The sequence below is a fragment of the Puntigrus tetrazona genome, chromosome 17 (assembly GCF_018831695.1).
Source record: "Puntigrus tetrazona isolate hp1 chromosome 17, ASM1883169v1, whole genome shotgun sequence".
NCBI lineage: Eukaryota > Metazoa > Chordata > Actinopteri > Cypriniformes > Cyprinidae > Puntigrus > Puntigrus tetrazona.
The window spans coordinates 3,247-75,335 of NC_056715.1; the positions used below are offsets into that span (position 1 = coordinate 3,247).

General features: G+C 36.4%; 1 protein-coding gene and 4 pseudogenes across 1 annotated transcript; 3 read left to right on the top strand and 2 right to left on the bottom strand.

The window, feature by feature from the left end:
• The first annotated feature begins 11,035 nt into the window (after positions 1-11,035).
• Positions 11,036-19,826, top strand: LOC122361705 (annotated as a pseudogene).
• A 2,790-nt stretch (positions 19,827-22,616) lies between these two features.
• Positions 22,617-24,017, bottom strand: LOC122362307 (annotated as a pseudogene).
• Positions 24,018-30,503: 6,486 nt separating this feature from the next.
• LOC122361960 (ankyrin repeat domain-containing protein 6-like) lies at positions 30,504-41,634 on the bottom strand. Its single transcript, XM_043263200.1, is given in 17 exon segments — positions 30,504-31,457; positions 32,345-32,657; positions 32,752-32,865; positions 33,865-33,881; positions 33,884-34,016; positions 34,093-34,254; positions 35,013-35,129; positions 35,329-35,433; positions 36,222-36,299; positions 36,471-36,569; positions 36,908-37,006; positions 37,126-37,224; positions 37,881-37,979; positions 38,197-38,295; positions 38,574-38,583; positions 41,430-41,469; positions 41,559-41,634. Coding segments are annotated over 17 exon segments (2,226 nt in total). The 3' UTR covers positions 30,504-30,891.
• A 1,221-nt stretch (positions 41,635-42,855) lies between these two features.
• LOC122362364 lies at positions 42,856-53,498 on the top strand (annotated as a pseudogene).
• Positions 53,499-63,253: 9,755 nt separating this feature from the next.
• The window catches only part of LOC122361961, a 17,430-nt pseudogene continuing 8,594 nt past the window's right edge, over positions 63,254-72,089 (top strand).

The following is a 72,089-nucleotide window of genomic DNA, read 5'->3' on the forward strand; positions in this document are numbered from 1 at the left end:
TAGTCTCTGGTACTATAGATGGCAGGTACAAGTTATAGGTTGGACCAACGGATGCGCTACTGACTGAGACAATAGGGAAACAATTGTTTATTGTCTTCGTGTGCAATATTCCAGTACTGGAGTATCTATTTATCTGATATTTATATATCTGATAATCAGTGCTGCCATGCAAAGGCAAAGTAGGTAAAAAAAAAAAATCACAGGATTCAAATAAAAATTGACATTAATTCAAAGTAAGAAAAAATTAAATTTTACATATATTTTACATATATAAGAGAAGAAAAAAAGTATGTATATATATATATATATATATATATATATATATATATATATATATATATATATATATATGTCTATATACATATATATATATATATATACACACACACATTTATTTTAAATAATAAAAATTACTTTTGAAAATGTAATATATTAATAGGCTTGGCTATATATCTAAGTTTGAACTTACATAATAGACTGTATAAATCAATAGAAAACAAATTTAAAAGTAATATTTTTTCCAGCGTTGATGTTCTTACTCTGTTTTGACTTTGCTGGAGTTCTGAATAAGAACGTAACAGTATTTAAAAGTGGGCTAATGCTGATGTTATAAAACCATGAATTATCTAGAAATGCTCGAGTCTTTAAATAGAGGTGTGATGACTTCCGGAGGAAGTGAAGCTGGTGAAGATCAACTGACAGCCAAGCGCTTGTTACGATTAAAAATTAAATAAATAGACTTGATTGTCCTAATGTTTCTTTATGTTTGGAATTTGTTTCAGAGTAAGGAATGCTGGGGGTCAGTCGGGAGGCAATCGCAGCACTATGTTGTAATGAAAAGAAGAAGTGCGTGAGGGGCATTGGTTGGTGGCTTTGTGAATCTTTGCAGTCACCTTGCCAAGTTTAGATTGTGTTTGTTGCTTTCTTGTTACTATACTAACTGGAACAGGTATAAACGCCCCTATACAAAATCACTTCTTTTATTGCTGTTCATGAAACCAGTTGCACCACAGACCCAGATTTGATGTATTTATAGATTAAGCGGGGAAGGTATAGAGTCATTTAATGGGTGGATGAGGTAATTTTTTGTGGATTTTACATCCTGTAAGAGGATATGTTCACAGGTCTTTGTATAGTTGCAGCGTATAGAGTAGTTAATTTTCTTTGCTCATTGTGAGAAATATTGAGATTTGATTATGGATATAAAAATAAACCATCACCATTTAGTTCAAATTGGCTCTTTCTTCAACATCTTACCTGCATCTTTTTTTGAAGCAAGTGAGCCTTGGTGTAAGTAAAATCAAGAAACCGTGGTCTATGAATGTGATAATGAGGTTCAACTCCACGCGGGACCGATTGCAGATGTTCAATGCTCTCAGGATCTTTCTAACCAGCAAAGATTAGGCTTCTTGTACTTGAATCTGCTTTGGTGTTTGTCCTGGTTTATCTCTAAAAAGTGTTTAGCAGAGTTAAATCTAATTTGCCGTGACTAATCAATAGTCTAATCTTGACTATGGACTGTGCAGAAACATCTCTCATAGTCATGTAACGAAGTGGTCACTCTTCTGATGAAAGCTGCCTGTTTTGTCAGCAGTTGTGGATTTGTCGCTTGCAGCTGTGTTGAGAAACAGGGATGTTTGTCTTCTGCTTGCGCTTTGCAACACAACAGATGTTTCTTCATTTAAATATAAACTCACTTCTGTCATACAGTTGTTTGATAAACAAACTGAATTCTGGATTTCTGTCAAATGAAGTGCTTGAGTCACCATTTGTGTGACCTTAATGTTCAGCAGTGAAAGCTGAATTATTTGTCAATGTAAGAGCTGCACTAAGCATGTACATGAGCATCAGCATATATTTTAGAAACAGAATTATTGCTTTAACTGGTGTCTAATGTATTCTCTCTCTTTGTATACAGTATATGTAGTTGCTAGATTTGCCATTATCAGAAACACATCCCCTTCAATGTCAATTTTGTTCAGCTGCAGAAACCTCAGACTCCTTAGTGGGTAGTATTTCATGGCAAGCGCTGCTTGCAGCACGAACCCTAATAAGCCCAAAGCGCTGCAATAGCGTATGTGCTTTATCAATTTTATTTAATCTCCTCTGCACCATCAAATCACTGCCTGATGTGTTTCAGAGTTTTTGTTTTACTCATTTAGTTTCAGTTAGGATGACTCTGGGTTATGAATTTTTACCACAACAATTTGTGAAAAGTCATTTCTACATCAACTTGTACCCCAAACATTTTGCGCTTAAATGTCATAATGAAGTGCCAGAGTTATGATATGAGTGACACAAATGCCTCTAATGCCCCACAGATGGGCCAAAGAGGTGAGAAGAAACAGGGCTGGAATGCGCTTGGCCACAGCTGTCGCTTTATTAACTCTATGGACTTGATGAACCCGGTGAGTACTGGTTCACTTCCCTGTTGGACAGCTAGATTAGAGTTTTGTGTGAGACAGTGACACAATCCAGAAGAGAAATACAAACACAGCTAATGGGGCCATTAAAAGATATCTTCAGTGGTTACTGACATTTTTTTGTCTAAGAAAATGGAAATTTTTGCTTTAATGTGACTTTAAAACCACCTGAACTACATGTCACACACAAAAAATGAAATATTCATTCATTTCATTCAATCTTTCAATTATTCATTCATTCATTCATTCATTCATATATATATATATATATATATATATATATATATATATATATATATATATATATATATATATATATATATATAAAATGTAAATATAAATAAAATGTAAAATTATGGTATTTATAAATATTCATATATATTAATTAATGTATGCATATACTACGGGTTACATAAAGCAAAAATCACGTTTCAAAGACTGTGCATTTTTGCACATTTAACAAAAATGCAAGACATTTTTATGTTACCATGCATTTTCTGAAATTATGCATATCTCAGCCATTCAGTCTTCAGCAAATCCAAATCATATAGCCTCAAGATGCATTCTGCTTGAAGTAAGCTTGCACAAAATTCCAGCTACACCCCATCTCATCTCTATTATTTCTTTGAATATAAGTGTCATGATGCGCTTACAGCTTCGGTTTTTGTATTTTACCGGAATCTTCTGCATTGTGTGGACAGATGAAAGAGGAGCTGTGACTCTTATCCTCTGTTTGAAGTAGGTCATCAGCTGACTTAGGTGAAAGTAACCCAGCTGAATATGAATGCAGGAAACCAGCTGCGTAGGGTGGCAGTAAATGCGTAGGGGTTTCAGTAAGACATTTGGGTTACATTTAACCCCGATAAACTCTTTGGTTTACGCTTCTCGATGACACATGCAGTTCATGTAGAAGGTACAGTAGTGCGAATGTAATCACTGCTAAAGACATTATAAAAGGAATAGTTTACCTTAAAATCAAAGTTTGTTGAAATTGTACTCTCCCTCAGGCCATCCAAAATGTAGAAGTATTTATTTCTATATTGTAACAGATTTGTAGACATTTAACATCACATCACTTTCTAGCAAATGGATCCTGTGCAGTGAATGGGTGCCGTCAGAATGACAGTACAAACAACTGATTAAAAACATCACAACAATACAGAAATAAGCCACATAACTCCAGATCGTCCATTAACATTTTGGAAAATGAAAACCTGCATCTTTATTATGTCTAGAATTAAGGCTTTTTAATTTTAAAGGGTTACTCCACCTCAAAATGTGTTATTAATCACTTACCCCATGTCGTTCCAAACCTGTGAGAGCATTGCTTGTCTTCTGGAACACAATTTGAGATGTTTTAGATGAAAACCAGGAGGCTTTTGACTGTTCCATTGTCTCATTGACTGCAAAGTAATGAAATGTCAGCCTCCAGAAACATAAGACATTGTCAGAATACTTCATCTACCATCAGTGGTTCAATATGAATATTATGAAGTGATAAGATAAGATAAATAAATAAAAATAAGATGAATAAAAATACCTCGGCTGACACAGAACAGCATATGTAGTGTCTTTAGTGAATATACTCTCGAAATGAATTGCTACAGTGATGACACAGAGAGACAAATTATTGAATAAAGTAATTATTTTAAATCCTGGTTTTCATCCACAATATTTTTAACTGTGTTCCAAGGATAAACCGAGCTTTTATGGGTTTGAAACAACATGGGGGTAAGTGATTTGGGGGTGGAGTAACCCTGCAAACCATTGCATTTGGTCAGAGGATGAATCCATAATAGCACCTTCAAAAAGTCCATCCCCTGTTGTCCTCTTACATCAAAATCCACCAACATATTTGTATTTAAACCGTTTTTTGCTTGTAAGTATTGCTTGGTCCTTGCATATTCCTCTCCTGTTCCAGACTAGATGACTTTTAAAGCAGCATAATGGATAAACACTTGCGTTGTAGCCAGAAACAACCACTTGAATTAGTTTATTTCCTAACACGCGCATTTTCTTCATTTGAAGGACTAAAGAGTGTGGATTACTGTAATGTTTTTTATCAGCTGTTTGGACAGAAGTAGTCCTAAATTGATCTAAATCTGTTCTGAACAAGAAACAAACTCTTGTACATCTTGGATAGCCTAAGCAGGGAATCATTTTTCAGCAGATTTTCATTTTAAGAACTATTCTTTTAACGTATCGAACAATCAACAAGAAGAACTGGAGCTATCCTTTTCATAACGTGTAATTTGACCACAAATATCCTAGATTTCACTGAATTCGTTACCTCTTTTGTTGCTATATTTTGCTTTCGACTGACTTCAAGTGAGTGGTCCAGTTATAGTCTCACTGCAGACCGAGAAACATACCTCAGGCGAGATGTGATGTCAGTGGATGAGCTGAAATAAGAGAGGTGTAGACGTCGTCCTAGAAAACAGAGTGACAGGAAAGAAAGGTCATTCCCAGTGGATTGAAATACCTGTGCTTATTTTAGGAAAGATCTATTGAAATGGCAACAGTGAACTTCAGCTCAGCTTCAGGGCGGTGATTCTAAATGCAATTGTTATGTTGCTTTCCGCAGTTTAAGGAGAATAATTGAGTGTGTCAGGAATTGAGACTGCAGCCAGGAATATGTCATTAATCACAGACAAATAGTTTTGCCTAATTAGTCAATAGAATCGAATACATTTTTAGGACATTACCTAACATGGTCACAGGGTATCATTTTTGCAAACATTTCTATCTTGTCACATGCCATTTATTAGTACAGAAAGAGTTCTTGCCACCAAAATATAGATGCTTTTAGCGTTTCTCAACAATTTGTTGTCCTGACGTGCCTTCGCTCATGTCTTCGCTTGTCTTACATGGATAAAAAGTAATAAACTGTCTTCAAATGTGTATTTATGTCCTTCGTCAAATTTGTAGAGCATGATGAAATTTTAATAAGCGCCAAACCTTTCAGCATTCCTTTTTTTTCCATTTTTTCTTTTTGATGTTTTGCAATCGGTTTGTGAGATCACAGCAGAATGAAATCTTCAAAGCATTTCAATGTTTCCTAGTTGATTATGTTAATCATGTCTTCCAAGCTATTTGAGCCCACAGTACTTGTGCGATATTCATTTGAAATTCATGATATTTTACTGTAGGAGAAAATCAGGTGCAACCTGCTGGCTGAACCATCAGTCACCCTCAGACGGTTACTGCCTCCCATGCTGGCCTCAATTACCATCTGTTTGGAAAGGATGTCCAGGCCTTGGTCATGCTGACATCCCATCTACTCTACACGCGAGCGACATGACGCGACAAAACTAGCGTGCTCCAGTTTTAATCAAGCAAGCTGCATAGACCGCAACAGTATAAGGTTCAGTTGCAATGCACACACAATGTAGGCAGCTTTGTTGATTTATATCGAGAGCGCTCTAGTTTTGTTGTGTTGTCAGGCATTACTCAAGTGTAGATAAGTCATAAGGCAATGCGGAAAAAAAGTTTCAGCATTTAATCTCTTCTTCACTTCAAAAATTCTTCTACGCTGATTGCAAAAAAAAAGAGGCAACCGTGTCAATATTGCAAAGTGTTTCATGTCTTTTTATGTATTTTGCTAGTTTCTTAAAGGGCCATATCATTATAATATTTTGGCAATGTCTCACAATTTGTGAGTATGAGACCTGCTGAGAGACATGCTGGTATAGGACCGTTTATTGGTATCTTTAGTTTAAACTTCAGTAGTAAAGCAAATTAATTTAATTTAATTAAATCTGCATAAAATGCTTCCGTTATTAATTTTGTATCATCAGATTTCCCATGACAGTTTTCTTTCTAGAAATTATTTATTTTTATTCAGCAACTTTTTTTTTTTTTAGCATTAAATGGATCAAAATTATGGTAGAGACATTTGGAGTGTCACAATATATTTTTATTAATCCTAAAAAAACCACACTTAACACAGTTTCAACAAAAATATTAAGCATATTAAAATTTTAACATATATTATGATAACCATAAGACATGCTTATTATATTATTACAGTAAAATGCGTTTAGTATTTTAAATAAATTTTTTAAAGTTGTGTGACAGACTGAAAATTCAGCTTTACGTCACAGGAATAAAAACATATTCAAATAGAAAACAATTATTTTATATTGTATATATATGTAATAAGATTTCCGTTTTACTGTTTATCAAATAAATGCAGCTTTGGTGAGCAAAATACTTTTTTTAATTTTATTTAAATTTTTCTTAATGAAAACATTTTTTTCAAAAAGTTTATCTAGTGTACCTACAGACACCCTTTATTTGTGGCAAATGAATGCACAGTCTCTTGTGAATTTAGTCTAAAATATGTATGATCTATGTTTTTAATGCCTCGCCATGTGCTGATTGTATTATCAACTGCTTGTGCTGAAGTATGTTTATCCAGCTCACTGTGAGCTTCTGTGTATATTTATAGCTTGCTCGCTGTGTTTTTGTGTCACGGTTGCCTCTGCCCATATTAAAGACAGTTATGAGTCACTTCTCATCAGTCTCTGGAAACCATGATTCATTCAAGCTCTGTTTCAGCAACCAGTGCCCAAAATACTCTGGCATGGAGTCACCCCCTATCTTTACATTAGAAAGCCTGCTTAGGAATGCCCTGATTGACTTGAGGAGTGATATTTCAGCTGTTTAGCCAACACCTGATTGCCTTTAAATAAACAACACTAATTTGTAGAACTGTAATCCTTATAAATAAGTGAACATTGCACGATTTACATTTTGGCATTTTGTGTCCAGCCTGAATCGTGAATGCACTGTGGGACATTTCCCACGGAGTACCAAAAAATAGCTCGCATTTTTCAAAGGGATCCATTCTTTCAAACGCCGTTTGTTCGCATCCTTTATACTGGCTTGCGAATGTGACAGTGACCCTCTGAAAGAGAGACAGCTAACCTTATTTTGAGCACAATAGTTCATTGTCGAAACTAATGATGTCATTGTCAAGTTTCCTACTGGAAAATCCCCCCAAGATGAGCTCTTATCTAAGGTGTGTTGTGTTGTTCTGTTTGGCTGCGTGCGGTTTTCTCTCCTGACCCGCAGGCTTAAAGCACCAGGCGGCCCTGGATCGCCGCTCCAGCAGCCTGCCACATCCCGCAAACGCGAACCATGAGCTCATGGGATATGCAGATAGCTGTTAGCCTATATATTTTACGAGGATATGCTCATTAACTGTTCTCACGATCAGAGCATCAGACAGCCGTAGAGTTCATGCGTAGGTCAATGACGGTTACAGTGGTTAACAAATCTATTTTAAGATTATTATATGAAATGGATATCTATTGATTAGCAGTCTTTATGAAAATCATGGAAATTCATTGGTCAAGTCGTGTTTGGATATGTTGCTTTGGATAAAGGTTTCTGAAACGTAGGTGGAATTTATTGATTAATAGTCTCTCTATATTAGCATGTTAAGTCATCTCACTTGAGCTTCTTTTAAAAAACAGCATACTATTACTCTCAGAAAGCTCTTGAGTGGTTGGAAGTGAAAGAAGAGCTGCTGTAATCAGGTCAGTATGAAATTAGGCCAGGCTTCTCTTGGTAGTCATCGTGGCCATATTACCCCCTGAAGTGAGGAGGCCTTTCGAATTATATGTACTTTTTAATTAATGTCTTGGTGATTGTGTTAAAAATTGGGTCACCGCATTTGTGCTGTGTAATCAATTATTTAATGTTTGTCCATGTGGGATTCAACGGACTTCTTCTTTTCTTGATCATTTTGTTCAGCTTAAAACAAACTTTTAACGGGATGAGTTAACTTAAAAATTGAAACGTTGCCATCATTTGCTCGATCTCAAGTTTTTCTAAACCTGTACAATTAGTTTTTCTTCCGCTTGAGCAGTAAAGAAAATGTTTGAAGACTGTGGTAACCAAACAGTTTCTGGCCACTGATGAAATCCATAGAATGTTAGGACTAACAACTATTTGTGGCCCTGGACTACAATACAAGTCATAAGGGTAAACTCTGCCAAATTTAAATGAGCTTTCCATTAATAAGTGGTTTAAGACAGGATAAGCTTACAAATAGATGAGGATCGACATTTAACCTTAAAAAGTTAAATTAAGTTCTTAGTAATGCATATTACTAATTACTATTTATGTTTTGATTATATTTACAGTAGAAAATTTACTAAATATCTTTATGGAACCTGATCTTTATTTAATGTCCTAATGATTTTTGGCATAAAAAAAAAAAAGTCAAGAATGTTTGACCCATACAATGTATTTTTAGCTGTTGTTACAAATATACCCCAGCGACTTGGTTTTTTTAGTCCAGGGTCACATTTATGTAGTTGGCAACATTCTTCAAAATATCTTCTTTAATAGTCAACAGAAGGAAGACATTCATACAGGTTGGGAAGGTATGTAAATGATAACAGGTTTTAATATTTTGTATCTTTTTTTTTCATTCACAATATTCTTTAGTTAATGTAAAAATGACAAAAATAACAATTGTGCTAAAAAATATTGTATGATATCTGTTTATGCTAAATGAAGCTTAATTATGCTGAATTGTACATTTTATGTATGTTCAATGTAATTAATCTCATTACAGTTCAAGTGTGTACATACATGCACATTACAGTTTCTTTTACATAAACAGGAATAATTACTCCTCCATATAAAGCCGTTTCTTGTTGGCAATGGATTTAGGTCGGGGAATTAGGAGGCTTCATAAATTAGCGAGACTGCAGGGTTGGTCAGCATCGTGGACATTTTAACAAATGCTTTCTAATTATATTTCCATTCAGTCCTGGAGGAGCAGATACAGAATAGGCTCGCTCTGTAGTAGGTCTGTTTCCACAGCGACCAACGGTTAAGCCTAGTTTTGCACTTGAATGAGTTTTCAGTGGATCACTTTTCTCAGAGTAATTTGTCTTTTGATAACCTAGTTCATTGTACTGCATGTGCAACACTCACGATCGCGTGATACTTCAGACACCATTGTAAAGACGCTCATCTGCATTATAGTCATGGCTGTCTGACATAGTCATGCATCAGTGTTGGGTGATGAAACATGCTGTAATTCCCTCTGTTTATTTGCATGCTATTTTTCCTTTTCAGAGCAGCATCTCTGAATGAATTGACATGCTGGTGATATCTCATTAGTGTGGTAGAGCAAGCGAGTGGCAGCTGCTATCAGACATTTCTCCGTCAGTGTGAGTGGCTCTGTATGTGCTTTATTGGGAGATGTGTTAATGATTCACGAGCTGATGCTGAGATTACCAAAGCCGAGATGCAGAAATGTTGTGTGTTAGAGTGAGCAATTGCTATTCAACAGCTCATCTTCACTAGACTGGTTCAAAATAATTGGAATATCCCCTACTAGTTCCTCCTTTTCAGCTTTTTCACTGCCTCTAGTAATGAACATAGTGTGATAATAGAGCAGAAAACACGTCTTGTGTTGTAGAAGTATATGTAAGGGATGATGCACGCTCAACCGATTATTACAGAAATATGAATCTGAATCAGGTCTTCTTTCATCCTCAAGGAGTTTTATTATAGTCATCACCGACTCACTGTAAATATTCCACTTATCAAATAAATATGGACATTGGTGTTGCTGCATTATCTTACTTGTTGATTTACTTATGGTGCAATCTTATTTGTAAAAATCGTCTATTCCAATATCACAATTTAAAAATAATATTTGTATAATTTGCAGTCTCTATGTTGGTTATTCTATGGATTCTATGGATTTGTATTTTTTTATCATTACAACATTTTGTTTAAATATTTGTGTCATTTATTATTTATTTACTTCTAAAAGTTTTTGGTTTCTGACCATAATCAATTATTAATACTGAAAATTATGTTCAGTATTATGTATACTTACTGTTATTTGTTTTATTTGTTTTAACAAATACGCTTTCAGCAAAGATGCATTCAATTTATCAATGCTAGACTTTTATATTATTTCTTAATTTCTACATTTCAAAATTTTCCATGAATCAGTTTTTAAGCATTGGGGATATTATTATCATCTAAAGAAAATGGGAACGGCAGGAATAGTGCAACAGAGGCCACTATTGCAACCTGGTCTTACAAAATAGGCTCATATTCTTTTGCTATATTATATGCTCATGCAGAGCCATCATTAGACTCCCTTTGAGATGACTACCCATACTATTATAGACTCACATTTTTTACAACTGCAGTATAGTAATCCTCTGTCAGTGCTGAAAATGAGCTTTAGTGTGCTTGTTTGATATAATTTTTTTAGGCCATTACCCATGATACTGCATGCAAAAACTTTTGCTGTTTTTGTGCGACTACAGCCTCTTGGAAACTCTGTTGGTGTTGCTTTGAAAATTCACATATCAAAGTCCTAATTATCAGGCCACTTTAAACTGACATGTGCCGCTAATTGGCCATCAGCTCAATTTGAGACATCTGTGCGACTGCATCAGCAATTGTCCAATTGTCCATTATCGGTTTTGAAGAGCTGCCATTGAAATTAAGGGGCACATTTTTTTTCCCCTTTAAACTAGCTTTCCATTATGCATGCGCATAATAAATATTTTGAAACCTGAATAATGTGGAGCAGTCATGTCGCTGTCACTTTTGTCCACAGGCTCAGAGCAAGGAATGTCTATGGAGGAGAAGCCTGAAGCTCCCATGTATGTCTATGAGTCGACAGTGCATTGTGCCAACATCCTCCTGTGCCTGAATGAACAGCGGAAGCAGGACGTCCTGTGTGATGTGACAGTGCTGGTGGAGGGGAGGGAGATCCGTGCCCACAGGGCAGTGCTGGCAGCTTGTAGCCAGTATTTCTCCCTGCTGCTCAGGGCCAGACGGAACACGAGTCTGGTCATCAACCTGCCACAGAAGGTGAGTGTCCTCTTTTGGCAGGGGGTACAGATTCAGCCTACATTAACAGCCTGCAAGGATGCACCTGAATGACCTGGCGCTGAAAACATCACAAAATCCCAGCTGTGTCAGAAATGGGGAGAAGTGAGATATAAACAAGCTAATTTTTGTTTCTTTTATTCATTTTATTTGTCACTTTTTGGACCATTATTTCATTTTTTAGTAAGTCAATTAATCAAAATGATTTGTAGCAGATAACCATTCTTGTCTATAAAATGAAAAAATTTTTCAAAATACAATGATTTGAAATATTTATTCTTTTCAACTATTAAAAAATGTTTTCCAGTGACCACGAAATATTAACCAGTTTATCATAAATATTTTTAACATTAGTAATAATAATACATATTATAAAGATAATAAATAATACATTTTATTTAGCAAGTACACATTCAGTTGATCAAAAGTAATGATAAGCACATCAAAAATGTTAATGCAAATAAATGTTGCATCAAATCAGCATATTATGTTTTCTTCAGAATCACGTAACACTAAAGACTGGAGTAATGCCCGATTCATTTTAACAATTAAATAATATCTGTTATGTGTGTGTGTGTGTGTGGTCTGACCAAAAATCTTTCTTTATCACCAACTGGGCCTTTATGAAGCAGAATATATATGAAACCGTTGCAGAACCAATGCATTTTAATCAAAATCCAAACAAATATGCTGCATGAGCACTTTTCGATTTAAATTAGATCATATAATAATTTCACAATTTAAAGCGAAAGCAGAACAGTCTGACTGACGCTCTGTGAAACTACTACATAAAACATATCTGCATGAAACAAAACAGCAGACCGGCTGATTGAGACTTGTGGACATGCAGAATGTGAAACAAAATGATTTGTCGCCATTGGCGATCTTTTTGCAGATCAAACCAGTTTACCGTTTGAACGGTATATCACCCAGCACTTGTTATGTGCTGTAATCTATTAGCGGTTCTACTATATTTTTGATCAAAATATTTTCCTTTTAGGAATACTGTGTTCTAACAAGCAGTGTGCTCCTTTGTGTACACATAGATGGGAAAAGTCCGACAGGAATGTGTCAGTGAAGAAAACATGTTCATCGTCTGCAGCTTTGAGTTGGCATAATTGCTTATGTTGTTTACCAGGAGTGTTAGCAGAGTTCCTCTCAGAACTTCACTGTGCTTGAGGAAGTATGATTTATTCATGGCTGATTCTGTGTGTTGTAATACTTTAGGTGCTTTACGACCTCAAAGCTCAAAGTTATATTACAATATCCCAGATATGTCAGAAGGCCCCCATTTGCCTCTGCTTATATATTAATTATCGTTCATCTTCAAAACACTTAATGTCAAATTGTATTCTGTAATGACCGGAAATTGGCTTCATATCTCATTCTGTCCTCAGAGCCGTGCTGAGCTTCTTCCCCTCTTGCTTTATAGTGTGGAGTCTCTGCTTTCTGCTTTGTGTGTGTACATGCGTCCCTGCCTGCTGCCCTCATTAGGATTGCTGGTTATAACATTAAAGGAGTCTCATATGGCGCTTGGCTTCCATAAAGACATGCTTCTGCAGGCGGCAGCTGCTGATGCCAGCTGAAAATAGATCCACAGAATGCTCAGCATTTTCCCCTAGCTTTTTTTCTATTTATTAGCAGCTCTGGAGGACTGACTGAATGTCTGGGAGCTGTATTTTCAGCAGGATGACTTTCTATTTTAAAGATGATGTTCTTGATGTGGTTGCACTGCCCCGAGCATTCATGGATACCTGCGAGAGCGATAGAGTGATTGAAAGTGATGAGAAGGGTGGTTTATTTTTGTTCCTGACCTTATGCAGTGCACTTCATTTTATTGACGTGAAGCTTGCGAGACATTGAATAGGAAGCTCAGATACTTTGCAGCATACATGTAGTTTTTTTTATAGCATGATTTGTAAAATGTGATTTGAGGATAAGCTGATTATTCTCAGTCACGTTTTTACAAAAATATTAAGTTTTGCTATCACTCTGAATGAATCGCATTTAATCAAATTTTTTCTATTTTAATATATATATATTTTTAATCAAATAAATGCAGCCTTGTTTAGCATAAAGCCTGGGTATACTATGTGATTTTTAATTTCAGTATTTTTTTTTTTTTTTCTTTTAAATTACCTTTGTCATCATTTAAAACTCACTTAATCTTTAAAGATGTTAATAATTTACTAACACTGTTAAATGTTATTTATTATTGGCAGATATATATTTATTTTAAAATTTATATTTATTTAAAATATATTTTTAAGATTTTTTTTTTATGCAGTTTATTTGGACAGGACAGCATAGAGTAGACAAGATAACATTGTAGAGAGAGAGAGGAACTGGCTTCAGCAAAGGACCACAAAAGGTTTTTCATACTTGGGTTACTGTACTAACCACAAGGCTACTGGCACTGACATTAGTATCAGATTTTAACATCCACCATTATTAAGAAATATCAGTGCATCACTATTACCTAAGTCTTAAAGAAACGGTAGTAAAACAGCCTTTGTAATTCTCATGAAGGAGATGGAACATGTATGGAAAGAAGGCCAGAAACCTTGAGTGGACAATGGGGTTTTTTGGGAATAAAATGGCACAATAGTGCCCCTTATTTTTATTTCAAAATACCACTGATGACCCTGAAATATCAGCTTGTTTTGTTTTCTTTTATAGATCACGGAGAAAGGCTTTACCCCACTGTTGCAGTTTGCTTACACAGCCAAGCTGCTGCTTAACAGGGACAACATTCAGGATGTCATGCGTTGTGCCGAATTCCTGAGAATGCACAACCTCAGAAGACTCCTGCTTCCGCTTCCTACAGGCCCAGATGAAAAGTGAGGCTGATGGCTTGCAGAAGAGCCAAAATCCACCATCACCTCATGCTCTGCTTCAGAACCATCGTGATAATGGATTAGAGGATGCAAATGTGCAGCCAAATGACTCCAAACCGCCACTGTCGGATCGAGGCTGCACCCTGAAACTGAGCAATTAAAAGTCACCCAACAACCTGCATCAATCAGACCAATCTCCAACTTTCGACCTTCCTCGTTATCCCAAATATAGAAAGTACCATCAGGTTCTTGCTAAGCACTGCGCAACCACCTCCTCACACAGCAGTACCTCAAGCTTACACGGCTCTCTGCAGGATACGTCACCAGCAGTGAAGCCCAGGGCCTTGATCTTTCCAAGGTTAAAGCTGAACCAGCAAGCGGGAAGACTGTGTGCTGCTAGACTTGTCCGAGTTGGAGCAGGACGGTCTGGACGAGGGTAAAGAGAGTGACATGGAAATGGAAATGGAGTTTGAAGAAAGACCGCTTAGTTCAACACCCAGCGAATTGCCTGTGAGCAAGCGTTCACCAGTGTGCCTGCGCTCCCTTGTTAAAAAGGAAGTCATGTCTTTGGATCATTGTCTTACCGCTGATCTGCAACTCACCAGCAGAACCTCTCCCCTTCAAGAACAGCAAGTTGCTCCAAATGACTTCCAAAAAGACTATCAGGCCTTCATTGGGGACTTGGAGTGGCATCTTCAAAGAAAGCTGAGAAATTAACCGATGGTATGTCGCTCAAGTCGCTTTCCTTTGAGAGGATCTGTTCGCAAGAATCTGAACAGGAGAGCGACAGAAGAAGTGTCATCTTCTTCCTCTCGGGCCTCTTACCATCTGGCGGCACCTGCACACTCTTATCCGGGTGAGAGCTGTTTGGCTCAGGACACCCCCGGATGACTTATGGGCAGGTTCCAGCCAGTCGTTCCCCTGCTCCAAGCACTGTCCCACAACTTCTGTCTCTCAAGAGCCCGCATTGACCTACCGCCGCCGCCAAAGAGCAGCTGTCCAGTGCCCATTAAAAATGTGTCCCCGTTCGTCTCGTGCCGAGAGCCACGTTAGAACCTCAAGCTCTTGCTCTTCCTACTCCTACGCTGAGGATGGCAGTGGCGGATCTCCTTCCAGCCTGCCCCAGTTTGAGCTCTCTACCTCTCCTTGTTCCACCATGGCACGATGTCTGGCCTTTGAACACCAGGAGCATAGCATGTCAGGGCCATCAAAGATCAAGTGCTGAGAAGTCGTCGACACTAATTCCAGTGACGAATCTGGATCTTTTCCGACGGAGATAGCTTAATCGTCATTTCCTACCAAAGAGCACACTCAAAGAGGTTGGTATATGTTTGGAAATATTAGTTGTGGCTCAGAGTTTGGTAGTATTAGTTTCACTAATATTTGGGATACAGAAAGTTGCACATTCTGTATTCCAAATAAATAACAAAGAGTTGATATTAAAACTTGCAATGTAGCACTGCATGATTCATTAAAGTAAAGGGGGTTATTTACAGTACCATTAGTGACATATCGGCATAATTCATATCGGCACCGCTTGTAGTAAACCACTTTTAAACGCTCCTGTGTGTGTTTTTTTTTTTGCATGCTCTGGTTTAGAATTACAAAACCACAAGTTTATTTACTTGTTTTTGCAGCGTTTCATATTGTAACATCTCTGTTGAAAACAATGAGCAGTCAGAGGTGTTTTCAGTAGGTTAATCAGAAGAATTCCCTCTGAACTCACTTTTGTTTTCATAAGTTTACAGTTGCAGTTCATCAGAGAGAAAAAGCACATACACATACAACACTGTAAACAAGAGATTGTGTATTTAGTCATTGATTTATCAGTTTCTGGTCAGTTCCTTGGTCACTTGCATTTTAAGAGCTTTGCTTTGTTTCTCTAGAATCTTTACATCTTGAAGAAAGTGGTTTTTTTGACTATTGGTACTGAACATCCACGTATACTGTGTTAAGAGTGACAAGTGTAAAATTACATTGAGTAAGATTACATGATTAAATAGTTCAAAGTCAGTGATCATAAGCTTGTACTTGATATACTAATTCAGTACAGAACAGTAATAAAAATTTGTTAAAATTATAATTTTATTATAAAAAAATAAAAACAAAACTTAGAAACTTAGCTATTGAGTGATTCTCTGCTGCAACGCCATGAATAAAAAAATTTATTTTTAAAGTGAGTATTACTGCATAACTGTAAAGACTTTTAAATACAAGCACAGCAACCTGAAATCTTTCAAAGAAATGCTAAGTTTCTATCGCAATCACAGTTGTTGTTGTTTTTTTTTTTATCAGAAAATCACTATTTTGTTTTTGAGATTTGATTAGTATTATTTTGCTTTCCCCCCCGACCAGTCCATCCCTGTACAGTGGTTGGTACACTTTATCAACATTTAAGCTTTTGATGGGCACAGGTTCAAATCCAGTTCTTGATCCCATTAAAAAGCTAAATCCCCATAAATAATGATGAAAAAATTTATCATTACAAAACATTCCCACATTTGATTCCTGAGCATGTGAGATTGAGAATCAAGCTGCAGTAACAGCAGAAACGCTGGAGGGTTGCCATGGCAACAAGCTCTGAGCCGTTCTTGTTCCTAAGGCCCCAATGACATAATTGTTCCTCCTCCTGACAACACTGACACATTGCCAGTTCAAGAATCTGTGTATGATAATTTGCTGTCTCATTTAGTTGTTTGATTTTTGATGACCCAATTGAGTTGTTGTTGTCAGTATACAAATGACTGCAATGATGTTTTTGTGGGACTCTCAGAATGTTTCGAAAGCGGATCTATAAAATGCCAGATATTATGAAACCGATAGCTTCAGATTTTATAATGTGATTAGCTAAGTTTCCTTCTGTTGTAAAATAGCTGATATGCGCACACCTGTGACCGAACATTAGTTCTGTGTTTGATGCATCAAGTTGCTGCATTGCAGCAATTTCTGCCTTTTTATTTATGTCTCTCTTTTGTTAAGATTTCTAAAATACATAAAACAAGATAAGCTTGCTTTAATATATTGTATACATATACTCTGTCTACTGCAGTGGAAAAATATTTTACATTTGTTTTTAACTGTACTTTTAAAAAAGAAAGAAAAAAACATCTACAAGTAGGACTATATATTCTTATTAAAGATCCATTCTCTAGAAAATAACTTTTAATATCTTATAGATTATTGCTTCTTAAAGTGATAGTTCAGCCAAATATGAGAAAATTCTGTCACCCTCATATTGTTGCAAACCTCTACGGATTTCTTTCTCACAAAAACATTTCTGTTTTCTCGTTGACTTCCATAGAATGGAAAGCTCCATATGAGGCACTGTAGTATTTTTTAGGAACTTCTGATACTATGGAAACTTAACACAAAACTAACACGGTGGATAAGTAAATCATGTCAGTTTTAATTTTGGGGTGGACTATCCCTTTAAGTGCATTCATCTAGTTTCAGGTACTTTAGATATTAACTGGCACACAGTATTTAAACTGTATTACTTGGCGGAGAAATTGTTTAAGAATGTCAGTAACAATAAATGTTAACTATTTCATGATCATGTGATGATGGAAAGGAATGGAGTCTTTTAAGAGTGCAACAGCACATGTCAAAAAAATACAGTGATACCATGTTATTTTTTTTGTTAAATATTTAGGGAAATAGGTTATGAAAAAAAGCTACATTTGAGACAATACAGTGTAGAAATGTCTTCAGAAACAATCTTTCTATAGCCGTCTTCATTTTGCCCTTCACTCTGCCTGGGTTTAAAGCTCCCAGCTGCAGGTCCCCAGACAGAAGTGGGGCAGCTGCCCCAGGCTCCCATCTGATGATGGGCCGCTTCACCTCACTGGCTAACAGATGAGCCCTACTTCCCACAGTATGAGTGCCTTCTCCCAGAAACGACCTGACTTCAGAGAGAAGGAGAGGAGAAAACGTGCCTGTGCTGCTGGAAGCCTAATCTGTCATTCTAGCCTTATTACAGAGCTCTCTGTAGTAGAGCAGTTAAATATAGACCTCCATTTTTACACAGACTGAGCAGTGGCACAAGGTCACAGCAGAGAGGAGTATTCGTCATGGTGATCACTATGACCAACTCCCACAGCAGGTTTTTAAGTCAGGTTTCATCTTTGTCATTGCATGGAAATGAGAATACAGTGACTCTGTTCTCAGAATTTGTAATTGAACCGTAATGTGTCCTGTGCTCGTCTTCATTTGCATGACATTGTCAGAGCTATGCTGTGATTTAGATGGATAATATAAAGAAGGTAAACTGAAGCTTGTTTAGTAGCTTAGTAAATGCATATATTAATAACTCACCTAAAATCCTTCATTCTTTCAGTTTGAAGAATAAAATGTATACCTATGTGTGTGAACATTTCAATTTACAGTGGTTTTAAATAAAGTACCATATAGAATATTATGCTGATGTATTTGATCAAAATATATCAAAAGCAGTAATACGTTGAAACATATTTTAAAATGTTTTTTGATATCTTTTAAAATATTATTATTCCAGTGATGGCAAGGGTGAATATTTTGTGATTATTTATCCAATCTGTACCGCATTAATCGATCAGTATCTATCTATCTATCTATCTATCTATCTATCTATCTCATCTCTATTCTCTGTGTCTATATAGATACATTTTATAAAGTCTCTTACTGAAAAATTAGGTTGTTTATTTATCGTTTTATATTTCATGAGTTTCCAAAGTTTATTTTTCTAGTTTAAGTCTGAATGCAAATAAATAAAACATTTCATACAAGTTAGATGGCAGTGTCATCTAGTGGTGAAGTTCCATATTTTCTGTGAAGGTTGAGTGAAATTTGCTGAAGTCACATTCACATTTGAAGTTACATGCTGCAGGAATTACATCTTAACTCTAATATGCTGTACACTCGCAGGTGAAACTGCCTTTCTCAATAGACCAGATCACAGAGCTTCATGCATAACGACTTTCAGCTGATGATAAAGATGCACACGCTGACCTCAGATCAGCTAGACTTCATCCACAACATGAGACGCAGTAAAACCGCATCGCAGCTCAGCGCTGCAGAAAAAGAAAGCTGGACTGCATCCAGAACCTGGAGCTTGAGATTCACAAACTGGTAGGCTGCTTAGCAACCTTAGAGGCTTGCTTGCACACTTCACAAGAAGTTTTTCGATATCGCTTTCATTAATGCATGCGTTTCTCCTCTGCTACTAGGTCTGTGAGAGACAAAAGCTCCTAACCAGGAACGCAGCCAGCTGAAGATCTGCATCGGGGGAGCTGTGGAAAACTTCTCCTTTTTGTCTCAGGAGGTCTGTAGGGAAGAGCAGCGGAGCCCAGGACAGTCTCAGTCTCTGTATAATCTACACCCAGACCGGTTTCATCGGTCCAGACCTTAGAATCTCTCCCAATCCCACCCAGTATAGACGTAACTCTCATCACAGAACAGTGTGCTGTCGTCCCGAGGCTTAAATGACTGCCAGGGCGTAATCGAACCGCCGCACTCGCACAAAAGAGTGGACAGAGAGGCTGTGCCGCCCCAAGACACTGTCACCTCTGAGAGGTCAGAACCTTCCCACATGGGCAGCTCGAGCGTGACCACTGATTTCTGCCAGGAAATGACCGAGAAGTGTACCCAGAAGAGCCGCCCGAGAGAAACTGAGTCCGGTAAACTGCATTCATATCCTCTATCATGACAGTTGTTTCTGTGTGTTCAAACGTTACGCTTTTGCCAGTGTTAAGTTTTGTTCGGACGCTATTTTAGGAGACCGTTCTGTAATTTACACTCACGGTGCGTCAGCTGATGTGTTTTTGTTTGTGCGTATAGGTTGTTCTCTTCACATGCTGTATAGGATGCTAAAATCATTTCATTTTGAACATTACCTTCCTTTTTCTTATTCATTATATGGTATCTGGTTCTCAGTAGTGCTGAGCTCTACGATAAATCACGATAAATTAAAGTTTTGTTTATGTAATATATGTGCATGTACTGTGTATATTTAATATGTGTATATATACAGACACACACATACAGTATGTATTTTGCATTTATTTAAATGTGTATTTTATATTCATATAATTATATTTAATATATAAACAACAATTTGTCTTAAATGTATACATGCAGGTGTGTGTATGTAAATAAAATATAAATATACACAGTACACACATATATTATGAACACAAAAACTTTTATTTTGGATGTGATTTAACCGCAATTAATCATTGCTCAGCACTAGTTCTCAGATTTATCTCAGGAATTGCTGATCTTTTTGGTAACTTTAAATCAAGCAGCATATGCAAATGTGATATTGAGTGTTTGAAAGTGTTTTGTATCTATTGTGCATTTAAGCATTCCTTACGAAATTGAATAACGTAGAAACTTTACAGCTGCTCACCTGAATTTGCAAGGCGACAAACAATCTGAAAAATGACCATCTGATCCCTTTCTGTACAACGGAGAAGCTCTTCTACAAAATAGACGATAAAGCAATGACAATTTGACGATTCCATCATTTTGTGATGAAGCATCATTTGATATGGAAGCAATTTTCTGCAGATTTTTTTTTTTTCCCAAAGCATAGTTTTCTAGACTGTTAAAATGATTGATCAGGGATGTCTGTTGTGTATATAAAACTCTCCGAGCAAACTTTAGTAAATTAATTTATTCTGACTTGGTCCGTTTTGGCAGCTTCGTACTTGGATCTCTTCGATCTGATTTGATTCACGCACATGATTAATGAGGGCAGATTTGTTTATTTTATTTTTTTTGGTGGGTGTTGCTTAATAATTTAATGTTAAAGGTTTTTATACTTGCCACTCTTTACACAGTCTTTACACGCTGGTCCTAGTATTTTCACTTTTAAAAGTTCTCACTTCACTCCCTCAATTCGGTGTAATTTTTACTAGTCTTATAACACATTGATGTGTTTGATTTAATAACACGAGGTGAAAATTCAAGCCTTAAGGTTAACACAGTTATAAAGCTTAGAGCTGCATTTCTATTTTTGTTTCTAGGAGCCACTCATATCCGTTAAGTTCAAAGGTGAGAAGGGGTATATGTTTTAATGTTTTAATTACTTTGAGTCTGTTTACTCAACTATTGTGGACTGCATGACTTTAATAAAATGTAAGACTTGATTAAACGTCATGTTTAATATTTTGTTTTACCATTCCCAGTTTTGGGAATCTGATTGAACATGTTGGCATAAGTTCACATTGTGTAAAATCAATCAAAATCTCATATAGTCGTGTAGGTTCATTTGTGCACCGTAAAGATGACTCTCAAATTGACTGTCAAGACTTCAGATATGTCCTCATAATGTTTACAGATTATTCTCATGACCTTCAAGTATGGATTTGGATAAATCCGGGCATCATGCCTTTTGTTATATGATGCACCACAGTTGTGATATGAATTTTGTGATAAGAGGCAAATATAAATATGATATTAGTTTACATGCAGTAGGGAGAGTTTTGACATTCACAGATCTACCTGTAAAATCGATATACCTCTCGTCTCGGACAAGGTCTGTAGCAGAACCGGTTTACAACCTTTTTAAAAGACGTTTTACAATCGTTTCTTTTATGTAGATTTTGTATTTATTGTACATATTCTGTTTATAGGTATTTGTGGGATTCTTCGAAAACGATTGTTTTGCTTTCTTTTGTTAATCAAATCTTGAAAAGTTGTGACCTCATTGTTCATGATCTGTATTTGTTACATTCTTGAATGTGTCCACATTGAATTTGTCTACTAGGATATTAAATAAATTGCCAAGCATGTTTTATGCAGATTGAATGTGTTTTGCATCATTTGCTCCAAGGAGTATAAAATTTGCATGATCCGTATTCACCCTGAATTCAAACACAAACACTGTTGGAAATAAGAAAACTTTTATTTTCCTCAGAATTTGATGTAAGAGTCCATCAGCTTGCATCACATTTTATGGATGTAAGCTAAATGATTTAAAATGTTCTTTTTGCCAGCTGTCTGAAGGTCTGAAGCTTTTATAAATATGCACAGATGTCTTTTGGCTTCCATTATTAGACATGGAAAAAATGTATACCGTGCTTTACTGGTAAATTAAGGTGCTTACAATAAAAAAATGAACAGTACAAAACAGCACTACTTATACCACATTGAAGCTGCGTTAGACCAGTGCTTTCCAAGCAGAGCAGATCAAGTGAAACATTTTGTCACTGATATCTCCATTCATTTCTGCTCATGAACGGCCTGTTACATTCCTGTTGTCCTTCTGTCCTTCTTACTTTCACTTTTTCATGATGGAAGAGATATCCAAGAATACGCTCTGTAAATAAAGCAGTAAACAAATTAGGCACACATATGAAATATAACAATATTATCAACATCCCTCCAATATTTATGTATATTATTAACATGTGTAATGTGTATTTTTTTGATACACAATAAAATTCTCCAAATAATTTTAAGTATCTTTTTTTACCAGTTTAAAATTTAGATGTTATTTGCATCTACTTGCCATTGACATCCGTCGTCCTCCCCTGGTGGTGGGTTCATGGGAAGATCATTGAGGAGCCTAGTTCGGACTCTGAACTCCTTGTTGAGGACATGACGGACTGCCAGAAATGCTGTCTGAGGGCATACGGACCATGAAACTGGCTTTCCTGTTGGGCGGACAGAAGTCGCTCTCGGAGGACTCCACAGTGTCATCCCCAAGTCTGCACACGGCTGGGCCTGTGCAGAGCGTTGCGAGAAGGCAAGCTGGTATTTCCGTATGACCCTCAGGACCCAGATGACCCGAGTTAAAAGGCCTAACATCCCTCTCTGAGCCATTACTGCTCTCTAGATGCTGGTCGCGGTTTTCCGGTCCTCTAGTAACTCCATGGACCCTTGGGAGTGCAGTTCATGAATCATTCCCTGGCTAGGCTGGCGCATTTGCCGAGGCTGCTGGGTAATGCAGGACACCGGGAGGGTGGCGCTGCAAGCTTGTTGTGCCGCAGCATGTCGCTGCTCGAGCCGAGAGTAAGCACTGGTTAAGAACAGTGGAGGGTCCATTTGCCTGCGGAATAAAAAGTCTTCAACTGCGGGTTTTTTGTGGGGCGACATATTCGTCATCACGCACAGCTGCTGAATGGTCGAGTGCTTGGTTTTGCAAAGACTGTCATCCTCGGCGAGCTGGAGACCACTTAGAGTCTGTTTAATTTTTTAACCCCAGGTGGGATATTTCCAAGAGGTTCAGGAACAGCGAAACCCTCCGATGGCGATCATAAAAACCATGAAGATGGTCTTCTCCGTCGGCCTGGAGGCGTAACAGTCCACGCTGTTTGGGCAAGGCACCCTTTAGCACTTGTACAAAGGATCCAGTCAATCCCAAATAAGATATACTGCCCTACAATGAGCGCCACTTCCACCACTGATCTGGTAAGGATATGAATTATATATATGCGCAGCAAGGAACCCCTCAAAGGGCCTTCCCTAATTTTCTTCTGCTCTTCTAGCTTCCTCAATTCCTTCTCTAACTTCTTGTGCTCCTCCAAGAGGCCTTCTGTCTCTTCCAGCTCGGCTTTTAGCTGGATTTTCCTCCTGTGCCGTTCTTTCTCCAAAGCCCTCAGTCGGTACAGAGCATGTCCATATGTACACCAGTGAGGCGAGAAGCGAAAATGATCTGCAGTACCCAAAAGCGAATGAGCGATATTGGGAGCGCTTGGTCGTAGCAAACGTTTTTGCATCGGCTGGTCCGTGTTGCAGCGAACTCACTTTGCTCATCCACCCAAGCGTCCTCGGCTGCCACGCCGAGAACCAGCATCCGGAAAATGAACAGGATGGTCAGCCAGATTTTACCCACGATTGTGGAGTGAATATGAACCTCCTCTAAATGCTCCCCAACAAGTTCAGTCCCCATCTTCACACGCCACATGTCCGTGCTTAGTTTAAGACAAAAGAAATAGGAGTTTATCCTTCCGTTCAAGTAGGTTTATTCTTTAGATTTATGTACTCATGCATCAGCCATCATGCATTAAGATTTTGCATGCATTCACAAACAAAAAAAGCCATAAAATTAGAAAGTCGTGTGCATGGAACAACAAACTTGATTCTGTTGTTCAAGTTGGAATATTCTTTATTTTTCTGCATTCATGCATTAGCTAACATGCATGAGGCTTTTTGCATGCATTCGAACAAAAGCTAATTCCAAGTTTAGAAAGTCATGCACAATTAATTCCCAAGTAATTCTGACACAAATTGTAGGTTATAAACAAACAAAAATGCCAATAAAATCTTTATCTACAAAATCAAACTAAAATCGACTTACATTTCAGTGGGATTTGCTGTCTAGTTTCCTTGGAATATAAACAAGCATGTTTTCCCCGATGAGGAAAATCATTCCTTCATTTTACAGCCATGGAGTTCACACATTAAAGCGCAGCCAGTCTCTCTGCATAATGTTGGGCTACAGTGAATGTTCCCCACAGTTGTTGCTTAGCGAGTTCACAGGATGTAGAAATTGATCAGAAACTGACGGGACAATGCCCCATGGCAGATCTTATCAAGCAATTGCTGAAAACAGCACCCCCACACGCATAAAAAGTTGCCCACAATGCCAACCAACCAAATGTCCCTCATGCAGTCAATACAATATTCTGCCACACAAAATTTCACGATATTGCTCTCCAGTAAGCTGTTTTTTTTAAAGCAAACACAGTACTACCATGTTGATTTGAACAAGAAAATGGGTTTCAGACTTTTGCAAGCAAGCATATCCATCCTATTGAACCGTTCATCTTTTGTGTAATCTTTGATTCTGGTAAATTCAAGCCCAGTTTCATAGCGAACCACATTGTCTGTTAGATGGAGTTTTTTAAAGCATGTGCACCTGGACCTAGAACAAAACGATGCATGTGGAATTTATCAACTCTATTTCACCGTTTTCCTTTGTGCTTCTCTTTGAGTTTGTGCCAAAGCTTTCCATGTTGTTTTACGTTTGCTGAGCACTCAATGTCAAATGAAAGACCTTGCACTCGATTGCATCAGCCCCCTCCTAAACTCAATCCATCAATACTGCAGTGATTTGTTTAGCATGTTCTTTTTTCTAGTTTAATGTGGCACAAATCTCATTAAAAGCATATTTGCACAATATTGTGCATTTACCCTATAAATCCAATAGCAATTGATTTAAAAAAAAAAAAGATGCTTTTATATTAAAACAATGGGGAGCAGAGGCAAGCCGTGATCCACCAATCAGCACATGCTGCGTGATTTCATTATCCTGATTCGTCCTGCACGACTTAACCTTTCAGGCACTGCACAACTGGATCATCTCGGCCGATCACACTACATGCTTCATAAAATGACCAGCCTTCCCTCAGGGCCTTTAATTAGCTTTCCATCACATGCTGACAGAGTCAATGGGAGATTGATTTGATTTTCCCTTGCAGAAGCTTGAACTGCAAATGCCAGAAGTCACATCAGGGACGTCGCATTACATAATGAGTTCATACGGTACCAAAGCGAATGGCAGAAAACCATCTATTGGTCTTCATTCTCTGGAATTTCATTGTATATAATAGCCTTGATTAGGGCCAAAAATGTGCACATTTTGTAAGGTATTGCAACAAGGGAAAATTGAAAGTGCAAAAACAGTCATAACCTATTAAGTCATAAATATCCCAAAATAAACCATGTCAGTTTTAGACCATTCTGAAGGATTGTTTTGCAGTAATAAGTGGCTTTACTGTATTATCACACTTATTATGTGCCTGCTCACCAAGTAAATACATGTACATTAAATACTGATTTTAATTTAAATTAATCACTGTAGTTATACAAGAGGCAAAGCTATTACAGTGTAAAATACTGACTGGCAGGCACAATGCTCTGAAGTATGCTAAGCTATTCTGTCAGGTGTGAGTATATAAATGTCACAGGACTTTCCTGAAAAATATGGCTGCGAGTTCTCAAAATCTAGCAAAAAAATCTAGTTACAAATCTATTTGTAACTCTAAAAAATTGTAGAGTTACAAATAGCACGAGGGAGGTTTATCTTCAATGCTAGAGGTTATTTAAAAATTTTTTTTTTACATTTTGCTGTCACACCACAATACAGACAAAATCACATTTTTACAATATGTGTGTACACAGCATGTGTACATAGCATGGAGACCTTGTTTAAATATGAGTTTGGTTCATGGGTTCATCACATGGTCATATTCCATCCATCCATCCATCATGCTTATCCGGGACCGGGTTGCAGGGGCAGCAGTCTAAGACTTCCCTCTCTCCAGACACATCCTACAGCTCTTCCAGGGAAACACAGAGACTTTCCCAGGCCAGCTGAGAGACATAGTCTCTCCAGCATGTCCTAAGTCTTCCCAGGGCCTCCTCCAGGTGGGACATGCCCGGAACACCTCCCCGGGGAGACGACTGGAAGGCATCCGGAACAGTTGCCCGACCTCAGCTGGCCTCTCTCGATGTGGAGGAGCAACAGGTCTATTTTGAGCTGGTCCCGAGTGACCAAGCTCTCACCCTATCTCTCTAGAGCGCCCAGCCACCCTGCAGAGGAAACTCATTTCTGATATCATTCTTTCGGTCATGATTTAAAGCTCATGACCATAGTAGTAAATAGAACGCATATCGACCGGTAAATCGAGAGCTTCGCCTTGCAGCTCATCTCCTTCTCCACTGACGACAGACTGGTACATCGACCGCATTACTGCAGAGGCTGCACCGATCCATCTGTCAATCTCCCGGTCCATCCTTCCCTCATTCGTGAACAAGATCCCAACATACTTAAACTCCTCCACCTGAGGCAGACTCTCCACCAACCTGAAGGGGACAACCCACCCTTTTCCGACTGAGAACCGTGGCCTCAGACTTGGAGGTGCTGATTCTGGAGCCACTTCACAATGTTTTTAAATCATTTCAGAATAATTTTATAATCATTACTTACATGTATGATTTATTATTACATCATTTTTAATTATTTACTATCTCCTGCTTCTGCTCTTCTCTGTCTTTTCTTGGTCAACGTCTTGAATGACATAAGACTGTAAAACACTCATTTTGGGCACCAACAGCTCTGCTGACTATTTTGTTACTGGACTAACTTATATTTTCTTACGGGATCTGGCATCGGGGCTGGATCTAAATATTATCTGGCATCATGTGTATCCATCCCCCTTTTTCATTGTAGAAGTATGGGTGAGGCTTCGGTTCATTAGAGCGCTATAGGTAAATGAGGAAAATAACAGCGTGCAGTACATGGTAAAATTGTTTGCACTACAAACCAGTGTGTTCATAATTAAGATATTACATTAAAATAACATAAGACACACCCATTGTAAATATATCAAGCAGCAAAACTAACTGTTTTGTACAGCTAAAAATAGCTGGACACGGATGAGCCCGGAACCTATAGAATTTACAAATTGCTTGTAAGTCAAGAAAAAGTTGTATAGCTGAGGGAAAAGGAGAAGCAGCCAGTGGACCAAACCACTATGAGGCAAGGGAGGGGACTCAGAATGTTTCTAAACTTAAAACGTTTTTTATATATAGTTTTACTACTAACACAATTATTTCCAGTGATTTGTAGTGATATTTTTAGGGGAGACAACCCTCATATAAGTGGGGATCCTGAACCCCACCCCCACCCCCTGCATGGTTCTTTTGACCAATCAAAGGTGTTCAGAATCTAGACGTCAGTTGTGCGCGCGATCTCTGACTTACATACGGTAAGATATCAATTTCGTTAAACAAACAGCTTCATTTATTATAAGCTAATATTTTTTGAGAGAGTAAACTCATTATATACATAAAAGACCAACGTTCTCTTACAAAGTATTGCTGCGTCCGATATCGAAAACTTCTCGAGTAGGTTCTACGTTTGAATTTGAACGCACTGCCCGACCGCTATAACAGTACGTTCTATATAGTATGAATGGAATTCGGACGTACTGCATCCGGTATGTTGATTTTGCCAAATGTCATGCATCGTCATAACGGCGCGAAAATTAAAACAAACAAAAAAAACTTGATGTGCTCAGTAATGATTAAACAACCTTTTATATCTGATTCGCGAAATCATCTAATCGATTTACAATGTTTAAACTTTTTTTATATAAATCAGTCGTTTACTTAAACACAACGAAGAACGTTACTTACACGTCTCCGATTTCCGCCGCTCGTGGGATAGTAAAGTGTTCATCGTATGAGTACGGAAGCAGTATGTCATCCGGGTACTTCTCGCCTACTGTTCGAATACTACGAACTCGGACATACTACTCGCCTCAATAGACTGTTTTTCGCATACTATATCGTAGGGAAGTATGCAACTATGTTTTTGTTCGCTTTTTGTATATTAGGCCAATTTAAATCACATTAAATACAAATGATTTCCTATCAAAAATATTCAATGGCACACATTCCTGTCATAGAAGGGTTTTATATACTCAATCAATGTGCATTTATTCTATGGAGCTAATATTTTATTTGTTGTCTTTATCCAGAGTTTTATTCTTACTGCCAATTTAAACACTATTCAAAAATCACAGCAAAAATAAATATTTAAATCTGTATTAATGTACAACAAACAACACAGCCTTTTGTTTTTGTTTTAGTACAGAAACATTTTGTTGTTTGGGGCGGGAGTTCGAAAATGGATGGAGGCAGTGGGATGGACATCCACCATGCTGATAGATTACTTCACACTGATCCATTTCAATCAATACAGACTCGTGCAGCCCTGATCTGACTGTTTGGAGATAATGAGATTCCAGCACGCCTGCGGATATTTACCGAGAAGAGGTTTAGGGTGTGAACGGGGTAAAGAACAGAGCGCGAATAGAATTCCCTTGAAAACATACTAAAAATAATGCTACACTTTGAGGATTTGCATTTTAGTTTAATTATTTTAGCCTTGTGCTTGAGTCTCAAAGTATTTGATAGTTTTCGTTTTCAAATTTGCAGTGAACATGAACATGAATCATTTAGTGGAAAAGATATGAATTGTTTATGAAAAGATGAAATCTGACACTGTATACAGAATGATGGTGCAGCCGACCTGTTAGACCCCTGCAAAAACAGAAGTGCTGTGTGATCACGGTGGGTCATGAACTGAGTGTTATACAACATTTGACTCATCAAACTTTTAATAGATTTCACATGTATGGCACGAACGCTCATGTACCATCAATCACAACAAACACACTGCATTCCTACATTAATTTTTACACAGTTTTATACGTTACGTTAACTATAATTGCAATTTAATTAAAACATTTTAATTTAATTTTGTACAGGTACACAGACAATATGCATTTTTCTAAATGGCAAGAACAGAACTATGTAACTTAAAGTAGCTCCATTTAGGATTAAATGGAATTTAGAAAGGTCTTTTCTTGACTGACTGAAAGTAATAACATAAAACAATGACACATATGTATGAAATTAAGTAATTAAAAACATTAAATGTCAATACCATGAAATATTATGATTTAGATTTTTTTAATACTATATGTATGTATGTGTATATATATATATATATATATATACACACACATACATATATTCACACATACATATATATATATATACACATACACACATATATGTATATGTGTGTGTGTGTGTGTATTCCTGTGATTATTCAGTATTCATTCAGTATGTCATTGTTTTTATTTTATTATTTTTATTTTAATAGACCAGTCTTCATTAACCTTCACTTTACAATAGAAAACTAAATATTATTACAAAAACTAAATATCTCACTTCAATCTCACTGGTAACAAACCTTTAACTTTTGCCTCAATAAACTCAATAAAATGTGCTGCTTATTAGTTAGTAAGATAGTTGTTTAGGTATTTTGTAGGATTAAAGATGTAGACGTATGTATGTATGGTCATGCAGAATATGTGCTTTGTAAGTACTAATAAACAGCTAATATGTTAATAATAAGCATGTTAATAAGCAACCACTTAATAGTGATAACTGGTTCCTATACCAAAGTGTTAAGAAATATTCTAAGTATTCTTTTGATACGTTTCACAAGAATCAGGACAGATCATGGGAACCAGACAAACACACATACACAAGTCCTTTACACAATCTTGCATAGCTGCTTAGATGAGGATATATCATTTCTAGTGACTTTTGATTACACAGATCGTCTCTGCATTTAATAAAAATTAAGTGTTTAATTTTGTCATTATTCATTACTATCACTCTATTTTCCTGTTTGATACCGTTTAGTGCTTTGACACAATCTGTATTGTTAAAAGCGCTATATAAATAAAGGTGATTGATTGATTGATTGATTGATTGATTGATTGATTGGCTGATTTAAGAATGTGACAACACTTCATTTTTAGAATGCATTACCTGTTTTGGGTTTCTTTGAATTACTATTCAGCAAATTAGTCTTCCTGTCATTTCAATTTCAATTTCCTGTAGGGTGTGGCCAATTCAATCCACGTTCCAGCTCAATGATAGGAAGCCAATTTTTCAATTCTGAATATGTTAAAATCCAGATGGTGAGTAAATCATGACAGTAATAATTTCTGGGTGAACTAGTCCATGAGCAAAGAAGTGCCATTAATATAATCACAGCCTACATACAGTAATTGCTATATGAAACTTCGACTCTTTGAAACTTTGATTTTTCACATCTGTGTTGCACTATATTACAATACATTTGCTGTAAGTTTACTGTGTTTACAAAGCTCCAATCTCATTTATATCGTCATGACTTTCATATTAGGTGGAATCTAGGTATAGTACCGTATGTGTCAAGAGTCTGTATTAGTGTTAGTGCGAAGCTTCTGTAGCTCTTCCTCCAGGCTGTTGATCTTCTCCAGCAGACTGGCTCTGTCCTGCAGAGCTTTCTGTTCTGCCATCTTCTGTGCTTCCTGGATCTTCCTCTCGTACCAGCGTTCCAGTTGTGTGGAGACCGTCTCAAAGAAATGCTGCGTCACCTCCATGGCATGCAAGTTTGCCCGCTCTTGGGTGAAGGTGGCCTCCACAGGCCGCTGGGAAAACACCTCCAGGGTCTTCATGGTGTTGCTCTGCTGGGTTTGAGCGTGATGTGCTTTAATCCTGTCCTTCAGGTGTCTGCTGTGTTTCCAGGCCGGCCCGGGTGCTGGTTCTGTTTCGCTGTCGTTGAAACGTTTGCTGGATGTGGACAGGCTGCTGCTGGCACTGCTGTCAAAGAGTTCATCCCCTTTGTTTGACCTGGACTTCGAGACATCGACCTCCTGTACTTCTGCTCGGTGCCACTTGGGGTCAGCGGTCGCCAGCTTCCGTGATAGAGGTTTGTGTTTGACCATTGAAGGAGCTGTCAGGTTATGATATTCATCTGTATGAGTGTAGAAAGACATTTTAGAAAAGCTACATTTTCTTAATATTATTTAATTAAAATATTTAGTTTGGTCTTCAAGTGATTCTTCATTTTGAGTATTCCTGTTGCCTCAGAAATACAGTGCGTCACATTATGGCAGTAAAAAGGGTTGGGGAGGCCAGTTGATGTTTGCTTTAATATCAGTGGAAGAAATATAATTCAAATATTATAATTGTACAGTTTCTAAAAACACGTTTTAAAAGATTAACATATTTATCATTTACTTTTTCTGGTATTTACTGAACATTTTTAGATGTTTTTACTAAAATTGACAGGAATAAATGATGATATGATAAAAAAAAATTTCAGTATCCAGTTTTACATTGTAGTATTAAAATGGGTTGGGGAGGTCACATTCACTTTAACATGAGTAAAAATATTTATAAAAATGATAAATATAATAAAAATACACTGTAGTTAAAATAAAACTAGTAAAACTAGAATTTTATTAATAAAAATGATTTTATTAAAATAACAATGTGCTTATTAATGTTAAATGTGCATCTTATTCTAGTAAATTTAATAAATAAAAAATATATTAATTTAATAAATTAAAACATTCTAATCTGAAGAACTGATTCAGCTTTTTACTTGTTTTTAAATATTCAGTTTCACACAGAAACATGCTAAATTATGGCAGTCAAGTAATTTGGGGAGGTCAGTTCAGTTCAGTAATATTAAAGATAATTTTCGCTTTGAAAAATAAGACTAATATTAATATCTTTCTATAAGTTTCTGTAGTAATATCTTGTATATATAATATGCTTTTTAGCTAAATGCACATCTTGTTTTAAGGATGTTTATATATTTTAGTGAGAAAAAATTGGGTGCATTTTTTTTCAAACCTGAAGAACCGTTCAGCTTCATCTCAAAGTATCTCCTGCCACGTGCATCCCCAAATTCAAGACTTTTCCTGCCATTGTTAGGACCTGCTCCTGGGCTGGGTAACACATTGACGTAGGTGGCCAGTGAGCTGGAGCTTTCCTCAGAGATGAGCGACAGCAGCGGGAGACCCTCGGGGTCTGAATCCACCAAAGACTGATCCACAGACGGAGAGCGCAGAAGTTTGTAGTACTGTGTCTCTGCAGGCATTCGCACTTCAAGATCCTGAATCTTAGACATGCACCAGCTTTTCACAGCATTGGTAGCAGCTACCTGCTTGAAAGATAAAAACAGAGCAGCATGAGTTTGATCAGTGATGTCTAGGCTGATTTGATGGTGGTCGTGACTCTCTTCTCTTAAGATGCTGTACCTGTTTTCTCTCACCCTCCAGGCGTTCCAGGGTGGCTCTCTGATTGATTCGATAATGACACTCCATCCTTTCAGCCGACATACGCTCCTGTGTGAGTTTCTCAAGAACTTTAATCTGAACAGAAAGATATGAGTATCTAACATGCACATTTTTAGTGCCAATGATTTTGGAAGTGTTTTTCCAATATATTTTATCCATAGGGCTTATAAAGAGTCATGTTTGTCTTCATGTATTAATGGTACTACTTATATTCAATACTTTTTTCAAATACAGTTTTTCATTCAAAATCCGAGAAGGGTCAGTTTTTTTTTGTTTGTTTTTTTTGAAAAATACTACTTTCATTCAACAAGGATGCATGAGATTGATCAAACATGACAGTAAAGTTGTAATGATTTCAATACTCTTATTATGAATTAAACAATTAAAATAATTTCAAGTAATCCTTGTATAATATATTACAAGTGACACAGCTCTTATCAATACTGATAATATTAAGAATATTTCCTGATTACCAATTGAACACATTGGAATCATTTCAGAATGATCATGTGACACTAGACTAATCAGCTTTGCCATCACAGGAATACATTTATTTAAACATTTTAAAATATATTCAGAATAGCTATTTTAAACTTTAATAATATTTTACGTTATAATTATATTTTATAATTATATTTTATATATTTTTATTTTAAAAATGCAGCTCTTCTAAGCATAAGAGAAAAAAGGTAACACTTTACAGTAAGGTTCATTAGCTAACATTAGTTAGTAAACATTAGTAAACTTGAACTATAATGAACAATACTTTAACTGCATTTATTAACCTTAGTTATGTTAATTTCAGCATTTACTAATGCCTTATTTAAATTACAAATTTAGTGTGTTAACATTAGTTAATGCACTGTGAACTAACATGAACAAACAATGAACAGCTGTATTTTCATTAACTAACATTAACAAAGATTAATACATAGTGTAATAAATGCTCAGTGTTCATTGTTTGTTCATGTTAGTTAATACATCAACTAATAATCAACTAAGGAATGTCACCTAGAATTCTGTTATGAAGGAAAATCTAAACAAAATGTTGCAGTATCACAGCGAATGACAAACCTGGTGCTTGTTTTTTGCTCTATTCTGCCCATCCTGCAGTTGATCTCCTCTTGGACCGTGTGAATTTCTGACCTCATCTCCATCTTTGCGGCTTTCAGCTGATTTTCCAGAGTTTTAATGAGGGGCTTACAGTGACAGTCATTCGCAGGAGCCTGTTTGCAGACACTGGTTAAGAGGTTTAAAACAAACAAATGCATTGCACTAACTTTAATGTACTGCAGAGTTTACCTGCTTTATCTGTCCATCTTTATCCCTGTATAGTGTATAAAGCTGATAGGCTTTTCCAGGAGTTTCCTCTTCCTCCTGAGAGCTGGGGCTGCTGTGTTTTACTCTCTGGGATGGAGATCCTTTCTCATGTAGCTGATACTCCCTTCGGAACACATGTTCCAACTTTAATAACAGCAAAAACATATTTACAATTAATGAATAGAGTGCTTTTTTTAAATGTTCGTGCAAGAGCAGGAATTATTAAAGAGCGTAGACTACATTAGGAGAGAAAATTGTCTGGTAAAACGTGTCACCTAAAAATGTGATGACATCTAAATGAAGACCTGATTATAATTCAGATGATAAAAAATATATGTATTTTCTGTTTCTAATGGTTCTAGTTTAATACATATAATGATCGCTAAACTGCTTTAACAGTTATATAATGAATAGTTTAAAGATATTGTAAAGATTTTATTAATCTTAAAATAACTTCAATTAACAAGTTTTTTTAGTTATTAATTGTTCCAATAAGCAGAATAATGCATTTTATTGAAATATAAACCCTCTTGGATCATTTAAAACTGAACATGAAACTTAACATTAAAATGAGAAATTAATACGACTGAGACTAACTAATTGGTTTTACAAAGTTAAGATATAAGTTAAGATATTTTTGTAACAATTGTGTAAACTGTTTTAATATCAGTGGTCTTAAAATGTATTTTATTATTTATTTAATAATATTATTTTTTATTTATTTGCTAAAAATATTAAGCCATCAAATAAACAGAATAATGTACAGTCAGCATGTCATTATTGCAAGATAAACCCTCTAAATATCAACATATTTTAATTCTGCAGGTCTAGTGTATTGGTATATTGTATCATATATATATATAGTATGAATTTTAATAATGATATAAATGTGATATCACTACCTGTCTCCTTGGGCTCCTGACCTTCCTCTTCGTGCCGGGGCTCAGAGTTGCTGTTTTTCGTTTAAGTTGATGTACTTGATCACTGTTGTTTGTGTCTTCTGCCACTTCAGTACAGTCCTGCACAATGATGGGAGTGCTTAGCACTGAGAGGGATATTTGGGCGAAAACAATCAAATGACCTCTGATCTCTTTTAGGGTTATGGAGGCTTAAGTAGTCATGTGACATTTTCTTCTCACTGGCCCCTAGACCCCAATCATATTACAAATGATGAATCCGCGACTGCACAGATGGGTGAATCTTATCTGAATTTTCCACCTTTTCTCTGGAGGAATGAGCTCTGGGGAGGGACTGAGTTCTTCTTTGGGCTCGCACGACATCTCTTCGTTTTCTCACAGTTTTTCCACGAGCAAACCGAAGCACCTGAGCAGGGACATTCACGCTGAGTTATTATACTGATAAAAATAAGCATCAGACTTTAGCACCTGCTGGTAGTAGATGTTGTAACTAAATAAATAAATAGTTACTTAAAAAAGTGAAAAAATACAATGAAATATTTGAAACATTTTACTTGCCAAAGCAACATTTTTCATCTTCAGTACAAAACCGAAGTTTTGGATGTGCGATTAATAAATAAATTTATAAAACAGAATATAATTTTATTAATAATGTTACAATAAAAACGTTAACTAAAATAACAATTAAATAAAAACTAAATATAAACACATTTTTAAAAAAATTATTAAATATTAATATTATTTATTGTAATATTTAAAAACAGCGTGTTTTCACATTTCACTGGGCGTTTTTCATAGGGTTTTTTCGCTAACGTCTTGCATATTTTGCAGCGTATCGACTGCATTCTAATGAAGAAGTTCACCTTTCAGAGCTTGCGTTTTGTTCATTAAACTGAGCTTAGTTTTTTTTATGCAAAAACATGTTCTGTGCGAATGGCCTCATACTGAATTTTGACGGACTCTGTCACTCTGTTCACGAATGAGTCACTTTTATAGACACGTTTATAAACCAATTAATTCAAAAACACTGAATCGTTTAGACATGAATGAGGGGATTGCCTTTATGAGTGAGTCATTGAGTCATTTGTTCAGTAGAGCTTATTCAATCGAAAGCGATGTAATGCTTTGCTAGAAAGAGCAGGACGACGAACTGCTTCTAAATGGAAAACTTTTGAATGTAATAATATTACTTACCTGATTGGATTGTGCTAGCAGGATAGCCAAATCTCGGTTGTTATTGTCCCGCGCTTTATCAAGTGCGGTGTGGCCTGTCTGTTGATAGATTTAGTGTATAAATAAATTGTCATTCTTTACAGTCCTATTCGTGAAGCCCACTGTAGGTTGAACCGTAGCATCATTCAACCCCAGCCCCCATTGCAAAATGCTTTCATAACTATACAATCATAAAGAGATTGAGGCATATCATGAGATTACACGACTTACATTGTTTTTGATGTTTGCGTCGGCTCCTGCTTCCAGTAACAGATTGACTGTTTTCTTGTGATTTAGGGCAGCAGCCACATGGAGCGCAGTGTCTCCTATCTGTAAAATATGTTGATTTTCTGCAAGATTATGATCACATAAAAGCTGTAATTGTAAGCAATTACCAGGATGAGATGCTGTAATCTAAACCACAATCTAGCAGTTTAAGACCATTTTAATTTCATTGGTGCGCACCACTTTATTATGGTTTGTTGAAGTATAAAATAATACATCTAGCTATAATGAATTATGTAGTTTTGTTTCCTTTTGACAGTTTAAAGCTTAATTGCCTATTAGACAAAACAATTTAGAAACTAGGACACAGCAGTGACACACACACACACACACACACACACACACTGGTACTGGATTCAAAACAATCAGAATGAGGATCTGACCTGGTTTTTCTCAGCCACAGAGCAGAAAGAACCCAAGAGGATCTTAATCGTGGCCAAGTGATTGTAGCGTGCAGCAATGTGTAAACACGTGTCACCTGCCTGAAAGGAGAGACATGATTGCACTTCTTTTTCAGGATTTAGAATTCAACTTTTTACTTTCAGTTAGCAAATTATATCATCATTTAAAATGGTAATGATTTTAAGGCGAGTGCACATGCATTGTTTTTGCTGTCAGGCATCGCTCCACCTAGTAGAAGCACTTGAGCGGTCTGGGAATGTCCATTCTGACACGCTAGATGTAGAGCTGTGTTTCCTACCTTGAAAAAAAAAAAAAAATAATTAATTAGATTTCAGCACCAGCTTCAGCTGATTTTTTTATTTTCTCAACGACTTCTACTAATCTACTTTTTGCAGCGTATCAGCTGACTAAAACCATGGTGTTCCTAGGCTGTAGTCAATCAAACCCTAAAAGCCGATTGGTGGAAAAAAGCTCTTTTTGTCTATTTGAATGTGTGCTGTTTTAAGTTTGTCATCAAAAGTTCATTTTGTTGTCTAAATTAAAAGCCCTTTAAAAGTAACATAATATTAAAAAAGCTTTTGAATCTCCCGTTTCAAAATGAAATACTCAAACACAGCAAATACTTTTTGTTGATACTTCTTCATATTTACTTTTGTAAAATAATAATAAAAATATTGTGTATATATATATATATATATATATATATATATATATATATATATATATAATTTTTTTTTTTTTTTGACATAAAAATCTATTATAAAACAGTGAAAATAAACCTCTATTATGCTATTTGTAACTATAGGAATGAAGATAAATGATTCTCATGTTTTTATATATATATATATATATATATATATATATATATATATATATATATATATATATATATTGTTTTTGGGGTTTTTGTTTAAACTCAGTGAATGGAAAATAATGCACATGAAAAAGACTTACTTTGTTTCTCACTTGGACACTGGCCCCAGCTTTGACCAGGAGCTTTACACATGAACTGAATCCATGCCATGATGCCTCATGCAAAGCAGTGTTTCCTTCCTGCCAAAAGAAAATCTGATTCTACACTATATTGATTTCACCACAATTACATTTTTTTATTTTTTATTTTTTTTTACAAAATCAGCTCATTCCCTGTACAGTGAGATGAACAATAGTCTGGATTTGTTATGCAGTTTTACTTGCAGATTCCTGGATTTTGATTTGTATAAATTATTAGGAAACAATACAAAAGTTTCTGTAAGGCAAACGAACAGACCTTGTCTTGTAAATCAAGTGCACAGCCTCCATGGATGAGGGAAGAGATGGCGTCACGGTTTCCCACAACAGCTGCCCGGTGCAGGGCTGTCTGATGACCCTGTAAAAAAACACTTGCATTAGCGCTGGTGCTTGGTCATATATTCTATCTAAGCCCAAAGGCCACCAGAGGTCACGCGTCGGCCACATTAAGAACTTTCCTAGAAGAATGCAAATTGTGGCCTTGGCAAAAATCTTGGCTTAAGCCGTATTATCATTCACTCTAATGGTCGAAAAGAGAAGTAAAAGAGATAGACCATGAGTTTACATCTTCCAGGATGCCGCTGTAACCGCCGTCCGCCCCCTACCTCTGTGTTTTATGAGACCAGGTGAACTCACAGCTACTGTCCTGCGCAAAACAAGACACGCATGCTCACATAAAAGAAATCACACGCAGATGCGCCACAATCCCGCACACAGGGACTTACAGACCGAAAGCGTATGACCAGCTGGCTTTACTGACATTAAAAGAGTCACGTGGGTAATCCCTCGCACAGGAACAGAGAGACATTCATTGTAGTCTTTCCTTTAGGTTTAGCACAAAAGGGAGTATTTCTGGATAAAAATGATACTCATCAGATTTCTGTTTTAAGCACTTGCTTTGATTTCTGGCCTTCAATATGTTTTTCGTTTTATAAAGCCAAGTAATGAACTGAATGGTTAAATTAGGACAAGTGCTAGAACCGTTTTCATTAACGTATGTGTTTTTACTTTCTGTCATTTAGTGTCAGCAAAGTAGTGTTAGACTGTGTATGGTCATAAATATAATTGCAATTTTTTTATTTGCCTTTAATTTAAAAAAAGATTGTGACTACAGGATGGTAATAAACTGATTTTTAGCTCCATTGAATCTTTGCCTAAAGACTAATGATATAATCATCAAAAGGCTGACTGATATTACTATATTTTAAATAATTTTTATTTTTATTATTATTATATTTATAATATTTTTATAAATATCAGACCATGATAATTACTTAATATTTCTTATTGTTATTTAAAATATTTTAATCTGCATTAATTAATGGGCTGAGTTTTTTTATTTGAATATTTTAAACAAATATGAAGAATATAAAAAAGGACTATTTTTCAAATTAAATAAAACTAAAAATGAACATAATTAAAACTAAAATAATTATGTTCACTGAAAAGTTAAAATGTTATATATATATTTTTTATTATTATTTATTTATTTTATTTTTTTACGCAAAAATAATTTTAACTAAGTCACTAAAAGTAAACTTAAATAATAACAAATTTAAGCTAAATATACAAAACTACATTATAAAAACAAATAACAAACTTGCTACTAAATTAACAAAACATTCAAAAATAAAAGCAAATTTAAAATGCGAATAAATGCAATAGAGCATAATAACACTGAAACTAAGAAACCACATCTCAAGAATCAGGACTGATTCTCTGAACTGAATTGGCTTGCGTATTTCTCAGAAAAGAGCACGTGACGATCTCATTCTCTCACTAAAGAGTTATTTTGATTGCATACAGCAACATTGAGGCATTAGAGAGATTGGTGAAAACAGCTTACAAATATGCATTAAACAAAGGACACATTAATAGCCTGGACCAAATGTGCTAGAGAGCAAGATTGAAGAGTTGCAGAGTTTGATCTCATGGGTTTAACAAGATGTCCCAGATGTGAGTCCTAAAAGCTACAGCTGGGACATAGCAGCGCAGATGGAAAAGAGCTCTGGTGTCTCCTTTACAAGTCAGATACAAAAAAGCCATACTACTGTTGCATGCCGCTCAACAGTTCCTGAAATGCTTGGCGCTTGTAACCTCTTTTAACCAAGCTCATGAATTATTAATGTTATGCTGCACTGCAAAACCTTAATGCTTAAATATCTAAAAATGTAATTATGGGACTGTTCAGAAATTGCAAAAATATTGGAAATAGCTCACAAATTATACATGATTACCGCAGAGGAATCATTGGTGAGCAAATGATGTAATGCAGATTTCAATTTCTCTAAATCTCTTCCTTTATTGCATTCGAAAGGGGACCCATAGTTTGGGAATACAAATCTTATAGGATGAAACAAACAGATTAAGTCTGGATGTCAAGAAGACAGAGATGTCAACGTCTTCAACTTCTCTCAGATCCTAGAATAAAGCAATCAACTTTCAGCGCATCTGCGTTAACGACCTTCTACTATCAACATGTCTCCTTTGAAGTCATCATGAAGAATGTAAAAGCAACATCTGGGAGTTTAAAGTGGGTCGAAATGCTGCACGCGGTCGCAAGAACACAGCGTTTTCTGGATCTGCGCGTTCTGCTCATGCAGTTTGTTATCAAGGCCATATTCATCATGTGGTTTCATGAATATTGCATTACTCCGTCCGCGGGGAAATTAAGACATGTACTAAGATAACACAAAAATGAAAAGTGTTAGAAGGCCAGATGTGGATCCATGTTCGGTATCGTGAAATAATGAATACGAAGATACAGTCTGTGCTCATCTAAGGAAAAACGCGAAATTGCTTTCTAGGCACGCCAATAAAAACAATAATAATCATTAATATCTAACTGAATGTTTTGTCATTTTTATATATTATGTTATTATTGTAATTCATGAAATCCATGCAAACCCTGTGCTGTTTCAGAATATAGTTTTTTAACAGTGTATATGGAAATTAGAATCAGTACAGATGTAAAGCTCCTGTTATTGCAGTCTTTCTGCTTATAACTCGACCCTCGTGGATCATTTCTAAGCTGATCTTTATTAAAATGATCAACTGACCTCAAAGCTTAAACTGAACCGCAATCTGCTAAGAACAAAACAAAACATAGCACATTCAAATCGCGCCGTTGAAATCCTTCAATATATAGATGTCACTTACGCAACAACTGCATATGGTCTACATAAAATATCTGTGTTGTAAATTATTTCTACATGTCCCATAATATACTGTACCAGTGCACCAGTGCAGTATGTTATTATATAGTTTCCTTTGTGTGGGCATTATGAAAATGTTTTAAATAATTAAAAAAAAAAAAAAAAAAAAAAAAAAAAAAATATATATATATATATATATATATATATATATATATATATATATATATATATATATATATATATATATATATATATATGTATGTACGTTTCAAATTTTGACATTTCAAATAATAAGGTGATTTAATTATAATAATAATGAGTTACCTTTTTCTGTTACCGTTGTGTCGGAGCAGGGCTGATTTTCAGAGCATCATTGGCTGGAATGAGAGAGTAAGGGCAGAGTTCACACACGCTTACAGCAGTGCACACACTAAACATCTGTGCTACACCAGTTCACCACACTCACCGCCTGCTGTCCCAGAGGAAATATCAACATCAGCAGGCGGTCTGCTGGCTTTGTGGCTGCACAGAAGCAGAGGCATTGCAGTAGGTCAAATCCCATGAGACCAGATAAGACCAATAAGATGGCTATCAAGAGAAGATGAGCTGGAGCCACTGCACAGTATGTTACAGCATTATGTACCTTTGCCTGTTCTTTCTCAAATTTCTCAAAATTCAAATCCTGCATACAAACTTTTTTGATGAGAAGATCTTACAACTTTTTTTCAGTATGTTAGCTGTAAAAAAAAGAGCCAGTTAATCCTTTGAAGTAAACAGACTGGTTATGACCCTGAGGAGTCAGTGAGAGCATGCAGCTCTCTGAAGCAATTGTCTTTATTTCCGTATTAGGCAATGCATTGAATGTTCCCTTATTTGGTTTTAAGGCCTATTGGAACATCAGGACAAAGTATGTGCAATAATAAAGGTTGAGACAGCAGGTTTGGTACCAACAGATTGAGAACTAATCTAGATAATCTTATTATATGTGTATATATATATATATATATATATATATATATATATATATATATATATATATATATATATATATATATATATATATATAATTTTTATTTTTTTGCACCGGTGAACATGAAGAGAAAATGAGACTCCTCTCTCATAAACGTGTTTTAATCTTCTCAATGAGTAGTTATGAGTGCTACATCACAGCACTTACAGCGCCATCCAGCGGCAGATGTAGGTCTTCTTTGGGAGCAAAAAATAAATATATGAAATAAAATATATATTTCAAAGTCATGGAAGGTCATAGAACATTTTTGATAATAATTATGTATAAGAATTTGAATATTACAATTTTTATGAATGAATACAAACATTGAAATAATGTCTTTATAAAATGTGTTTTATTTACTATTTATTAAAGTAAAAATATTGTGCATTACTATTATATATATATATATATATATATATATATATATATATATATATATATATATATATATATATATATATATAAGATTATAGTGGATTATATATCAGATTATAGAGATTGAGAGATTGGTTACTTAAGTATACATCAAAGAAAAATAATGACATAAAAAAAAAAAAATATATATATATATATATATATATATATATATATATATATATATATATATATATATATTTTTTTTTTTTTTTTTATGTCATTATTTTTCTTTGATTTATACTTAAGTAACCAATCTCTCAATGTGGTCTCATGTAAACAAAAGACTACATCTCCCGAGATCCACTGCCATCGTCGGCGTCCATGCATAGCCTGTTTGTTTGGGAAAGGGAGGCGTCTTCTCCCCTCAGTTTTCTCTCGCAAAGTTCTTGTGCAGCGCAGCTCCTCGCTCTGTGATGATGGTGATGAATAGTCACAGTGTGCTGTGATTCCTCACGCAGGCGGCCTGCTATGCGTGTGTCACAGAGCTAGAGAGCTAGAGAGCGAGGGGGGAGGTGAAAGTTCGCCATGGCTTGGCCATATCAGGTGACAATGTGGAAAAGTTTGGCTGCCGCCTCAGATTAAATTTCTCAAACTCGGAGAATGACAAGCGAACGGAAATACAATGAAGCGGACGGAGAAGACGAAGCGCTGTCGTTCGATTATTATGACGATGAGGATGATTTCGACACGTTCACGGACGGAGACGGAGACTGCGGCTGTGATGAAGGAGGTTAGGGGGTCGTTTTAATTTATCGACCATAAATAAGGGCTTGTGTGTATTTTACGTGTTTCTGAAACAGAGCGAATCCGTAAATTAATTGCAAAAACAATTACCACGGTAACATTAGTTTCCTCTAAAATACAAGTTCATTTGTTACTACAAAAAAAAAAAAAAAAAAAAAAAAAAAAACTTATGGTAACTTGATAGCCAAAAATCTCATAAATAAATAAATGTTCGGTAACACTTCATTTTAAAGAGTCCTTGTTACACATATACTTACTATTATAATAACTGAGCTATGCATAATTACATTATAATGTCCCTGAGACAATCCCTAATCATAAGTACATTTAGTTATACAAAATATTCAGTTAAATTATACACTGTTTGAGATATACATTTGTTTATGGTTTTGAAAGTAACCCCAATATTTTAACTTTTCGGGTGGTAACTCTAGCTGGTAAATATTTATGAGGATTTATTAATAAACGGTTGTAACTACATACCCGCAGGTGTCATTAATAAGTAAATAAAAGTAAATCTTCAAAGCAATATTCTGAGAACCCATAAAACGTTTTGTAAGTAAGGCTGATAAATTTGGTAACTAAGGTGTTGTGGTGGAAACTGTGGTAAGTATTCATTTATTGATAGTGTTAGCGTAAAACTTTGCTACTTTAGCATTAGCCACCAATAGCATAAACATACAGCTAACTGAAAACAATTATGTTTTTTAAAGTGCCAAAGGAAAAAAAAAAGTGAGGTTTTTTTGGGGGGTAATACTGTAAATAAATAATTGCAAATGATTTATTAATAAGGGTTTCTCACTTTAACAATTATTATTTAAAAATGGCTAAAATAAATATTATGTAAGGATGTATGGATTTGTGGCTTTACAGTGGATTGTAGTTTGGGTATTTTGACTTTCATAGCACCTTAAAGTAGATTTCTTAGAAAGCAGGTAGTCTTCACACCTTTAGATGCAATCTATGCTTGTCAACTCAGTCCAGTGAAGTTGTCCTTGACTCGTTTTTTTTCTATTGTTTACCATTTCAACAAAAACACTAGTATCCCTTCACTCTTTGGTGCCGCGGCTGGACACTTCGATAAACACCGCAGGACTCGTAAGGCTGTATTTTGAGACTGGAAGTGTCCCTCGGTCTCACCAAATGCAGCTGACATTCCTCAGTTGAGAGCTAGCAAGGTCACAGTCATCAAATCAGCTGCAGCATGTGATACGAAGGAGTGGAATGCCAGTGTAGGCTTTGCCCACAACTTCACACTCACGCTCTCCAGCAGTCATTCTGGTAATATGATTCAAACTGATGAGATTAGTGTGCCATTTCTTTTTTCACTTAGCTATGCGTCTAATTGGAATTATATGAACTTGTCACATGGAAGTTTGTGGCCATGTTCTTACCTCCTTTTAGATGTTAAATGATGCAGAATAACACTGCTTTGGAATGAAATAAAAATGATTTATTCTAAAGCCTTCCTCGTGACATTTCACGCCAAAATGTTCCGTCTCATATAAAAGAAGAAAGTAGTTTTTTTGTTTTTGTTTTTTTTTAATTAAAATACGTTTTCAAGTTTGTGTAAACATTAGAGCCGGCTGCAATTATTTTCAGTAAACATTAGAGCTGTTCTCTTTAGAAGAGCCCTCATGCGTCTCATATTAAAAATGACGTGGACTAGTTATTATTCAGTTGAATACATGATTTTTCTTTTCAGTTTTGCATCTTACTGTTTTGTTCAGATTTGCAGCGCACTGACTAAAGTGGTTAACAGTTTTAGTTGGCTGATGACGGCATGTTAATCAGGTGTTATTGTGTACTTCTGTAGTCAGTACCTACAGGACATGCCGCTCTCAAGGACGTAATGTGTTGGTTACCAGTGGTTACTAACCACTTGACAAATATGACGTTCAAGATAACCAGAGAGACTGAAATGAAAGTCAAACAGCATAAATATAGGGGCCTAATCAAAATGTGAATTTTAGAAGAACATTTCAGAAGGCATATTTATTTATTTATTTATTTATATTAGTAAAGAAGTTTCTGTCTATAGTATATTACAGTAAACCTAAGTCATTCATTCAGAATGGCTACGTTCACAATAAGTAGCATATTTACTAACCAGTGTGAGTTTCTCATCATCCTATATATAGCAGACGGACGCAAATATTGTCTGTATGCACAAATGACCAAACTAATTTTTGGTAATTCAGCTGCTCTAGTATTTGTCATATTTGTGTCTGGTTCTGTAAGCACAAATTGTTCTTATATTAGTGATTGTGGCACAATCTAATGCTGCAGGTTACTTCAGCGATGTGACTAGACAATTAGTTGAGTGAGTCGGGTTATACCATAAACATAAACTCTCACGTTTCGTTTCTGACTTTTGTAAACGTAAGATTGTCATTCGGTCACTTTATTTTACAGGTCGATGCTTGCCTTTGCCTCAATAAACTGCTTATTACTAATCAGTGAGATGTTTGTTAAAATTTTAGGTATTGGGGAGAATTAGGGATGTAGAATACGGTCATGCGGAATATGTGATTTATAACTAACTAATAAACAAGCCAATATGTTAATAATGGGCATGCTCATAAATGACTACTTATTAGTCCCTATACTAAAATGTCACTTTTATTCATAACTGAAATGTGTATAAAAGAAACTTTTATTTGGTAATAATAAATCGTCTTTACCGTTACTTTTCCTCAATTTACAGTATTTTTTTCTTATAAATAATAAATCGTATCGTCGCTCAACTTTTGAACAATGGCGTAAGTTCTTATTATAGCTGTCAATAGCAGTTTGTTTGAAAGCTCAGGTTGGTTTACCATTAACCAGAAATGGCTAATGCACTGTGATTTATGTTGCTCAAGCAGTGTCCTGTGTTTCTCTGTTGTACAGTGCTGGGCTTCAGTGATCCGTTCAGCGGTGAGGTGAAACCTCGGATCCTGCTCATGGGCCTGAGGCGGCGGCGGAAAGTCTTCCATTCAGAAAGTTGTATTCCACAAGATGTCACCCAACGAGACACTCTTTCTGGAGAGCACTAATAAGATTTGTCGAGAGGACGTTTCAAACAGTTCCTTCGTCAGCTTCCAAATCTGGGACTTTCCTGGTCAGATTGATTTCTTCGACCCCACATTCGACTACGAGATGATATTTCGCGGCACAGGGGCTCTCATCTTCGTCATAGACTCTCAGGTGAAATATCGATCTTATCTGTCTGTCTATTTGTTTTCTAAAAACACACTGTAAATATGTTACTGTGTAGGATGATTATGTGGAAGCCTTGAGTAGACTTCACCTGACCGTGACGAGAGCCTACAAGGTCAATCCAGACATCAACTTCGAAGTGTTCATCCACAAGGTCGATGGGCTTTCAGATGACCACAAAATAGAGAAACAGAGGGACATACATAAACGCGCCAACGATGATCTAGCCGATGCTGGTTTAGAACGAATACACTTAAGGTAGGTGTCAAAGCAGATGTTGTGCGGTATTTTTGTAAACATCGGACGTTGGATTTGTTGTGAAATGTTTTATTTCTTTCAGCTTCTACTTGACAAGCATCTATGATCATTCAATATTTGAGGCCTTCAGTAAAGTTGTGCAGAAACTCATCCCTCAACTTCCCACCCTTGAGAATCTGCTCAACATTTTCATATCTGTGAGTAAATGTAATAGTAATAGTTCACTGAGGTACCTCTTTATATCTCAGTTTATCTTATTTTAAGTACGGATAAGCAAAGTAAATCTCTAATCGGTATTGTTGAATTAGTTATGTTCTTGCACAATGACTGGTCATTTAGAAAGTAGCAATTTCTTGCAATTTCTGAGACTATGATTAATTACGATGCCGTGGGTCGCAGTCAATAGGTACCTTTAAAATTAAAGGCAGTTTAATAATGAATAACTTGTAAAGAGTTTTCGCTATCGCGCAGAAACATGTTAAAAGAATGTTATATTTGATGTGTCATGTAAACGTTCAAAACCAGAAAACATAATTTTCAGCCCGCTAAGATTCATATCTGGTCACATTTAGCCATTAGCATGGGTACATTAGCACCGGCCTGTGGTTTGTGCTCGCAGTGTAATGGAAATAATATTCTTACAAAACATGATGATCGCATAAAAATAGCCATTATTTATTATGATCTCTCTCAGACGTCATGCGCTTGTGTTTTATGTTGATCAAGGAAGTAATTACATTTAGCAAAACCATAAATACTTTAGAATGTTTTAACTGTAGCCAGCGGGTGGCAGCAGAGGGTAAATTGACATGGTAAAAAGATTGCTACAGACTACAATAACTGAGCAATTTATAGATTTGATATTATGAAGATTGAAATCTCTTAACCATCTGCCATTCGATGCATTGTGATTTTAATCAGTTTTTATGCATGTTGTGATTTCATAGATTGATTCAGATTTACTCTTGAAATGTGTCCCTATAATTATATTCTCCCTGTTAATGTATTTGCGTTAAACACAAGTAATTTCAATCTGTAATAATATATCACAATATCATTGTATTTTTCATCAAATGAAAGCAGCCTTGGTGAGCGTAAGAGAATTGTTTTCACAACCATTAAAAACATTGGAACAGTACAGTAGTGTATAGTATAAATTCACAAATATTGTATTTTTTATCATTTAGCTTTTGCTAAATGAATAAATTTAATTGTAAAATAGTTTTTATGTAGTAAAAATATTATATAATATAAATGCAATTTAAGGTTTTAAAAATAGCAGTTAAAAATCCACATGGGAAGAGTCACATAACTTGGGAAGAGGCTTTCTAGTCTTTCAACAGCTTTTATAGAATTAGATGTATTTTCTAACAACAGTACTTGCAATGCAGTTGATTACTTGGTTGCATAATTCATTTCCACTTCAAAGTGTTCTTAGATATGATGTCCCGTTCTGCTGCATTTCTTCTTAAGAATAACAGCTGACCCCTAACCCCGTCCTGTGCTCTCATTGCAGAATTCAGGGATTGAAAAGGCTTTTCTCTTTGATGTGGTCAGTAAGATTTACATAGCAACCGACAGCAGCCCAGTGGATATGCAGACCTATGAATTGTGTTGTGACATGATAGATGTGGTTATCGACATCTCGTGTATCTATGGGTGAGTGATACCGGGTATCCATCCATCCATCCATCCATCCATCCATCCAGTCACATTACGCTACAGAACATGTTCTTATCCCGTAAACAAGAAGCAGCATGGCAAGTCTTGCATCTTATCCCAATAAAAATTCTTTTGTGCCATACATCCAAAAAAATGTAACACTCCTCATTCAATCAACTTGTTTCCCTATAGCCGTTGTTGGCTGGGATTTAATCTTTTGTGGATTAGTAGCATATAACTTGGGGATATGTAAACTCTGGCTGTAAACATTGGAAGGGCAGAGAGTGGCACCTCCAGCGCCATTGACCCAGATTGTCCTGTAATTTGACGGGACACAGCAGTCTGGGTAAGGTACAGGAACACAGGCCTGACCTGGGGCCCTACATATGTCGGTTCGCGGTGGGCTGCAAGAGCAGATGTCTTTCTGATGAATAGGAGAGCAGGCAGGACAGTTAACCCTGCGAAAATGTAGCCTTAGTCTATAAGTGAATGGACTGTAATAGTTCACCCATAAATGAATATTTCCTGATTATTTACTCCCCTCCCAATCCATCCAAAATTCAAATTTTCTGCCAAAGAGAAGTGAAGGTTTTTGAGAGAAGCATCTTTCTACATCTAATACAAGTGAACGGGGCTCAAAGGAGACCATTTTTGATGGTTAAAAATCCATATTTAGGCAGCTTCAAAGTTATCCACAAGACACACAAGGCTCTTCTGTAGTGAAGCGATCAGTCATTTTCAGATAAAATAAAAAATGACATACTTTTTAACTATAAATGCTCGCCTTTGTCCAGCTCGGTTTAAGAGAAATGTGCAAAGACTACATGTCGATCGCCCTCCACACTGTAAAATAGGCCAAAACAACTATTTCAAATGATTTTGAAGCTCAGCCCTACCTCTTTGATCCTGAGCACATGGATGATGGAGGAGGATGACATAGCAGCACAAGCCTCATAAGCTAGAATACGCACATGCATGGATAATTTTGAACAACAGACTGACTCCATTATCCAGCGGCGACCATTCAACTTTTGAGAAGGCCATTATTTGTCAGCTGGGGTTGTGTGGATTACTTTGAAGCTGCCTGAATAGGGATTTTGGACCATCAAAAATGGTCTGCAACTCCATCTCTACTTCTCCAACTTCAAAATTGTCCAACATAGTTGTTTTTTGACTGCTTTAGAGTGTGAAGGGTGCTTGACATGTAGCCTTTGCGTATTGCTCTTAAAGGATTACCCCACACCAAAATAAACATTTTGTCATTAATGACTTACCCCCATGTTATTCCAAACCTGTAAAAGCTTTGTTCGTCTTCTGAACACAATTTGAGATATTTTGGATGAAAACCAGTCGGTTTGTGACTGTCCCATTGACTGCCAAGTAATGAACACTGACAAGGCCCAGAAAATGATGAAAGACCTCAGAATAGTCCATCTGCCGTATTCTCATTGCTTCACAAGATTCTGATTGAACCGTTGATGGCAGAGTATACCAATGTTGTCTTTCATATTTTTCTGGAACTTGTCTGTGTTCATTACTTGACAGTGGGACAGTTCAGAAGACGAACAAAACTTTTACAGGTGTCGTATCACATAGGGGTAAGTGATTAAAGACAAAATGTTCATTTTTGAGTGGTGTATCCCTTTAAACAGAACAATTATAGCTATAAAGTATATCTTTCTTTCATTCATTTGCTCGTTCATTCATTTTATGGAAATAACTGAATGTTTTGCTAAAGAAGACCCTTATTTTTCTTGTAGATTGCTTTCTGTCTAAATTTTGGACCGTTCAAAAATGGTCTACAATGAATCATGTTCACTAGCATTAGATGGAGCAAAATCCTAGAACGTTTTCCTCCAAAACTTTAATTCCTATTTAATTGAAGAAAGAGAGTCCTACACATCTTGAATGGGCCCGATGTGAACTATGTATTCCTGTAAGCCACAAGATGGTCATGTCAGTTCAGCCCGTATCTGCTTGACAGCTTGTGCATTAATTTGTAGTATATGGCTTTTATTTAGATTTGGCGAGCTGCTTTGGAATAAATTTCCGCAATCCTTGTATGTAACTCATTGAAATTAATAAGTCTCTTATTTGTTCCCTATTCATCATATTGACATTGATTCGTGTTCTCCGTTTCAGGAAGCTCCAAATTACATGCTTTATTATGTCGCCTCAATTTGTTCATCATCTTTTCCGTACTTTCTTTTTTGTGTGAAAATATTTATATATTTGTAACATCCATGCATAATAGCATAAATTTGTTTGGTTATAAAAGCGGAGGATTATGACAGGGCATCTGTTCATTTTGATAATTATGATATGAATCAACATCTGTTCCATGCTGCACAATTTTTCAGCTGTATGCAGTCTGTTCTTAAGCTGAATTGGGAAAGTGTCTTCCTGATGGAGCAGTACTTAACACCGCTCCGTGCCCTCAGAAGAAGCCGCCCGTCAGGGACATGTTCATTATGTGCATTCATCACACAAATTGAAGGACAAGTGCAAAATAAAAAAAATAAAAAAATTGCATGAGATGTCTCTGGAACTGCAGAGACCTGGGAAGGCACGATGAGAGATGGTTGTGCTTTGTTTTTATTGTTGTCATTTTTCATGCAGGTTGACTGGAGATGAGGCAGGAACTCCGTATGATAAAGAATCCATGGCCATAATCCACTTGAACAACACTACGGTCATGTACCTAAAAGAGGTTACCAAATTTCTTGCCCTGGTGTGTTTCCTCAGGGAAGAGAGTTTTGAGAGGAAAGGTGAGCTTTCTGCACATCATGCTACGTGTTTGGTGCGATGTTCGTTCTATCTGCCTTTTCCATGGCTGGTTTTCACATGCAGAAGTAATCTCAAGAGCTATAGAGTCTTCATAACTGTGAGTCAATTATTAAAGTCCAATTATAAAATAGCTGTTTTCTCTAGCAGGGGTTTTGTATGTTGGTTTCCATCATCTAGTTTTAAAGGGAGTTTGTTTAATATTTCATATACCACTATTCAAAAGTTTGGGGTTGGAAAGTTTTTTTTTTATATTATTATTAATACCTTTACTCGGTAAGGATGCATTAAATTGTTTAAAACTGGCAGTTAAGACATTGTTAAAGAAAAAAAAAACTATTTCAAATAAATGCTGTTCTTTTGAACTTTGTATTCATCAAAGAATTCCAAAAAAAATCACTGTTGGTGTTTTCAACGCTAAATAATAAATAAGCAATATTTCTTCAGCAGCATATTGGTAGGATTTCTGAAGGTTCGTGTGACATTGAAGACTGGAGTAATGATGCTTTGTTACCAGAAATGAAACGCATTTTAAAAAAGTTTTCTGTATTTTTGATCAAATAAATTCAGTTTAGGTGAACCTAAGAGACTCGAAAAATCTGGAGAGGCATATCAACCCTAAAATTTTAAACAGTAGTGTAAAAGCACACACATGTAAGTTTTTTTGCGTTTAACACTTTAAGGTTTGTTCCGATACAGAAAACAAACTGAAAAAGGTAAAAAAAAACCTGTGACAGCTATAAGATTAATTATAATCTTTACAGCCAATATTCTGTGATAAATTGCACTGGTGACAGTTTCAAAAAAAAAAAAAAAAGCTAAAAGAAAAACAGCGTGTCTCAAAATGTTTATTAACCATTAACATTTCCTTCTAGTAATCATCATGCAGCACATGTGGATTCTATAGGGATTGCAGTAAAGTCCTAAAGATCAGCTTTGGCCTACAGCTGTTTTAACAATTACTGCTACGCTGCATTTGTCTTAAATCAGTCAGAAAAGAACCTGCTGATGTAAAGCGGCATTCGCATGAGAGAATGGGATAATTAGTGGAATCCTTGGGAGGCTAATGAAAATTGAAATATTCATGCTAGGAATTACTAAGGGAGTTAGAGAGAGTATCATGAGCTATCTTGTTAGTCAACGGGGAAAACAAGCCGTACTGTAGATTTGCACTGGCTTCTTGGATGACACAAATGTTCTGCTTTCTTAATATATAAAAAAATTTTCACACTATATTTAACTGAAATGATCAATACTTTAACGCAATTCTAAAAAAAAAAAGGTAAATCGATAGGAAAGCTGTTCAAACTGAATATTTAATCATTTGTGGTTTTATAAAGCCTCTCAGTTGGCACCTGTCGAAGCGGTACTGTATGTTTTACGTCTAGCTTTCAAAGTATATCCGTATGTAGGTGTTAGTAAATGTTTTATGTCGATTTTTTTTCTTTCTCTGGATCAAAGCTAAATGACATATCTTGTTACGCGTGTCATAATCTTAACTCAAAGTGCATTTATGCAGTGATCCAATTTGGGAACGGGTCGAACGACTTTCCTGCCGCAGGCTAATTACACTCATCTTTGCTCTCGCAGGACTTATCGACTACAATTTCCACTGTTTCAAGAAAGCCATAGAGGAGGTGTTTGACGTGCGCTTGAAAGTGCAGAGAAATCGGAAGCTTCTGAGCCAGAGGAGGTGGAGCAGGCAGACCGTGCCAAATGGGACTCAGGTGCATCCTCATTGAAGAGCATTGAAAGCTCTCTGGTCTGTTACAGTGACTCCAGAGAGAAGGCTTCACACAGACTTCGCTTGTGCTTTGAATCATCTTCAGGGCCACTTGCTGCTCTTCAGCAATCCAAAATACCTATATAGATCCTGTTGTGCTTTAAATATCTTGCACAGCTGACTTAGCTGTTCATGCTAAGTTTTTTTTGTTGTTTTCAGTAATATTTTTTACTCAAAATCAATCAACTGTGCTTGAGTTTCTCACAAAATACACGGTAAAAGCCATTTCCAAAATCACGAGCGCAAGATCATACAGTACTTTTGCCGCAATTTTTACAGTAAGGCATTAACATCAAACTTAATTTCAAACCTCATTTAACTTCAAACTTTAAATTCATTTTAATTGCTTAAAATGTCAAATAATGCCCCTCTTTAGTTCATAATTATTTGTTTTATTGCACCTGCTGATTTTTACTTTGTCATTTATGGTTAAATAGATATTCAAAATTCATATATTTGTCATTTAAGTTTGTCAGCTACATTTTCAGGGCTAATTACTGTTCTTCAGAAATCTAAATAGTGCATTAAATATATTGCACAACTAACGTAGCTGTCTGTATTTTAACCGTTTACAAAGAATGCAACTTTTTTTATTTTCATTTATATTTTTTACTTAAGAAATATCAGTGCTAAAAGTACTTTTTTTGTTAAAATAAAAAAAGAAGGAAAAAAAAGTAACTCATTTAATTTGTTAATTTTAATTCATAATTATTCACTCCTTTATTTCATTTGTGGTCTTATTTAACATGATTTTTTTGTCTGTTTATTTCCTTAAAATTGTGATTTATGTGTGTCAGCGACTTTTAACTTTTTGTCAGCGAAGTTAACAAGCAAGCATATGATTGGTTGTTTTGCATATACCAGTGGTTCTCAATCAAGAAGCAGTGACCCAGGCTTTCAGTAAACTTCTTAACAACTTGAAACAGTGATTTATTTTATATATATATATATATATATATATATATATATATATATATATATATATATATATATATATATAATAATAATAATATGATTTCCACTCCTGATGATTTGCAAACTCCTTTTAAATGTTTTAAAATTGCAAAAATGCAAAACAAAACTGCTTATAAAATAAAATGTTGGCCTCCAAAAAGGTTGAGAACTACTTGCATATGCAGTTGCCATATTGTATACATTTTAGGCATACAAATATATGCTAATTTGCAGCATATTTATTTATTTATATTGTAAAAAAATGAAAGTGCTTTTGTTTAAAAAAAAAAAAAAAGTCTCTTTCTTTATCTCACAACTGCAAAATATATACTTTTTTTAAATTTCACAACAGCGTATCTTAATTAATCCAGAATTCAAAACGACTAAATTTAACCGAATGCAAGAAGTGTTGATTGACTCACAGACACACTTCCCTTTCCAGGCCATCTGCACTTAGCTTTTGCTCGCAAGGAACAATTAACTTCTTTGGCGTCACAGGAAGTACAAGGTCCCGCCTCCGCCCCGGCTCTAATATCATGTAACTGATTTCATCGGTTGGTGTGTGTTGCCAGGGTTTTAATGCGTGTGCAGTGGAAGCGTCTCGCTGCGGGGTTAGAGCACCAGCGCTAATCCCAGGGGATACCTTTGCTTCGGCAATGAAGGCTGATGGGTAAATCTCATGAGGTCAGAGCCGCTTACGCAAGAGCTGCTCCTCTCTGGATGGACACTAAATCATCTGTAGTGAAACTACAATGTGTTATGTAAGACAATTTCATGTTTAGTATTATAATCTCTATCAGCGGGCCAAACGCTATTTACTCAGCGAGAGCAGGGACGCATCTGTGACTGAGGGCTTTTCCTTTTGTGCTTGTGTGTTGTTCAGGCACATGGGCGAAGTGAAGAACTTGAAGCTCTCTCTCTCTCTTAGTGCAAATATTTTAAAATCTAAGAAGCATGCTTTACTTCTTAGGAAGCATTTTTAATAGCGCCCGCTGTTGCCACGTCAAACCCAGTGTAATTTAAATCTATCAGCCGTAGTTCTCAGTCAGAACTAGTCAGCTGCTATAGTGAACGTACCAATCAGAGGCTGTCATACAGGATTAGATTGCTTCAAGACTTAAGCTGTCGCTCCACATCAAGAAAAGGCTTTAGGGGCTCTTCACAAGGCCTTCATTGATTGGGTGAAAAGAGAGCAGTCTTCATGTAACTTGTGCTGTCAGACATGAAGTACACATCAGACACATGTCAAGTTATCCAGATACTTCCGCTCTCACTTATCCTAGTGCACATACACAATTGACGGATTTTCAATGTATATTTAAGCTTCTTAGTTGTGTGTTGCTTCTTATCGTGCAACATGATTTAAACAAAAAAAAAAATTGGTTTGTAGAAGTTTACAATAATGGTTCATTTGTTGGGAAATGTCGTCCCAAACCCTTAAGACCTTTGTTCATCTTCGGAACGCAGATTTTTGGGAAGAAATCAGGAACTATCTGACCCTCCATAGGTAGCAACACAACTGAAGTGATCCAGGTCCAGAAACGTAGCAAATACATCGAAACAGTCCATGTGACATCAGTGACTCACATTCAGTTTTTGCACAGTGCCTACGGGAAAGTGTGCGTATGCATTGTGATCCTGTCTAAAATGTCAGAATTAGAGTCTAAACGAAAAAATATATATATTACAGTAATCCACAAGCAATCCACACAACTCTAGTCTGTCAATTGATTTCTTGTGAAGTGAAAAGTTGCGTGTTTAAGACATTTTCAACTTCAAACTTCTGCTTTCGGATAAAATGTAAGTCCTTGTTTTCTCCAGTGGGGAAAAAAAGTATTGTTGTTCTGATCGGGAATAAAATACGTACAGATCAAACACTGTTTATTAGTCAAAACAATTCTAAACAAATTGGGAGAGGACAATTGGGAATGGACTTTTTAGAGTAAGCGGTATTATGAATTATAAACTGAATCATTTTAACCAGCTGTGACGGGTTAAAAATAATAATGGATTATTGTATACGGCACCCATTCAATGGGCGTAATGCTAAATGTGTCAATTTTTGAAAAAGGGACTCATAAGGCTTTATTGTAATGAACAATGCTATGTCATTAAAATATAAATAAAAGTTTACTGACATTCCTAACACTTTGAATGTCACCTACTATATCTAGAAACATCTTTTTCTTTTTGTAAAAAACACTTGTGCATTTTTAACTAACTAGCTCTTTTCGTTCATTTGAGTTTCACATTTCAGATGAAAGTCTGAGAGAGCGGATGATCTGAAGTCCAGAAGAAGTCTCTTCAGTTTCAACCTCTCTTAAAAGTAATCTTTGTTGTTGCATAACTATTGGCCCTGATCAACAGCCCCAGATTCAGTGACGAGTGAGGACAGCCCAGCATCCAGCCTGCGTATTATTGACCTCGCTATTTCCCCAACGGAATGGAAAAGTTGAAGGAAAAACAGCAGATCTGACTTGTGGATTTACCTCCCGCTGACACATGAATATGCAGCCTGAATATTATTATTAACAATTCAGAAGTGCCTCATTAAAGATAACTTATAATTTAGGCTCACAGCATCCAGCAAATCTAAGAACCATTTAAATTTTTCAGGAACCGAGGCAAACATTCAATTTAATGATAAATTAACAATTTAACAATTGAATCTTATTTTTTTGTGACCTATTTTCAAATTTCAAATGCCACGATTTGTTTGCAACCCCCCCCGAAGGGAAATGAAGGTCGCACTAAAAAAGCATTTCAATATGCTTAAATAAATGAACAAAGGACTTTTAAATGTGATGAAAACATGAAAAGAATTATGGACGTTTTAAATCACTTTTTTTATATTCCCTTGTATTGGTAATGGTAACAACATGCAGGCATCGGTTTCACTTCAAATCTCATACGTCTCATGCCGGAAGGTTATAGGTTGATGGTTGATTTTTTATTTTTTATTTTTTCACCTAGGCTGCATGTCATATGTTTCTGGAGTACAGAATAAATTTGAGATCAGTAATCGCTCATGTGGCACAAAACGCCAGGCTCAGGTATGTCACGTGGGCTTTTCTTCAGTGACTCGTTACAAACCGCACATCCTTTCAAAGATTGCTTATCTATATTTAACCTTCAGTACTGAACAATGTTTTGATGTTTATCACCTTGGAAACAGTTTTTTTTAAAAAAATAAAGCTCTGCAAAATTGCATGTTTTTCTTTCATTTCGTAGTGTACACAGCGATTCAAGAGGAACGTCACGTTGAGGTAATTTATACTGCGTGTCACATTTCTTCACCAAAAAAAAAAACATTTGTTTATATTTTACAAGCCATTAGCGTGTTAAAGGCTCACATAAAAACTTCTGGCCAGCTTTCTGCACATAAAGGTTCTCTAAACCTCTAAGCCTGTGTCCTTGGCTATGAATTGTAGCGGTGGTTTCATCAAAACGAGTTTTGAACGAGAGTTTTCATTTTTGTTCTTTTTTTGGGGGATTTTTATTAATACTGTGAATTTCAAACTTGAATTTGAGTACAAATTTGAATACACTCCTGACTAAAAATATCTAAATTATGTTTATTCATGCAACTGAGCAGTAAGTCCAAAATGGCTTATAATTAATGGTTTGATTTGCTTGAGTAGGGAAATAATCATAAAGCGATAATTAACCCCATAGTATTCACAAATAGTTTTATAACTGGTTTACCTTTCATCTTCGTTGAATTATGTTGAACTTGCAGTCATTTCCCATATTTAATGTTGATTATCGCTCCAATGTCTGATTTGTAATTAAAATATTCTTTGAGGTTACAGGACCTTTTATGTTACGAGTCCCAGTCGACCGGTTTTCTACAGAGCTGGTTTCATATCTCTCACATCTTGTGTTTTCTCCCACATAATACAATAATTTAAACTCAAATCAATATTTCACGTGGCTTATTTATTTACTGTGTTTCAAAAATGAGAAATGATAGCAAAATGAATATTACAATAATTTTTCACAGCGCTCTGCAATTGATTAGCCAAAGGGGCGAACATTTATTTTTACATAATTTACTGTTAACCGTGGCAGCTGTTTGTCTGTATAGCAGATTTCATATCTCTCGTCACCCTATGGCCTTTTTTCTTACATAATAAAACAATTTCAGCTCAAATCATTTTTTCCATGTAATTCATTTATATATATACTTTATTTCAAGTCTGTGAAAACAAAGCAAAATGTATATTATAACAACTTACACGGCTCTGGAATATAGTGCATTTAATTAATTTTGGAACCCTTGGTAAATATGCGTCTGAAAATAAAACTGCACCGCTGATCTTTTTGATCTTTCATTAAATACAAATCACAAAAATTCTAACCTTTCATTGAAGTAGAACAATTAAAAGTGGGGAGAAAATCTCATGATGAAATAAATGTTTTTCTCCAATGCATGTTGGTCGCAATTATTGGCTCCCCCAGAAATTCTTACGAGTAAAATATGTCTGAAGTATATTAAATATACATTGATATTTACATTTTTTAGCACACCATCGTGATTAAATTGTCCAGGTATGACTTCGTCTTTCACGCAATTATTAATATGAGACCAAAATCCCTTAAGACTAAAACCAAAGAATATAGTTCTGATGTGCAGAACAAGATTGTTGACTTTCACAAAGTACTGTGTAAGAAAAGAGCTAAAGCATTGAAAATCCTCATTTCCATCATCAGGCAAGTAATTAAGAGGTTGCAATCAACTCAAGATGCTACAAATCTGTCTGGAAGGAGACTTGTGTCTATATCGTCCTAATATCACCGTGAGGAGGAGAGTTTGAGTGGCCAAAAGATCACAGCTGGAGATCTGCAGAGATTAGTTGAGTCTAGGGGTCAGAAAGCCTAAAAAAAATATCACACAGCTCCAATCATCACATGTTGTTCGGAGAAAAATTCTCCTCGCTCAACCAAAAACAAACTCCAGCATTCAGACACGACTGGAACTTCAAATGACACTGTCTTCTGTGGTCAGAAGAAGCTAAAAAAGAGCTTTTTTTTCCTCCCAGCAAACCCACCAGATGGGTTTGGTACAAACAGGAATAAAATGTACCCCATGCCCAGGTTAAATATACTGCTGGATCTGTTGTTGGCCTGTTTTTCTGCCGGAGGTCTCGGGACATCTTTTTCAGAAGCGTGGCATCATTGATCCATCAACTGATAAAAAAAAAATAAACCTGACTGCCTCCGATAGAGATTTTATAATGGGTTGTGGTTCCCAGTCCTCTGACCTGAACCATGAAGAAAATAAGGTGAGGTGAACTAAAGAGAAGAAGCACAAACATGTAGCTGTAAATCTGAAGGATCTAAAGAGATTTTGTGCGAAGGAATGGTCTCTGATCTCGTATCAGGTATTTTTCAAACTATTCAGGCGTTACAGGTGAAAAGTCAGAGCTGCAATAATTGGGTGCCAATAAATGTGGCCATCACGAGTCAGAGAAAGCATTTATTTCACAATGATTTCCCCTAGCCCACTTTCAATTCGTGTATTTTAATGATAGGTTAGAATTTTGTGAATTGTTTGAACGGAAAATTAAAAGGAAAAACAATGCGGATTGATTTTCACAGCCTTTGCCTTTGCTCATATTTACCAATAGAGTTCCAATATTAGTGAAGCGCACTTTGCATAAATCCGCTTGACCAATCGTGACAGTTTTGCATAACTTGACAGTTGTCTAAAGCAACTGATTTCCTACACAGCAAATGTAAAAACTCTTGTCAGCTTGGCAACTCAAATACATATTTAATTTCAATTATTTCTACGTACCCTATTTCAACTTTGAGAAATCCTAACAAAATTAATATTGTAGTAATTTACATGGCTCTCTGGAATGCTTCGTTCTGACTGGCGAAACAATGCCATTCGAATGTTTTTGCATAATTTACCGTTTTCCCATGCAGGCAACCGATTTTCTGCGTAGCTCTTTTATTATCATATGGCCGTTTTTCACATAATAAAATAATTGAAACTCAATCATCATGTTCCTTTTTTTTAATTTATATGCTAAGTAGCCATTTAATAAATGGCGTAACACCCGGTACATCGATTTAAAGATTAATACTCGTAATTTCATTATGCTGCACATGTGATTCTTCTTTTATCGCATCTCCACTAAAACGTATATATCTCGTATGGTATTGTTTACATGAGTCTTGCAGTAGCAGTTGATCAGTGCTGAACAAAATACGGTGAAAAAGACACGACACGCTTGTCACTCTCCTTTTATTATCTAAATCTGCAAGAGCCATGCATGCAACATTAGTCCGCAATTTGAGGTTTCCAGCAGTTTGAATGGCGAGAATGATTCCAGCACCCATCATCTAGGGAGGAGATGAGCAAATTTAACGCAAAAGAGCCCTACAGTGCTTTGCTCCGCACTTCAAAAGATCTCGCCTGTCTGCGTGAGCGCTAACCTCCAATCAGAGTCACTCAGATTGCCAATCTTTGTCACTTGGCTGTTAGCGCAGAACCAATGTGGCAGCGCTCATTTGGACACAGTTAGGGCTGGATATCATGAGGTTGACACGGCACATTTGGAAAGCCTCCTCCATGCCATCAGTCACGTCTTTACAAAAAAGTCCAAGGATAGCTTTGTTTATATTTCCAATTGAATTTCTCCATTTTGATTTGCAAACACTGCAACACAAAAGCCCCGGCTGCGCAGGGGACAGATTTATCCCTTTAATATGAGAGGCCTGACAAACTTTTACGTAACGGATCCTTTAGTGACACACTGGCGATGCTCCAGCTCAGTGGCAGGCATCAAGTGGATACGGAGCTGGGGCGTGGCAGCACAGAATTGCTGTGAAATCCCAGATAAGCTGAGTTTCAGTGGCAGTAGAGCCGGAGCTGAGTGAGTGGGAGGACAAATGCATGAAAAAAAGAGCCTTACCATCTGCTGCTGCGACAGTGGCACGAAGGCAGACCTTCAAGGCAAGCCCTGGATGGAGATCACCACCACCCCCACCCTCCAAAAAAAAAAAAAAAAAGAAAAAGCCAGGGGTTTGTGAAATCTGAAGATTGAAAAGATTTCGGTTGCGTTAGATAACAAAATAGACTTTTTTCTCAGAAGCAACTTCAATTTTACACGCCGTCTTTGCTTGGACCTTTGAGCAACTGGTGGCAAAGTCATTTTCAGGAAACGTGAACGATGTCGGTTTCCATCACAAGGACTTCTTTTGAAATGTGCCATATATCAGTGCCATTTGTTTTGATATGTAGATTTTAAAAAAAGCATTTATTAAAGGAACGGTTCGCCCAAACAAAAAAAAAATATATATGAAAATGTATTCACCTTCAGGCACATTCAAGATGTACAGTAGATGAGTTATTTAGCAGTACATCGCTCATAAGGAGACCCAAAACAGCTGATAAACTCAACAATCAACAAATAATCTGTCTACTGTGTCTTCCTTAAGCAAAAAGCCGCATCTTTAGTAATGAAAGTACTTAATTTAGTAACGAAGTAAGCGTATGAACAAGACTTCTGGTTCATTAGCCGCTGCAATGGAATAGTTTTATACAACTAAAACAGCTCGAACCAAATGAGGCTGGAAGACCCATATGATTTATAAAGCCACGTCCATTTTTATGTGGAGAATAAGGTGGATATAGCAGATGTAATGATCATTGCACGATGATTTAATTACCATTAAGTAATAAGATCTTACTGAAGTGGATATCTCTAATTGCACCAAATACTGACTGGTGCACTGACATTATGCACGTTTCCCAACATTATTTACATATCGTTGTACCAAATTTGTCATTCCTAAACAGCATCATTACCATTCAAAGAGAAACATTTGGAATTGCAGCCATTACTCAGAGGATGCAGTTTGTCTTGTTGTGGATGCAAAAGCATGCAAATTAACAAAAGAAAATCCAGCAGTATTACTGTAGGGTGCCAGTCATGGCAAACTGCCTTCTGTCTGATGTTTTCTCAACAGGAAATAAATTACAAATGGAAAGAAACAGTGGGAAAAGACACTGACTACCATTGTTTGATTGCTTTTTCTTCTCTGGTTGTTCCTGTCAGAGCTTATTATATCATTAAATAAATAGTTCATTATGATGCTTGTAAGACTGGAAGAACAATTCATAGAGTGGTTTATATAATGTTTGTGATATTCTACAGACATATTTAAGCAATCAAAACCAAGGGACTGAATATCATAGTGGATTTTGAGTTGTGCAGTCATTTTTGCGCTTATAAAAATCTATTCAACTTGGCACAACAATTTCTACCCAATAGAGCAGTTATGTTGTAGTCCTAAAATCCGGAACAGACTAAGCTTTTTTGAGCCATGGGTTCCCTTGGGATTGTTTTAGGTATTTTTAGAATGGTGGTTTTGGATTTGTGACTAAAAAGGTCTGCGGTTAACATTACTTGATAAAACTTTTTATGTAAGTTGCTAACAAGTTGTTGAATAAGGACTAAAGCTACCAAAGGGAATTATAAATCCTTATCCACCTTATTTGTTACAAGTAGGCTAGAGGAGTGCAGCAAACCGTAAAAACTATTTGCGCTACAGACCTTGTGTTTAGAAATAATACATTTAAATAGGCTAATAACATAAAGTGGCTGTGGATGAGGCTTCCGGTTCATTAAACGCTATAGCTAAAGAACGAGGAGAATAACAAAGTGCAGTTCAGGGTAAAAAATGCTCGCACTACAAACCAGCGTGTTCATAATTAAGATAACGTATTAAAATAACACGATAAGACACACCAGTTAAACACCAAGCAGTAAAACGAACAGCTAGGGATAACAGGACCGGAAACTAGACCTAGAATTTAAAAATGGCTGCGCGCATTTTTACGTCAAGAAAACGATGCATAAATCTCCACGCCCATAGTTAAATAAACCGTGGTTTTAAAATTCACAGTTGAGGTAAACTCCGTGTAATTTGTGAGTAACCATGTATTTTACTTTAATCGTACATAAAAGAAAGCTATCGTCTACAGACGGCGTTATGCTCGTTCGCGGTACTTTGATGTCGTATAACGCACCTTTTATCCAGTTATGCAGAAAGTTGCTTTACTGTATCGTGCAGATTACAACTTAACTTATTGGTTTCAGTTGGTTTTATTGTTTTACAGTGCAATAAAAAATAGGCTAGTAAATGCCCCCGTTACGTAATGCATCGTAGCTACTGTAAGCAAAACTATTAACCGCAAAATCGTAGGTGATTCAAACTGCAGCGCATTGATCCCTCGAGAATTACATGGAATTGCGTCGAGGATGTTTTGGCATTTAGCGGATACATTTCACTCGTGCATTAGATTTGAAAGCATGCATAGTTTCGGATGCGGAGCTTTTTCAGGTCATATGTGTCTTTCTAATCCGTCTTTTCCTCCAACCGTACAGACAGCTGTGGGAAGCGCGCGTATGCCCACCGCTGATGCCATGTGGTCAAAGCAGCTGTGCGGCTGATAACCAATGACAGGCAGAAGACGCCGCGCGAGGCTGCAGCACGCGTCGCGTCGCGCCGCGCTGATATTTAAACCATCCCCACATCGCGCATGCCAGAGATGCGAGCTGCAGCGATTTCTGCGCTGAGAACGGAAAGATGCTGCCTTTCCCGAGCCGCCGCGTTCACGGATTAAGCTGGATTTCAGGACACACCTGTAGATTTTTCACCTGCTCTGCATAATGCCTTATCTGAGACAGTTCCTGATTTTAGTGCTCTTACTGGGCTCGTTTGGGGGATGCCGGAGTAAACACAGCACGAGAGAGAGGAGGTGGACAGGAGCTGTGGAAACTCAGAAGCATGGGACGTAAGTGGCATTTCGGTCTTTGACAGCTGAACTTGGATTGACATGTCATGCTGCTGATGATGTGCATTCACTAAAGATTATGAAAAAGATGCTGATGTCGGTGACCATTATGGCGAATAGCACTTATCTCATTGAAAATGACTGTCAACAAGTAGGCTGCACACAACATCTAATTAACTAGTCACAGAATTACTTCTACTCGGTTTTCGACTGGATTTTCTTCGTCAATGAACTTATTACAGCAAGGCAGCAATTCAGCTTAAGCTTTAGTGGGTTTAACAGTCTGCGAAACCGATATTTACCGAGCAGAGTGGGAGATATTATACAAAAAAATGGTAAAAAATGAACCCTAAAATGCATGTCTGCATGTGTTTTCTTATCGAAACAAGTAGCGTTATGTAGTTTATCCATCTAATTCTGTGCATTTTTACTACATATATGAATTTTAGGGGGAAAGGTATATTTGAATTTTATGGTTTAACAATTAACCATAAACTTAAGCAGCAAGAAGTTAATTGAAAATGTATGACTTCTGTTAGTCTATCGAGTGGCCAGTTATCATAAAAAAGGATTTTTCCAAGTTGTAAATAAAACAAGGGTTATTGGAGCATAATGCTATTTAATTATTTTTACTTAAAAACGATGTGTTTAATTCAATTGCGCGGTAATTATTTGCGACACGTCCGTGTCTTTTAAGATAATTTGATGAGAATGCATCTAATATGCTCATAGATGACAGTGCTGCGCATAAGAGCTGAGAGTGATGGTGTGAGCTCATTCATTGATGTTTTTCTCAGACTCATTTTTCGACCACCTTTATTAGCCTGATTTCTATATGACAGCAGTGTGCCATAAATGAGGCCAGGGGCCAGGGCGCAATTAACGTGACCCAGACAGATGATACCGCCACTGAACCGAACACGTACCACTGGCGTGCTCGAACTGGTGCTTCTTTACTCAGACAAACAGCCACGTGTCACAGGGCGTTCGCGCCCATCTGCCAAGGACAGTACGTTGGCACAAAGCTGTCCCGACAAGCAGCTGGCAAGGGTACAGCTCCATGGGTCTATAAAATTAAAACAAACAAACAATCTGCAGAATTAACATGGTGTTGGAGTACAAGTGTGCATGAAAAAATCCAGCAGCATATCTGCAGACTGGGTGTCAGTCACGGCGAGCTGCCTTCTGTCTCGTACTCGCAACAGGAAATAAAAACGGCGAGGAGCTGAGACGAACGAGGCAGTCGATACTCTTACCGGATACTTTTGAGTCCCGTCGGTGATCATGTTGTCACGTAAAAAGAGTTAATTTTGTGCATCGTTCGACTAGAGCAGCCACAGTTCACGAATCCTGTGCTCGAGACTCATCTGAGCGTCTGTCGATAAGATCTCCCGTAATTTGAAACAGATCCGGCTGCCGCAGCTAGTTCACCACTGCCTTAACAATTTGTTGATACAAGCGCCTGTGCGTGCTCTTAATCCGTCATTACACTTTTGTGGCTGCATTTTCACAGAAATTATGTAAACGCCGTTGACTTTCAGGGTTCTGGTTGAATTTGTCATGTAACCTCTGGTAGGTTCCACATAAAAACAGCGTGCGTTGCCTAAATTTGTGACGTAAGAGGTTGATGAGAGTTTTTTTTTTTTGTGACTTTGAAACCCCGCAGCTCCCTGGCAAAGAAGCCACCGGATGTGACAAAATCACGTCGACTGAAAACAGAGCAGTTGTTGAAAGTGGACGACCATGATTTCACCATGAGGCCCGCATTTGGAGGTTAGTTCATCGTACTTCTGTGTTGCAAGTGTACATTGCATTTCTTTGACTTCATTTATTAGACACAATCTTACTCGGGGGCCTGTTTTTTTTAATACATGTGTAGCACGTGCAATGTTAAAGGTTCGATGTCAACATCCTCTGAAGATTAGTCAAAAATAGGAATGGCATGAGTCTAAAAAAAGACGTAAGTGCTGTTGACGAAGCGTATAAAGTGCTATCATGATGTCTTCACTTCATTAGTTACTTAAAAGCCACAATTTTAGTTGCATTGTTTTGATCTCGTGTACAGATTGCACATATTTAGTATGCACAGTTTGAGAACATTCAGGTCAGTTATTTGACCAGAAGGCATTAAATCTACATTGGCTCCCTCTAGAGGGGTAAACAGCCTCGCTATTAAGCACTGCTGTGGCCTGTAATTAAGACTGGGATTTCAGTTTTACTCAAATTCATATGGTTTTGACAATTGGAGTTTGTAATGGAATTAGTAATGTGCATTTTAATTTAACCCCTTTTGATTTTATATTAAGCTAAAGCCTGTATTGTGCAGCATATTTCCCAAACAATTTATTTTTTTACATAGAAAAATCAATTCATCAAAAATGAAATCGCAGAAAGTAAATCTTTTTGGTTTATTAGAATCGGGACAATTTGGCACCTATTCGAAGATCTGGAATCTCAATGTGCACAAAAAATCAAAATAGTGAGAAAATCTTAGCAATGCATATTAGTAATCAAAAACTAGGTTTTGATATATTTACGATAAGAAAGGTAAAAAATGATAATGCAATATTATCTATACTTATAAGGTAAGTATAATAAATAAAGTATAGATAATACTTAATAAGTATTATCTATACTTATGAATATGCTAAGGATTTTTGGCATAAAAGAAAAATCTATAACTTTGATTCATATGATGTTTTTTTTTTTGCCTGTGCTGCTTATGACTGCTTTTGTAGTCTAGGGTCACATTTTGTGTCATTGAGCTAAGATTTTCTATACAGATAATCATAGGTTTATGCTTCCATTGAAGCACAAGATTGTCTCATAGTGGAGAACATAATCATCAGCTTTTACACAAACTTGCAGAGTTCGTGCAGTTCAAGAGCGGCTGTCATCGAAAGAAAGGGGCAGAAACCAATTACTTTCTGAAATTCATGCTTATTTTTCACGTAAATATTCCACTCGAATCGCTACAGCGATAATATAATTGCTCTGTTATTTCATGTTAAGTATAATAACGGATATTTTTTTTCTAGAAATAAGTCGGCGTGCTTTGGTTTAATTTATGCGTGCACATGGGTTTTTCTCTGACCTTGATTTCACATATTTCCTTTACAAAGCAATACCTTATTAAACTCGTTCATATCAATTGCAGTGAAACATTTTTAAGCTTTTAGCTTGGCAGATGGCGCCTTGTACACTTAACTCGAGCTTTTACTGAAGTTATAATGACATTGTCGCTGTTATGAGAGTTAACAATCATCCAGAACACCTAGAAACAGCCGGATGTGTGTGCGATCTGATCCTCTGGGAAGATGTGGTTATAAAATAGAAACAATTTATCCAAAAAAGGCTAATTTACATTATTTAGGCCCTGTAGGCTTTCACTTCATTTATAATATATACGCGTTATTTTCGGTGTATTTCAGCGACAGTCATAATCATTTTGTCATAGTAATACGATACAAACACGTCCAAAAGCCAAATAATGGCATGTATGTACAGCATAACCTGCCATTTTTGATATGCAAGAATGTAAAAATATTAAGGAATGGCTTAACTCCTTATGGCTTTAAAAGATTTTTTTGTTTTTTTTTGGAGTTTTACAGTCATGGTCACTATGAACTACCACTGCAGTGGTCTAAAGATCCAAAACTCTTCCTTTTTGTGATCCACGGACAGAATTAACAGCATAAGTGTTTGGAATGACAGGAAGGTGAGTAAGTCATGTCAGAATTTTCGTATTTGATCTATTCCTTTAATGCAGACTTATCTACCATGGCTAGAATGGTATTAAAGGATGATATAAGGGGAAGCTCAAGGCTTCTTTTTAAGTGTACAACGCTTAAAAGTTTGCGCAGTAAAGGCTAAGAACTAATGAAAGTTCTCATACTAGTCCATACAGTCCCCTATTCTTTTTTTAATGATGTGTTCCTATATAGGGCAAAGAAAAAGAAACACTCCCGCGTTTGATGCTGTTCCGCCTATGAATAGAGTATCTAAAAAGTCACTCATTTGGATGCTCTGACTCTGCGTACGTTTGGGAATTGCTCTTTGTTCAGCAGGGGGTCACAGCAAAGGGAATGAAAATAGCCCAAACATATTCACCCCCTCAGACGCATACACAGATCTGTCGGCTCTGACAGTGATGCATTGTTGCATCTGCTTGACGGTGAAAACCTCACTGCTAGTTCAAAACGTGATGTAATGAGTTCACAACTGTCATCAATGCCATTGATTCGTAGCATCAGGGATTTTCACCAAGGGGTTAAAGGCCATTTTCATTCGCTTTTCTTCCAAAACACAAAATAGCAATCGATCAGTTAAAAAACAAGTCATTTTAAAATGTCATTTTGACAAAAGTATGTTTATTATATATATGTATATAATATTTTATAGACTTGTGTAGATAGAACTCTTTAAAAAAAGGCCAAAATGTAAACCAAATGTCAAATAAGTGAAATGATATTTTGAGGTGTAAAAAGCTTCCTAAAGTAAGATTTTAAAAGCTTCCCATGACAAGACCAAAGACCAAAAATGACACTAAAACACAGAGGAAGATCTAAATATATATATATATATATATACCAGCAGTTCTCAATTCCAGTTCTGAGGGTACCATTGCTCTGCACATTTTGCATGTCTTCCTTTTTTAACGCACCTGATTCAGATCATCAGCTCATTAGGAGGGAGATCCGTGAACTGAACCAAGGGCGTCAGATAAGAGAGACATACAAAATGAGCAGAGCAGAACTGCTGATCTGTACCGTATGTGCCAGACTGCACTAAAACCAAAGAGAAACTCTTCTTGAAATAATGAAAAGTTTGAAATACCAGTGATTAAATAAAGAGGTTGATTCAGAAAAAAAGAGGTTATTTTGTATGTAGTTCTCAAAAATATCTGCATGATCTTTTTTTTCCCCAGAAATTGTTGCTCTGCCACTATATATATATTTTTTATAATTTTAAAATGTAGAACTGTGCAATTAGCTATTATAACATATTTATATAAGGATTCTGGGCTTAAATTCTGTTCTTAAATTCTAGTTCGTTTCAAACACATAAGCTTCATAGAGATCAATGCCACATTCAAGGAGCAGAAGTAAGGTGGTAAAACAAAATTGTTGAATAAAGTCATTATTATTTTCTTAGCAATATTCTTTTAGGTTCATAACATTACAGTTGAGCCACTGATGTCACATGGACTATTTTTTACTGTGTCCTTACTACCTTTCTGGGCCTGGAACGTTTGCTGTTTATGGACAGAAAGCTCTCAGATTTCATGAAAAATATCTTGACTTGTATTCTGAAGATGTTATTGATGGCAGCATTGTAATCTTTGGGCAAACTATCTTTTTGAAAGCACATTTCTGAATATATTGACATTGTAACTTAAAAGTACTATATAACACCTCATGGACCAGACTGTATTTAAACCAAAATAATTGAGAAGCACTTTTCAAAATAGATGAAAGGTTGTGAATTACCCAGAGACTAAACAGGCTGGTTCAGAAAAAAGGGATTGATTTGCTTGTAGATGTCACTCAAAAATATAATTCCGTGTTTCCATGGCTTTGTTGAACCGTTTCTTTTCACGGCTCAGGCGATACGCGATAATCATTATACATAAAAGCGTACACTTTTCACCAGGGAAAAAAATGACATTGGCCTCTATCCTTGTATCCCGTCATATTAAACAATCCTTTTTAGCACGCTTTTCATCGACCAATTGCAGCATCCTATGCAATGATTAGTAAAAGGTAGCGCAGGTATAATGTGCCGTGTGTACTGCATAAATGAGATTTACTTCAGAAGCAAAAGAGAATTGCTAATGCATGACTGCAGTCTGGTTTAAATCCAGAGAGCGGCTAACTGATGGTGCATAAAGCTTATGCCTAATCCTCCACAAGAGGAGTATCGTTGATGTACGGAGAACATATAGCGCTCGCCCCGTGTTTATGGGTCATTACAGGGCAGTATGTGATTCTTGACGTGAAGGATTACGCATATTAAAGACTGGTATCATGTTGTAGACGACACACGACCCTGTTTAGATCTGTCTGCAGATTTGCATATGAGCAACGCTGCTTTCAATACTAATGTTTGGGCCAGCTGGGCCGGCAGCAGCGCCTGAAAATCGAATACGAAACCAAATGAAAGATCAAAAGATATCAAGTAGCATCTCCATGCCAGGATGCCACACGTCTCGAAGCCAGCGGCGTTTTCTGCGTTGTTCGTAGGCCTACAGCCAAAATTGGCTGAATTCTGACAATTCGGCGAAAGGATCAGTTACGAGCTGCATGAGAAACCGAGGACTGTTGTAATCACATTACGTTTTGTTGCCTCTCTCTCTCTCTCTCTCTCTCTCTCTCTCTCTTTTCTTGCTTTTTTTTTTATTCGTCCGTTAAACACTTTAGCGGTCCTCGCTGATGGGTCGGTCCATCTGGAGGATCGCTCGATCTGCTCTACAGTGCTGGTAGCGAGATTAATCTGGCAGCGGTTTGTTCTGATCGGCCGGTCAGCCCTCGTGGATTAGCACATGCCACAATCCCAGCCTGCCCTGCCCGCAGACAGCTGCTTTAAAGACCGCCCACTGGCGAACATCAACCAGCAATCACCAGCTCAATGTCATAAGCCTCGGGAACTTTGAAGAAAAGCGCTATTAATAAAATCAACTCTGGAATGGGATGATTTGATCTTTTTTTTTTTTTTAATCCCTCACCTTAAAATAAACCATTATGTCATTTCGAACCTATATGACTGACTGACTTTTGTGAAAAGGAAGATTATTTTTATGAATTATCAGGGATTTAAAAGTCTTATGCTTCCGGAACATGCATATTTATTTATTTATTGATGAACTATTCCTTTCAGTAACTTTATTTATCATTATTTAGCTGTTTCAGATCTCTGTGATTTTCTTTCGCAAAAATATGTATTTTTTTTTCTGAATTTTAACAACTTTAGAAATGGAAAAAGAAAATTCTTTTTAAAATATTTTTTTAATGAACATTTGTTGCAATCCTTATGTTATTCTAAACCTGTATGTCTTACTTTCACCTGTGAAACACAAAAGGAGATATTTTTTAATGAACTGTAAGAAGATAAAATGTGATAAGAGTATATTAATAATAGTTCTATATTTGTTTCTTTTTATTTATTTTTACTGTCACTGCGCATCTATCCCTTTATAACTTGATTGATAACTTTATTAAAATGAACATTTTATTGTAATCTTTGTTGTTCCAAACCCATTTATCCTTTTTCTTCTTTCCTTATTTATAATTAACTATGCCTTTCATTAACTTTTTGTCATTATTTTGCCGACTTTTTTCCATGCATTTTAAGTAGCTAACATGTAATTTACTAACTGTCATTATCTATTCCTTTATAACTTTATCAAACATTTGTTGTTCCAAATTATGTTGTTCTAAACCCATTTTCCTTTTTCTTTTCTTTACTTTTAAGTGAATTTTTAAGGAGTAAAGGAATAAACCGTAATCTGAGTTTGGAACATCGCGTGAACGTGTAAATAATGAGGGTTTATTTATTTATTTATGATGTACTACCCTTTGAGGAACACTTTGCCATAATCATTATGTTGTTCCAAACTTATTTGCTTTCATTTGTGGAACTTAAAAAGGAGATATATTGATGAATTTTAAGAAAGATAAACATTCATTTGGATTTGGAACAATTTTGGGTTTTGTATTTTAGGTGAACTTTTAGTTTAATATCCTTTTAGAGGCTTTTAAATACTTTTTTTTTTTTTATGAGAAAAGCAAAATACCTACCTTCAAGTGGTAGTAACTACAATTGAGAAATAGGACAGTTGAACTCAAGGTCGTTCTAATGGTTTTAGACTCAAACTGACAGCAGGGGAGTTGATTAGTTTGGACAAATCGATTTTACCTAGGAGCTGTGTCCTTATTTAGGCTTATTTGTGTGATATGAAAAGCCTTGATGGTACATGACAGGGAAATTGACAGGATGGTCCAGCGGGTGCTGCATGGCAATAGTTTACTTATGAGAATCTGGATTACATAAGCAAATTTGCAAAAGTCATCTCCACAGTTGGCGGTTATTTATCTACAGGCCTCAAAGCGTTTTCCGCAGCATATGAAGTAATGCTTGTGCTTTTCATGAAGGGTTTTTCGCGGCCGACATTAAGGGGCGCGTAATGGTAAGTTTCAGTCAGTGTCAGTATCATTTTGAGCATCAAAGTTTAATCCACCATTTCCAATAATCTCGGATTACTAATACTAGCAGCGGCCGATGGGACACACTGGAAATCGTTTTTGAATCTGTCTGGCGTTACTACATCATCCCGTCCATATGTACAGGCTGCCCCTGCCCATTTACCTAA